Source organism: Euleptes europaea, chromosome 3 (assembly GCF_029931775.1).
Source record: "Euleptes europaea isolate rEulEur1 chromosome 3, rEulEur1.hap1, whole genome shotgun sequence".
Taxonomy (NCBI): domain Eukaryota; kingdom Metazoa; phylum Chordata; class Lepidosauria; order Squamata; family Sphaerodactylidae; genus Euleptes; species Euleptes europaea.
In genome coordinates this window covers 32,512,918-32,571,205 of record NC_079314.1, presented here as the reverse complement: position 1 = coordinate 32,571,205, position 58,288 = coordinate 32,512,918, and the positions used below count along the sequence as shown (strand labels likewise).

Sequence of the window (58,288 nt, the reverse complement as noted above, 5' to 3'; positions counted from 1 at the left end):
TTTTCGAGAAAGCATTATTTACTTTTTTATTAGTACTGACCCACGGTATCTCCCAAAATAGAGAGCAAGCGTCTTGAGCTCTGTGGGACTTTTCATCAGGTTGGATGGTCAGAATAAAAGGAAAAGAGCCAGGAGGGGGGAAAGGGGCTTCAAGGAATGACAAAAAAGCCCCCACTTCATAGTTCATAGGGTCTTAAAATGGAGTGTAACATGTGCTGCCAATTTAATTGGATTGCATTATGTTGGGCAGGACAGAGTGTCAAACTGGACACGACGCAAGAATTCTGTGACCTCCATGTTAAAAACCACACCCCGTAAAGTAGCTGTGGTGGGGACCTGATCTGGATCAGTGCTGGGAAAGGGAAGGTTGATCACCCCTTTCTCATGCGATTTCCAGAGCTGGAAATGGTTCTTCATTACTACCACCACGCACCTAGGCAGGCTGCTTTAAGCATGTTAGTGGGAAGAGAGGAGTATGCCCTCAGATTGGGGGAATGGCCCTGGCGCGTGGGACAGGAAATTGAGCTAACTTCTCCATGGTCCTTGTCCATCTTCCCCTCCTATTTTAGATCTGGATTATATGTGTAGCATTCCAGTCACAGAAATGTAGTGTTTCACGTTGTATGGACTACAAGATTCAACAAGTATCATCGGCTACTGCAGAAAAGCCTCCTCTTCCCGTCACTACCGCCACCTGACCCAAGTCCCATTTAAAGATCACTTTCTGAAGAGTTCCACTCCGACAGCTAAACTCAGCGATTCCCAAGAGACAAAATTGGCTTGAATGCTGCTTGTTCTTACACAGGAAAAATGTCTTCGTAAAGCGGGAAGTCCTTGTAATTACTTCTGTAAACGTGCCCCCTGTAGTGAAGGAGGCAAACATTAAACCGTTGGACTTAACAAAGCCTTTTTTGGTGACTTATCTCACAGGGCATATTAATTTTTTTTTAAGATCACCATCGGTATAACTTTCATCATCATTCTTGGAGGGCTTTTTTTTTTTTAGAAGTCTCCTCTAATGAAATTAACGGCTTATGGATAAAAGCCAGTGGTTGGCGACCCATGTGTCGAACTGCTTTTGAAGGTGAGGGTTAGAAAGTCTCTCCTGAGGAGCGTGGGAGTTCAACTGTTCAAACCCTTCTCTTGCAGCAATGGGCAGGGTAGAGCTATCGTGGTGTGGTGGTTAAGAGCGGTGGACTCTGATCTGGAGGACCAGGTTTGATTCCCCACTCCTTTACACAAACAGCAGACACTAATCTGGTGAAGTGGGTTGGTTTTCCCCCTCCAACACATATAGTCAGCTGGGTGACCTGGGGCTAGTCACAGCCCCACCTACTCACAGGGTGCCTGTTGCGGGGAGGGGAAGGTGATTGTAAGCTGGTTTGATTCTTAAGTGCTACAGAAAGTTGGCAGATTCTTTTAGAGCCTGAAGGCCTTCTCAATTGCAACTCAACCTTGTCTGCTGGGGGTGGGGTGGGCACAGAATTGGTTCCTCCTTGGGACAGGCAGGGCTCTGCCTGCTGCTCCTGCTTTCCTTTCTGAAGGCTTGTCTTTTCTCCTCAATTGGCCAGATTCCTCTAAGCCCTGCCCACCACCCACCCACCTCCAAATTAATACAATGCTGTGGTCAAGCGGTAAAAGAGACAGCAAGCAGTCTTTAATCATTCATCTTTACAAAGATTTCTTTTAAAATGGAGTTTGCCATCCTCTTACTCCTCCCTTTCTCAAAGGTAGTTTATTTATTTTTTCCTGTTTTACAATCATGGAAATCAAAGCAAATGACCCCAGGATTTTTCAAAAAGTATAGAAATCTGTCATCTAATGTTCCTAGAGAACAGAAAACAAAAGGCGCAGAGAGGGAAGGGGGGGATATCAGAGGTGTTTGGTCTCACTTCTAAAATGCTTTTATCCAGCCCCAGGATAAGCATGCATGAGGCTCTCTTCCGTTGCGTCTCTCCGGCCTTCAAAGTGTGGTGTCTGCTCTAGAAGAGGAACGGCCTGACTGGAGGGAAAGTCCCTCCGCCATGTGTGACATTCTCACAGCTGCTCTGGCCTCCACCAGGTGGACTTCTGTCTGCCTGCAGGCAGCCAAGAGTATCTCTTCCTAGGAAAGGGCCCCTGGCAGGGCTTGTATCCTCAGGCACGCTTGGTAAGGCGGCAGCATCAGGGAGCGTCGGAATGCCTGAGCGGTTTTTGGTAGGGCTGCAATCCTAAATTCACCCTTGACAGCCTGCCTTTTTCTAGGCACTGGAGGAGAGGGCAGTTTTGCAGACTTGGCTGGCTGATGGAGAAGGGGGGGGTTGAGAGCAATCTTCCCCAAGCTGAGCGCCACCCGAGGGTACCAAAAATGAACGGGCGGCAGCAACCCCTGGGCGTCTAAAACTATCTTCACCCTTCAGAGCAGTGGGCTTTAACCTGTGCTGGGGCACTCACAGGGTTCCTCAGTTCTTTGGGGAGATGCTCGGGAATCTCCGCTCAGTTTGACTTTCAAAAGGTGTCTCATTGTGAACTCCCGTCTTCCATGAAAAGAATTCAAATGTGATCCCCGAAGGACCAATCCCCTCCTCCCACCAGACGTTTCAGTCTCAGAGGCAACAGAGCCGGATGCATGAAAGCCATCGGAGGAAGGACTGGAAGAATTCTGTGCCTTTCTCTATAACCACCTGTTCTCCTTTCCCCAGCCCAGCTCTACCCCAATTTGTGCTATAACAGAAGCCATGTTCGCAAGTTACGGTCAACACATATACATCCTTGCCTGTACGTGTGCATATCTGTTTGTAAGGATGAGCCAATGCGTGTTCTTTACAAATGAAACCAAGGACCAACGCCTGGATAAATGCGCAGCTTCAATCCCACGTTGAACTGTATGTGCACTGAATGGAACATGAGAATTACTCAACGTGTGTGTAAAGAAAAATATCAAGTGTACGCCACACATGGGTTGTACGTGTGTTCACTGTGACTTGTGAGCAGGCCTAGACTCGTATTGGAGATGGGTAGCATCCCCCAAAAATCAGCTGTTTATGACCGGGGGGGGGTGGGAAAGAGGTTTGCAAAAAAAGGAATCTCATGTGCTATACACGGCACAGCACTGTGCTCCACTCAAATGCCAAGGCTAACCAGCAGGGCCCGCGGAGGCACACATTTGTAAGTCCGTATGATGTAAGCACAAAGGATCGGGGCCTAAGCAACATCCAGCAAACCAACATCCAAGGGTTCTCCATCGCAGCCGTTCTTCCTGCGGTACAGTCTCGCTTTGAAAAGTGCTTTTGTTTTGTACAGTTCTAGGTGCTCGGAGGCAGGCGGTTTCCCCCCCACCAGTTGACAGCGCAACACCCCGCCCCCCCAAAAAAAGAGAAAAGGAAGCGTCCCTCTGGGAAACACGCTGTGCGGTTTCAACTTTGCCAGTCTCTCTTCCTGCAGATGGTAGAGGGAGGAGGGGGGAAGCTTTATTCTGTTGAAAAGTTCTCTTCTCATGTGCACGCGCGCACACACAAAGAAACCCTCCAAGGGGGAGAGAAAAAGATGAGCACACCAGCAAACCCAGCCAAGAAATCCTGTTCAAGGCTCTAGCTCTCGAGACAGGGGAAAGGGGCAGCCGAGAAGGGAACTGTGTGCTAAAGCGGTAAAATAAAGCTGTATGATTGAAGAAAGTGAAACCAACACAACTTTTGCATAAATATCAAGGCCATCAGAGGCTAAGGCGGTTTTTCTTCCTCGCTGCCACATCCGGGGTCCTCCTCCGGCCTGCTCGGGTCCCTGAGATTTGGTTTGTGTTTTGTTTTTAATTCCTGTATCTTGGGGAGGTGGAGGGGGTGTGAACGCAGGCTTTTCCCTTACACCGTCTCCTCTCGTATGCCTGCAAGAAGAAGAAGCAGCAGCAAGTCAGTGTGGCTCCCTGGAGGACAGGAACTGAGACCTGAATTCGAATTCCGCTCTACTCAATGGCCTGGTCCACGTCACTGCCTCTCTCAATTCTGTGCGCTCAAAATAATAAAAGCTCTGCCTCCCTGGCAAGCTGGAATTCTGCTCCGTGGCAAAACTGGAACAGATTGGCAAAATACATTCAAAGGCTGAAAATATCCGCCAAGACCACAGCACACACAGAGCCCAAAGCACAGGGAGTCCCTTTCCCTAGAACCCAGAACAGCCCTTTAGGTAGGGCTGGAAGTGGCGTAGCTGTAGCCCCTCCTGAGAATGAATACGAGGCTCTGCTGCCCCCTGTAACGCCCCCAGCCCCACCGCAAAAACCAACCCTCTCCCACACTCTCAGCTCTTAAAAGAGTTAAAAGGGAGATGGGAGCACCATCTTTTGAGGATGCACTTCTGCCTTACCGCAGCCAAAAAGAAATCCTGTCATAACTATGAAGTAACGAAAAATACATATAACAACAATTCCTAAACAATTCCTGTTTAAGTGTAATGCAGGAAATGGTGAGGTAATTAAAAAATTTATAAGCTCATTTCTACTGCACTGCTGAGCGCATTTTTATTCTGGGAAGACCACCCCCTCAGTTTTTCCATGCTGGAAATCTCCCAGATAGCACAGTGAGGCTGCTTGCAAAGTAAATGGGCTTTCCTTGCTTTCCAAAACAATTTGAGGCTCAGCATGAATCAGGAAAACTCCCCTGGTGCTCCAAGTGGCTGGGGGGGAAGGGGGGGAAGAGAATAGGAAAGGGATTTTCTTCACTTGTACCGAGCCTCAGAGAGGCCTGGAAAATCTTGATGCATCACAAAGCTTTCAACGCTTCAGGGCCAATCCTCTCCCCAAGCACACCAATTAATTTTTATTTTTAAAAATAGGTTCTGCTTTTGCATTTGTATTTCAGTTCAACAAGGAATTAACTTTTTTTTTTGCAGTGTGGACTGCAAATAAAATAGAGGAAAGAAGAGTTGGTTTTTATATGTCGACTTTCTCTGCCACTTAAGGAAGAATCAAACCAGCTTACAATCACCTTCCATTCCCCTCCCCAAACAAACACCCTGTGAGGTAGGTGGGGTTGAGAGCGCTGTGACTAGCCTAAGGTCACCCAGCTGGCTTCATGTGGAGGAGTGGGGAAACAAATCCAGTTCACCAGATTAGCCTCTGCCGCTCATGTGGAGGAGTGGGGAATCAAACCCGGTTCTCTAGATCAGAGTCCACTGCTCCAAACCACCACACCACGCTGGAAAGGCACTTGCAAAGGGAAGTGCAAGCAAGGTAAATCAAAGAGTAATTCTGAGCAGATATACTCAGAATCCTAGTAGGGTTTGTTCAACAGGGCTTACACCCAAGAAAGTATTTGTTGGACTGTATCTGCGACGGCACTTTGCCAGCCCACCCAGGTGTGGGTGGGCGCTGTAATTCCATTCAAAATCAGAAAAAAATAGCCATAGACCCATGTTTTTTGAAATGATGGGAGAACAATTTGGAAACTGTTGGAGTGCAACAGTTGGCAGTGATAAAGACTTTGTCCTAACTCAGTAAACAGTTTACTATTTCTAAAGATGAAAGAGCTGTAACCTAACAGCAACAGCAGTTCCAAGTGAGAGGTTGGCACAGCATCTACACCAAATGTATGGATTTTAAGAATAATGACCTGAAAAACCTGTTTTCCTCTGCTCAATTTTTTGAGAGTCAGCGTGGTGTAGTGGTGAAGAGCGGTGGTTTGGAGCAGTGGACTCTTAATCTGGAGAAGTGGATTTGATTCCCCCACTCCCTCTACATGAGCGGCGGAGGCTAATCTGGTGAACCGGGTTGGTTTCCCCACTCCTCCACACGAAGCCTGCTGGGTGACCTTGGGCTACTCACAGCTCTCTTAGAGCTCTCTCAGCCCCACCTACCTCACAGGGTGTCTGTTGTGGGGAGGGGAAGGAAAGGTGACTGTAAACTGGTATGAGTCTCCCTTAAGCGGTAGAGAAAATCGCCATACAAAAACCAACTCTCCTTCTTTTAAAAAATGTATAGCACCCAGATTAATGTAGAGTTATAGTGAATGTGAAAGCTTGCACAATGCTTTGTGGCCATTTAAAGGTAAAGGTAAAGGTCCCCTGTGCAAAACACCGGGTCATTCCTGACCCATGGGGTGACGTCACATCCTGACGTTTACTAGGCAGACTTTGTTTATGGGGTGGCTTGCCAGTGCCTTCCCCAGTCATCTTCCCTTTACCCCCAGCAAGCTTGGTACTCATTTCACCGACCTCAGAAGAATGGAAGGCTGAGTCATCCTTGAGCAGGCTACCTGAAACCGACTTCTGTCAGGTTCGAACTCAGGTCATGAGCAGAGCTTTTGACTGCAGTGCTGCAGCTTACCACTCTGCACCACAGGGCTCCCTGGACTTGTGGCAATTTAGCTGGCCCTAATAAAAAGTTGGGAGGGAAAGCAATATCATATTGGAAACTAAGCAGGGTTGGTGCTTGGATGGAAGACCACGAGGAAGGCTCTGCACAGGAAGGCCACGGCAAACCACCTCTGCTTCTCACTTGCCTTGAAAGCCCCTTGCTGGGGTTGCCCTCAGTTGATTGTGACTCGATGGCACTTACGTAAGTACGTGATTAAAAGTTCTGACATGGATTTTGTTTTCGATTTTGCTTGGGCCAATGCGGCTGGGTACGACCTTTTAAAACAAATTACACCCATTCCAGAGAAAATTAGGAGCCCGGTGGCGCGGAGTAGTTAGCTGCAGTACTGCAGTCCAAAGCTCTGCTCACGACCTGAGTTCGATCCGAACAGAAGTTGGTTTCAGGTAGCCGGCTCAAGGTTGACTCGGCCTTCCATCCTTCCGAGGTCGGTAAAACGAGGACCCAGCTTGCTGGGGGTAAAGTGTAGATCACTGGGGAAGGCACTGGCAAACCACCCTGTAAACAAAGTCTGCCTAGAAACGTCGGGATGTGACGTCACTCCATGGGTCAGGAATGACCCGGTGCTTGCACAGGAGACCTTTACCTTTTACCAGAGAAAATTAGTGTGGAAGCAACCAAAAACGTGGGCTTTTTTGGTTCTTTCCGGAGGCACCTGAATGGGAGCGTGAAGACTCAGGGGAAGGGGCATTCTGGTGACTGGGAGCGACAAGGGAAAAGGGGGGTGCAGACATAGACAGTGAGGGGAAACTGCTAGTTTTACTAGAGGACTGGTGCCTGTGGAACAAAGGGCTTGAAGAGGAGCATATCGAGAAAGGAAAGAAGGCAAGGAGAGAAAGGAGCAGGGCTGCAAAGATGTCTGTATGGAAGAACAGCCAGTTTAAAGTGAAGATGCACAGAGAGGGAAGCCAGTGAGGGGAAACTGGCAAAAAGGAGTCATGCAACAAGCAGGAAACTGCAAATGAGCAGCAGGCATTTTGGACTGGCTAGAAAGGCAGAAGCAGGAAAGTCACCAATGAGGCTGTGCCGGGAGGGAGGGAGGGAGGGAAGGAAGGAAGGAAGGAATTTTACATTCCACTTTTCTTTACTGTAAGATGTCTCAAAGCAGCTTACAATCACCTTCCCCTCCCCACAACAGACACCTTGTGAGGTAGGTGGGGCTGAGAGTTCTGTGACTAGCCCAAGGTCACCCAGCAGGCTTCAGGTGGAGGAGCGGGGAATCAAACCTGGTTCTCCAGATTAGAGTCCTCTGTCCCTAACCACTGTACCACGTTGGCTCTGAAATGAACTGAAACGCTGGTAGGGATAGATGCAAGAAAAAGAGGGAACTCTACATACGAAGACTGAGTGACAATGACAAGAACCTGGACAGGAGAGAGAAAGAACATATAAAAGTCTTCCCAAACTTGAAGTCAACAACAAATAGAACAACTAAATAGAACTATCATGAAGGATGAGAGAAAAGTGATGTTGAAAAAATAACAGCACTAACCAGCTGGTTGGTTTAAGGAGGAGTTCAGTTTGGGAACGCAGGCTCCCATCCAGCAAGAAAGCAGCAGAAATTGAGGCAAGAAACGACAAAGCAAAGAACAGCTCTCTCTTTCACTCTTGTCTGCCCTCAGCTCCCTGCCATCCAAAATATCGGGGTGGTGATTAAAAAACAACCACCACCCAATCTTTAGAGGCTGCTTGCAAGGGTTAGGACATGAAGCACTATGAGCAAGTGAAGAGGGCTACTGTTGTCAGTGAAGACAAGTCAAGAAAAACCTTTCCTCAGGCCCCAGAGGAGAGTCAATCACCCTGTGCAAAATAAATCATGGGCCAGACCCCAAAAGCTGTCCGAGAATGATTCTTATTCCTTCAAGCACGTTCCATTTTCCTGAGAATAAAAGCCACAGCTTGCTGGGTGACCTTGGGCCAGTCACATAGCCTCAGCCTACCCTACTTGTGTGTGTGTGTGTGACGTCAAGTGCAGCTGACTTTCGGCGACCCCTTATGGGGTTTTCAAGGCAAGAGACTAACAGAGGTTTGCCATTGCCTGCCTCTGCATAGCAACCCTGCTATTCCTTGGTGGTCTCCCATCCAAACACTAACCAGGGCCGACCCTGCTTAGCTTCTGAGATCTGATGAGATCGGGCTATACCATGCTGCCTTCCCTCCCCTTAACCTACTTAACTAAGGATAAAGTGGAGGAGAATACTGCAAGCCATTTGGGGAGAAAAGAGGGGTACAAATTAAGCAGATAAATAAGCAGACAGCCTCATGGCATTTTTAAAAAAAGATGTATTCTTGTCGGAGGAACATCTGAGCAGAAAGGAAGGAAGAAAACTTGTGAGAAACAGGGTGGCTACCTCAACAGGAGCCCTGGCCTCGCTGGCCCAGGCTAGCCCGACCTCATCAGATATCAGAAGCTAAACAGGGTTGGCCTTGGTTACTACTCAGATGGGAGACCACCAATGAAATCCAGAGTTGCTACACAGAAGCTGGCAACGAAAACTACCTGTCTTGCCTTGAAAACCCTACGGAGTCACCGTATGTTGGCTGCAACCTGATGGCACTTTCCGCCACCACGTCAACAAGAAGGGAACATGACTCCTCTCCCAGTTGAAGACCGTGGGATTTTCCTCCAGGTAGAGTTGCCAGGACCTGGTGTACGCTGCCCTAGCTGAACTGGGACCACCCTCTTCTCAACCTGCCCAGCCCCCTTACCTTGTGCTGGGGGGCTCTGCAGCAGCGTCTCTGGCTGTGCGAGAGGGCTTCTCCGACCAGCCTCCACGGGAGAGGCCTGGTTCTCAGTCCCTGCACTCTTAGTCCTGTCCCCAGCTGCTGGCAGGGAGGAGCTCAGCTCCTCCGCTCCCAGTGGCTTCGGGCTCTGGGGTGACGGCAGGTGCCCTGGTGCGAGCGAAGGCTTCTTGGCTATGGGAGGGGGGATCTTTTGGGGCTTCTTCTGGGCCTGGGGCTTTCCTGAGCCCTGTTGGTTCAGCCCCGGAGCAGCTGCAGGCCGCTGGCCAGAGACGTTCATCAGTTCAGCTACCAGATTCTTCTTGAGGTTGGCTTGGGCCTCTAGCGATGACGAGGTCTCGATCACCAGTTTTTTGGAGCTCTTTGAAAAGATGAAACTGGCTGTAGAGGCTGGGGATTTGTGAAGGGGGGACAGCTGGCCATCTTTTGCCTCGCCGGGGGCAGGCGTCGCTGCCTTGGAGGGCGTTGGCAGGGTCAGCCGGTTTCTGGCTTTCCTGTCCGCCGTTCCGAGGCCAGGAGCGTCCCTGGAAGACAAGGTGGAGGCCTTCAAGTGCACGGCGTTGTGCAGCGGGTTGGAAGGAGACGCTTCTTTGGAAGCCGACGGGGGACCCTTCAAGGACAGCGACTTGCGGATAGGCTTCTGGGGGGCGGCCTGAGCCAGCTTGACACTGGCGCCCAAGCCGTTCTGCTCGGCGGGCTGCTTTGCTGTGGCCGGGCTTGCCACGGGACTGTGGGCATCCATGTTGATTGAGCGCAGGCGCACCATCTGCAGCAGGGAAGGGGTGACAATCGGCAGGCTGGCGTCCTCCTTTGGCGTGGGGTTGCTCTTACTCCGAGAAGCGGGCTCCTTCTTGAGATCTGGGCGGGAGCTGCCAGCTGGCTTCTTAAGGCTTGGCTGGGTTTGCAGGCCGGAGGGCTGGGGCGCTGCGGACACCGAGGCAGTGGCCTTTCGGTGGCCGAACTGAGATCTGGCTGCTTCCCCCGCGGTGGGGAGCTTTGGAGGCGGAGAGGGCTCTAGCGCAGGAGCTGGCAGTGACGCAGCATCGAGGGGTCCCTGCTGCTGGATCTTGGAGGAGACCATAGTGGAGAAGGAGGGCGAGGGGGCGGGCTCTTTGCCCTTTTCGGCAGATGCCGCTCTTTGGCTGGCTGGCGGCTCCACAGCGGGAGGAGCCTCTGGGGCTTTGACGGAGGGTGTTTCCGTGGTGGCCACCTGTGCTTCTGGGAGAGGCAGCGAGGAGAAGTAGGCCTCGTCTGGGGGAGGAAAGTCCGCCATGGAGAGATCGTGCTCGTCCGGCACAGGCGGGGGCGGTGGGGGCCACAGTGCATCCTGAGGAGCATCGGGCTCAGTTTCCGAGGTGCTTGGCGCTTCAGGACTCACATCAGCCTTCTTCGCAGGGGGCGGCGGAGGGTGGTAAGCAGGAGGAGGAGACGGAGGAGGCGTTCCATTGCTGGGTTTGGAAAGAATGGGAGGCTTCGTATTGCCGGTGGGGGGTGAAGCGCGGGGTGGGCTATCGGCAGTGTTCGGCTCAGCCTGTTGAGGCTTGGAGGGCGGTGGGGAGAAAGGAGCCGGGACCTTGGGGTGAGGTGGAATGACAAACCTGTCCATCTTACTTGGAGCGGGAGCAGCGCAGGAGGGGGGCATCTCCACAGGGGCAGGATCCGAGGCAGAGGAGGATAAGGACGTCAGAGAGGAGGAGACAGAGAGCCCAGGGGACTGCAGGGAACAGACCCTCTCCGGTTTCTTTGGTTGCGGCCTCTTGCTTCTGGGGGACGAGGCGTGGGAGAGAAGACCCTTGGTGTGGAGGGTGGGGGTGCCGCTCTGACTGGAATACCCGCTGGAGGGCGACATGGTGCGGCCGAAGCGGTCCGGGGAGCCTTGCTTGGAGGGCGGCTCCTGCTGCCCCTCAGCAGAAAGGGGGCTGCAGTGAGAGAGGTTGGTTTGTACGACAGGGGAGAAGACCTCATCCTCCCCAGCCACAGTGGGGCTTCCTAGCCGCGCCGCAGCCCACGCCTCGCTGCTCTCCCGCTGTGGCCTGCGTTCTGGCTTGGGGGGCAGGCCCATCGCCTTGGGCGCCCCGCTGGCCTCCAGCTCCTGGGCCTTCTGGGACAGGGAGTAGGTCCTCCGTGGTGGAGCGGGAGCCTTCTTCATCTTCCTGAGGGAGACGCTGCGGGAGGAGGAGCGGTCGCTGCGCACACTGGTAGTATCCGAGCCATCCGCCACGCTGCTGGTGCTGTAGGCGGGCGAGGCCCGGCCGCTGCTCCCCGGGAGCCGCACGCCCAGGAGGCTGGGCGAGGCAGGGGCGGCCTTGGCGTAGTTGGAACTGGCCCTGCTCAAGGAGCTGTAGGCACTGAGCTGGTCGAGATCGGGCGTGGCTGCCGTCCGGGCCTGCTTCTCTGGCCCTGCCTCGCTCGTCTTCTGGCTGTCGGCGCCCCCGTGGGAAGAGATGGTGGATGTGTTGGAGACGATCGTCTCGGTGGATTGCGAGTGGCTCCAGTTGTCGCTGGAGGAGGAGTGCTCGCGGCTGCGGGATGCGGAGGAGAAGCGCCCCAGCGAGCGCACCGAGGCCGGGCTGGCCGTCGCCAGGCTGCAACGGCTGAGGGTGCGCACCCTGTTGCGGGAGAGGGCAATGACGTCCACCATGGGTGGCATGATGGCGTTGGGGATAATCTTGGACAGGTAGGTGCCCTGAGGGGAGATTGACATGACGGGGCGCAGCAGCTCCGGGGAGCCGGCCTGCGTGGTCATCCAGGGAACGGCCAGAGACTTGGGCCTGACCAAGGGGGACAGCTTGGCCGCCGTCTTGCGCCCCAGCAGCGAGTCATCATAGTAGACGCGGTCGATGTGGCGCTGGAGGGCGCCATCCGCTGCCTCCAGCTCCAAGGCCGGGAGGGAGATGTGGGCGCCGCCTTCAGGGACAGCGGCGGGCTCTAATTTTCCGTCGACAGTGGGAATGTGGATCGTGTTGCCGGACACCTCGCCTCTGTTTGCCGGGGGCTGGGGGCTGGGGCTCGCTCTGACGGCAATGCTGCCTGGACGTTTCTTCGAGTTGTGTCCATTACTCAGACCTGGGGTGGAGAGACAGAGGGCAACACGGTAAGGAAACAAACACAGAGGCTCATGGACAGATTGGCCATTTATGCAGGGTCAATTTTGATGCTCGCTCAAAGCTCTTTTTTTAAATATGACCTGTAAAATGCCTAGTCACATTCCCAATGCAAAAGCAGAAATTCCACCACCACTCGCCTACTCCTTTGTTCCTTCGTTCCCATAGCGATCTCCGTTTGCATAGCTAACGCTCGGCTGTGATTTTGCATGCTTCCTTGAGGGGATTCTTTAAGGTGGGGCAGAGCAAACACAAAAGGTCGCGTTAAAGGGGCTCTTAAGAAATGTGAAGCAGGTATGCACAGGCTTCGCAGTCACTTCCTGAATGACGGTTCAGCGTGAAAAATTCAAAAAATATGCAGGGCACTTCAGCCTGGAACCCCCTCTAATTACCAAGCATAAATGGCCATTGAGAAACTGCAGATTTTAAAAGGCAAGCGAGTTGGAGCAGGATTCAAACCTTGAGCTCTCAAGCCTCCCCAAAAATGGGTCACCCAATGAGTGAATGTCTCCTTCTCCCCACCCATCTGCACAGTAAGGAGCAGTGAATGGAGCAAGTGCTGGATTTGGAAAGATACGAGTCATATCTCCAGTTTGGCCATAAATTCCACAGATGGCTTTGGGCAAATACACATGAACACATGAAGCTGCCTTCTACTGAATTAGACCCTTGGTCCATTGAAGTCAGTATTGTCTACTCAGACCGGCAGCGGCTCTCCAGGGTCTCAGGCAGGGGTCATTCACATCACCTCCTTGCCTAGTCCCTTTAACTGGAGATGTCGGGGATTGAACCTGGGACCTTCTGCAAGCCAAGTAGAGGCTCTACCACTGAGCCACGGCCCCACCCATCTAGTTCTCAGCCTCAGTTTCGCCTCTGTAAAATGGGAATAACAGTTTACAAACTCACAGGTGGTTGCAAGAATGAGAGCTTAACAATCTTAAAAGTTCTTTTGTGTCCTAAAGGCACTGAACAAATTATTCCAAGCAGATGTGTGCGCTTGTTGTTCCCTCCCCAAATAGTCCTCCATGAATCCATCTTCCAAACACGTGGCAGAAGTCACTTCCTAAATTGATCAGCAAGATTAAAATGGGAACATAGTTCGCAAGTGCAAGCGCCCCGCCCCCCATTTTCTTGCCCGATGGAGGACTTACCCAGCTCTTTCTGCACATGGTGGGGAAGGCCCAGAACTGTCGTCCTCCGCTCTCTCCTTCTCTTCTCGCCCTTCATCGAGGATTTGGGGAATGAATCATGTGGCCGAAAAGTGGAGCCTGGAAGGCAGGAGGGGGACTGAGTTAAAGCCAGTGGGAGCCAAGGGTAGCTCATGTTCAACCCTGCAGGATTTTTACTCTGGGCAACTGAACAAAGAAACCTGCCTGGACACATGAAGTCTCGATACCGCCTCTACGTGGAAGGAATTTAGAGCCCGGTCCACAGTGGGAGGACGACTCGGAAGAAGGCGGTTAAGGGGAGACATGATAGAGGTCTATAAAATCATGTATGGTATGGAGAGAGTCGACAGGGAGAAGCTTTTCTCCCTCTCTCATGATACCAGAATGCGGGGTCAATTGCTGAAGCTGGAGAGTGAGATGCAAAACTGATAAAAGGAAGTATTTCTTCACACAACGCATAGTTAAATTGTGGAACTCCCTGCCCCAGGATGTGGTGATGGCTGCCAACTTGGAAGGCTTTAAGAGGGGAGTGGATATGTTCATGGAGGAGAGGGGTATTCATGGCTACTAGTCAAAATGGATACTAGTCATGATGCATACCTATTCTCTTCAATGTCAGGGGAGCATGCCTATTATATTAGTTGCTGTGGAACACAGGCAGGATAATGCTGCTGCAGTTGTCTTGTTTGTGGGCTTCCTAGAGGCACCTGGTTGGTCACTGTGTGAACAGACTGCTGGACTTGATGGAACTTGGTCTGATCCAGCATGGCCTTTCTTATGTAAGATGGTTCTTGCCCAAGTCTCAAGGCAAGGACATCCCTGCAGCTCAAATTTATATCCGGGCCCTTTCTCCAAGGGACTGCTGCTAATCTCCGCAACGCTTCAGTATTTCAGTTGGAAGTAGAAGACACATCCCCCCTTCATTTAATGCCATTACAGCTCTCACGGGTGAGTGAAGAGTACTACGTCCCCCAGTCTTTTCCCTCCAGGCCCCCTGCATATGGTAGTACCTTTCCGCTGTATCATCTCTGAGCGGATGGAGAGTGCATCCTCTGAGTTCTCTGTCGTGCACGACGGAGTCTTGCTTCGGATCGAGAGGTCATCCCCCTCTGTGGACGAGCGGGAGGACTGCATTGTGTCCAAAAGAAAAGAAGAGAATGGAGAATGATTCCCACCAAGATCCTAAAAAAACCCTGCCAGGCCCTGCTGATATCTGAGACCTTCAGCAGCAGTTTGAAGGCAACAAAAGCCTAGGATGCACAATCTAGCAGGAACCCTTGCAAAGGGAAAATGCCATGTCCTGCTTACCCCAAGGACTCTTCCCGCCAGACCTCCCTTCTCCAGGAAACAAACTGGAGACAGGTGCAGAAAGAAATGCCCTTTCTGACCACTAGATGGTGCTGCCTGTCAACTGCACTTTGGTCGTTAAACCCTTTTTGCCTTGTTTCCAAAAGCTCAAATATTCCTTTCGGAACAGGACAAGTATGCAAACAGGGTTTGTTTGTTTGTTTGGGGGGGGGAAGCATATTAGACGTAAAACTGGCCTAATAAATGTGTAATAATATTTGTCGGGGCTCAATCCAGATAAATGGGCATGCTCTCAAAACCCAGAGGCCTGAGAAAGAGGGGAGAAGACAATAATTATTTGCACGTGCCAGAGACACCTTCCTAACTGGAGCAGTCTTATCCACATTTTTGTCGATATTCAAAGAAAGTGAAAAGCCCGGCAAGGCAATGAAATGGCTCAGGCCAGCAATTCTACGGCAACAATCCCCTCAGCTATCCAGGAGTTTAAATGTCACAATTCCTTCCAAGTGCAGTATCCGGCTCCTCAAGAATTTCCACTTTCATTATAGTAAAAATAAATAACAAAGCTTCTAGCCCTCATGAAGATACATGTCAAAGTATGTGGGTAATATCTGGTGAAATCTCAGACATCAGAAGAGTTGCTGGCAAAGACGCTTCGGGGGTGGGGAATAAAAGGAAGGGCTTCAGTGCCCTGCAGATCCCCCCCCCCCCACCAGTGCCTTCATTGCAAAGAACAGAATTGTGCAAAATAGTGCAAGTTGCAGAAAGTAACTATACTTATTGGTGTAGGGGGATTTGGCACTCCGGACACATTTGCAGAAGCAAAGATATTTCTAAGGAACTTCCTAGCTAACCAGGATACTTTTTCAAATTGGCAATTAAAGCTGTAGTTGATCAATTGTTCGAAGACCGCAGCCTTGCTTGCATTTAACAGATAACACTCCCAGACAGCAAATACCTGGAGGGTCAAGCCTAGAAGGCTCCGAGATGTCTGCCAGGGGGTGGGCGCTCTCCCTCTAGCCTGCCTAGCTCTGCTCCCTGAAGCCCAAAAGGGCTATCCAAGTAAAAAATTAAATGGATGCAGTCCATTTGCTTAAGCAAACACACCTGGGACACAGAAAGGGCCAGCCAGAGAGAGAGCAACCCCAGCACGGGAGAAGGGAAGGGACGGTTTGCATGGGAACTTGCTGCCACCAAGCGAAGGGAGAAAGTGCAGCTGGTTTCAGCCTAAGATACACATGACAGGGAACTCCATGAAGAGGAGAGCAACACCCTCCCCCACCTTCCCAGATAGGTACAGATAAACCTCCATTTGCCAAGCTGCTTCCGCAGGCAAGCTGGACACCCACACAACCCCCTTCCAGGATGCCCCAGGCTCTCAGGCAACTGCAAGATGGCCCAAGATCAGGCCTAGTTTGTACCCTTCAATGGTGCCAAACCTGGATATCGTCGCTGCCGCCACCACTCCCCAATAGGGTTGCCAACCTCCAGGTACTAGCTGGAGATCTCCTGCTATTACAACTGATCTCCAGCCAATAGAGATCAGTTCACCTGGAGAAAATGGCCGCTTTGGCAATTGGACTCTATAGCATTGAAGTCCCTCCCCAAACCCTGCCCTCCTCAGGCTCCGCCCCAAAAACCTCCCGCCTGTAGCAAAGAGGGACCTGGCAACCCTACTCTTCAAGCACAGAGCGCTCTCCCCCTGGCTCACACACTCTGCTGAAGTAGCAGGAAAATCACCCAGCCATCTGCCTGACTGGTTGACTCAGCCAAGAGGAGGCAGGCACTGTGGTGAAGCTGCTGCCAGCAGGCTGGCAGGGACCACAGCACCTCCGTGGGACATCTGTGGGGGGGCTGCCCCAGGGAAAGCCGCTTACCTGGATGCTGTTGGTGTCGCTCTGATCCCAAGCCCGTTTGGTCTGTTTGTGTTTCTCTGGAAAGAAATGGAAGGAACATCAGCCCCCTGGGGAATGACGGGGTCCATCCTGATCCCCCATGACCGTCACAGGGTTGCCAACCTCCAGGTGGTGCCCGGATAGCTCCCAGAATTGAAACAGATCACCAGACCACAGAGATCAGCTCCCCTGGAGAAAATGGCTGCTTTGGAGGGTGGACTCTTTGGAGGGTGGTATTATACCCCACTGAGATCCCTCCCCCTCCCAAGCCCTGCCCTCTCTAGGCTCCACCCACCAAATCTCCAGGAATTTCCCAACCCAGAGTCGGCATCCCTAGGGTGAAATGATTGGGGGGGACAGCAGGAAGGGACAAACACAGGGAGGGATGCTGTTCCCCCCTTGCTTCTCTTTCCTGCAGCCCTGGGTGAAGAGGGACCCCAAACAGCCTTCTGGGGAGCACCCGCCTGTGACTGAGCCCCCACAGCAAAGGGCAGCAGAGCAAGAGGGGGCCAGCGCTGCCGTCCTTCCAAGCCAGCAGCCCCACATGCACAGTGGACTCTGCTCCACTCCTGCAGCCTCCCCACCCCGGCAGCACTGCAAACACACACTTGCCCAATACTGTTTTATCACTGGGGTGGGCGGAGGGGAGAAAAACCATCCAAAAATACCCAGCGCGGGAGCAAAGAAACACCCCGCCCCTGCCGCCGCCCCAGAGAAAGAGCCAGCCAATGAGCAAGCTTTCCAGCCGCACAGAACTTTTCTTCAGACTTCTGCTTTAAAAAAAAAAAAAAAACTACAGAGGGGTAGAGACATTTCAGGCATGTCCCCACTTCCCATTACAAGTCTTAGGAAGAGTTCCCTACAGCTCTGAGGCTCTCCTACTGCACTGTGAACCAGGCTTTCCATTACTGTCCATGTGGATCTCGTACCAGTGGGATAACATGGCTACCTGCTGCAATTCCACAACAGGATTCAGCCCCCTTTCGAGGGCACGTGCACGGGTGGGCAGAGGCTACCGACCATGGGACATACCCCCTGGCAAGGGTGTCCCACAGGCCCCCCAAACTGTCCGCTCCCAGCACAGAGGGCAATCTCTGGCAAAGAGGAGGGGAGCAGCCCTACTGGTTATGGAATGCTAATGAAAGAAATAGCACGATGGCTCAAAGTGAATATAACAGTTTACACAACAAAGAACATAATTTACAAATAAACATCACACTCAACAAGTGCAAGAATAGATAATACACAAAAGTCCAAATCGTGTAACCAATATCCAACCACTTCGAATTGTAAAGTACACAAGAAGCCTTTACACGGAGGAGTAGAGAATCCTCAGCCAAACACATTGAGGGGGGAACGTGCCTTCCGGAACTTAAATGCACGTTTTTGCAACTATACGTTTCTTCAGCCTTTGCAAAAATAAGCTTCTTCAGCCTGTAAATAATTCTAATAACAAAAAATACCACCAGGGGTTCAAGGACAATGCTGCTAGCTCCGATTAAAAAATCATGATCATACTGGTTATGGAGGCAGGGACAGCAGCAGAGCAGATGTCCGACGAGGGGCTCCTAGCTAGAACCTCCCCTCCCTGCCCCAACTCGGGGGTCAGTACCTTGGCTCTGCAGAGACTTGAGCCCAGCCTGGGCCTGGATATGCAGCTCCTCCAGGTGGGGAGGCCGGTTGCTGGGGAAGAAGACATTGTCGGGCCGCTCTGCCCCCACCTTGTACTGGACACTAAGTCGCTTGTCGTTGTCGGACTTGGCGGCACCTGTGGGTAGAGAAAAACAGGGCTTAGCCTGGTACCTCGTTCACAACGTCAACGGCTTCAGTCTCCGATGCAGCCGCAGCAAGAGAACCATTCAGTACCTGCTCCACTGAGACTCTGGCAGGATTCATTAATGCCCCCCCCTGCCTTCAATTTCATCCCAGGGTCCTCAACCCATCCCTTCCCCCACACCCCCGTACAGTACTGGTATGACACCCTGTCCACAGGTGAGTGGCAAGCAGTTCTCTCTGGGACTCAGCCGTCGCTCTGCAGAACTGGGAAAGTAGTAACTCCCCAAGGCCAGCAAGCAAGGTCTGAATGCGATGTTGCTCCTCTGGAAATCTGGACATGCAGAAGGGCCGTCTTCTAGGTTCCTGGTAAACTTCCCAGACATAGCTGCCAGGGCTTGCTTGGATTTTAATGCATTCATGATACGCACTTTAACAGATGGGGGCACTCGGCTGCTTTAGGAACCCCCTCCCCAAGAGGACGGTGCATGTCGACTGCAGGCCCCCTGGCCCAGCACAACCTTGCACATGTGTTTGGTGACTAAATAGCCCCTGACCCCCAAGGGTCCTGGGCATTCAAAGTAGTTACATTCGCTGTGCATCTAAACACACAACGAAGCTGCTTTGTAGTGAATCAGACCATCGATCCATCAAGATCAGTCTTGTCCACTCAGACTGGTGGCGGCTCTCCCAGGGTCCCAGGCGGAGGTCTTTCACATCACCTGCCACCTGATCCTTTTTTGAACTGGAGATACCGGGGATTGAACCTTCTGTATGCCAAGCGGGTGCTTTACCGCTCAGCCACTGCCCCTTCCACCTCTACTCTGCAGTGAAGGGCTCCCGGACACTAGCCTGTAGTGAATTGCACAGCTAAGCTTTTAATGTCTTCCCTGTTGTTTATATGTTGTTTTGGCGGCAGATAAGCAGGATGCTCCCTTTCCAAAATAAACAAACATACACACACATCCAGAGAAGCTCACGGGACTCAGCTGGGCTTGAGCTCCATCACAGCCTCCGGTAACCATGACAGCCCTTTGGATCCTCTTACAGCCCAGCCTGCCCTCCCGGACACAGGTGAGATCTGACACCTGCGTTGGCCCCCCTCCCTTCCCCGCCCTGTCTGTCCAAGGCCTGTGCCTTTAAAACAAGGGAACTGAATCAGCAGAAGCACCCCCAGGGTCGGATCACATGACTGATGCCAGAAATATCTGAGCACCTTGTGCACACAACACAAAGCCCGCCGGGCAGTCTGGCTTAAAGGGGCAGCGCTTGGCACATTTCCCCACTGGTTGGGGGGGGGAGGAGAGACTGGGGAGGGAGGTTGAAAGGCTGAGCAGAATCAAATCAGGTGGCCTGGCACACCTGCCTTTTCAAGCAGCTGCGGTAGTTTGCATGGCTTCCAAACTGGGAATTTTGGCTGCTGCTTTTTCTCTCTGGTATGGAGAGAATGTGCCACTCACGCACACCCCAATGCTTTCTTTAAAAACACACACACACACACACACACCTGCATTTTATTGAAAAAGACAGACTCCTAAAATAAGATAGTATAAAAAGGTATCATAGTGCTATCGAGAAGGACTGACTCCCGGGGGCAGGGGGGGCATCCCTCACCAAGATTACCTGCACTCCTTCCTCTCCATCTCCCCTGAAACCAGCCTCCAAGTTTCTATGCTGGCAGTCCTGTTGAGTTGTGTGAACGCAACCAGCCGGGGGTGGGGGGAGGGAGGGGGCTGGCTTTCTGAGAGTACACCAGCGATAGATTGCCAGGGGATGAAGCCAGCAAGTCACAAATGGCTGACGCTTGGCTTTCCAGCTTAACATTTTGGCACTGAGAGTATCAGCACTTATTCAAAACAACAACAACAGAAAGAAACAAGTTTCTAGTCCTCTACAGTGATTGTTTATTCTCTTGAGTTTAGCACCAGCTGGCTAACGCACTGCACAGAACAGTGAAACGACTTTGTATCTGCCTGGAGAGCCAACATAAAGGACATGAACTTACTAAAAAGAAGCATTTCAGGTGGGCTGAGAATGTCTAGTGGCAGCAGGCACTGTGGTAGGACAGGGAAGGTTTGGGATAGGGCCGTGGCTCAGTGGTAGAGCACCTGCTTTGCATGCAGAAGGTCCCAGTTTCAATCCCCTGCATCTCCAGTTAAAGGGACTAGGCAAGTAGGTGATGTGAAAGACCTCCGTCTGAGACCCTGGAGAGCTGCTGCCAGTCTGAGTGGACAATACTGACTTTGATGGACCGAGTGTCTGATTCAGTATAAGGCAGCTTCATGTGAACCCAGATTCTAGGGCTGCCCCTTGGCAGGAGCAGACAGCCATCTTTCCCTCAGACCCCTGCTTACAAAGAGACATGCTCATGCATGTGAGAACGGATCTCACATAACCTTCAGTAGATGAAACCACCTTACAGCAAGCTGGACCAGCTAGCCTAGGGACAGCTCTCTAAATCCCTTGCCTAGTTTTGCCAGCTGTAGGTGCCAGGGACTGAACCAACCACCTTCTATGTTCCAAGGAGGCGCCCCTCCCTGACCTATAAGCCCCCATTTTCCAACAGATGCTGCCAGACGCAAGAGGGCTTCCCTTGCTGAATGTCCTCAGAGGGGCTCAGAGGAAGCCCTGCCTGCAGCGACAATCAAGAGGACCATCAAGACGTTCCAGGGCTCAGCAGCACCGCAAGAGGCACACACGAAGCCAGGAATCTGAGCTGCTAAAAATTCCTGCTGCTTCTCGGGTCCTGATGGGGGGGAAAAGACCGTCTCGCCGCTGACCGGCCCGAGATCATCAAGAGAGACCCACTATAAAACAGACTGTCAGCACTGGCTTAGTGATATCAACCTATTGGATTGCTAGGGGCTTGCTTGCTTGCAAATGACTGGCCGGACCAGCCCCGAGAAAGATCTCCTTGAATCGGTTTTTGTCCAAGGTCACCGAGACCCCTCTGGGCCTCGAGATGCTGACTCAGCATGGGTGAGGAGGAGTCTGCCGTTCGCTCCCCCCCTTCCCAGCAGATCTTTGTTCTCAGTTCAGCAGGAAAAAAAATCAATACTCAGGGAGCCGCTTTCTCACGCATCCATCCTCTCTTCTCAGGCAAAAGCAAAACAACACGGATTCCCTCCTAAAATAAAAGCCACTCTTAAAGGTGAAGGCAACTGCATAGGAATCTTGGCTCTCTGGAAGCCACATGTGTATGTGCGGGGTGGTGGTGGTGGAGAATATGCAGGAGGGCAACAGAACTCTAGGGAGGACCACGCAGCACAACCAGAAATAACATAACTGCCCAAGGCTGCTAAGATATCATCTACAATGCTAATTTCCCCTCTTTTGCAACCACTGTCTATCCATACGCAAATTCATGCAAATTTCGTCAACTGTTTTTCATGCAATTAGTTGACTATTAAGCGGATGACAGTCTTAGGACTTAGCGGATGAGCACAAAATGTGCTGGGTCTCTTTTTAATTAGCAAACCCCGGCCCGTGCATATGTTTGCCACGTGACACTCTTTGGACTGTTGACACTGGCCCTAACCTCTCAGGTAAACGTTTCTCTAAACAGACAAACCCACACCTCAGTGTTCAATTCCTCCAAGGAGAGGTGCAAGGGGATGCTGCTGCCTGCAATTCCTGTCCCATATACCCAGACCCAAACCTCACTGGCCAGGAAAAGGAACTTTGCACGTGCACATGGACATTCTCTTTCACATTCAGCCTTACCTCTATGGGGGAGAGCCCTGTCGGCTGGGATTCCCTGCTTGATACTGGGTAACCTCATCAAAACACATTAGTCAAGGAGCTGTCAGAGATTGGAGCAGAATGAGGGCTAACTTGTGCTGGACCCCAACATCTGAATCTTATTCAAATACCTCCCTCCTGCCACATAATCTATTGCTCAGGTGTTTGGGTTGTTCCGGGCTGATGGGGTTTTATGAGGCTGAGATTTCTTGACCACACTGTGGCTCAAACACTACAAGGTACTCACTGCTTTAATTTGCAACATCCTGTTTACACCTTTGCCCCTACAGAAGAGTAACCAAACATGAAGGAGACCTGCAGGGCAATCCTAAACAGAGTTACATCCTTCCACATCCCTTAAAGGTCAATGGACTTAGAAGGGCATAACTCTGTTTCGGACGGCACTGTAATGTACCCAAGGCCTCTCAATGACTCCATGAAGGCGGTTACATTTGAACCCAGGTCACCTGGATCTTCTCTCTCTCTGATTACAATTTTTAACACTGTGCAGTATTCAAACTCATAGGGTTCAATCCAGACAAAACTGACCGTTTCCATCAGTTACCCCTTCTCATTGCAGACCCCCCCATGTCATTCCTCAGAGTCTCCTTTCCCCCAGAAGCAACATTTGAACACATGAACCCGCCTTCTACTGAATCAGACCCTCGGTCCATCAAGGTCAGTATTGTCTACTCAGACTGGCAGCGGCTCTCCAGAATCATAAGAACATAAGGGTCTCAGGCAGAGGTCTTTCACATCACCTACTTGCCTACTCCTTTTAACTGGAGATGCTGGGGATTGAGCCTGGGACCTTCTGCATGCCAAGCAGATGCTCTACCACTGAGCCACAGCCCCTCTCCTTCCTGAAGAAGGGGGGGGGAGAGGCTGCCTTAATATGTGTGTGTTAAGCTCTGTCAAGTCGCTTCCAACTCATGGCGACCCTATGAATCAATGTCCTCCAAAATGTCCTACATATAAATATAATGCCTAAATATAAATAAATAGATTGTATCCAGCCTAAACATTGTCCCAGTAACCCTTCCAACAACCCTGTAAGGTAGACCAGCATTGTTTCAGGGACAGAAAGCCGGTTTGCATCAGGAAATCTGGTGAGCTGGGGACCCAGGCAACACATCTGAACTTGGGGTTCGGAGGTCAAGCCTCGGCGTTTCAGGACCAGCTCTAACCACCGGGGAAACTGCTTCTTGTCACACAGAGCAACCTTGCATTTTCGGGGGGGGGGAGATAACGGGGGCAGGGCTAGCCCCCCCTCCTGTCCCTGCCAAATCAGACGCCCTTCATCCTCTCTGCCTGCAGCGGCCGGTGAGAAAAACAAAATAGGGGGGTGGGGGCAGAGGGGACCAGGAGGCCGAGCGAGGCTGCAGAAGCGCTGCAGAGGGGAGCCCGGGGAGGAACCCCTGGCCCCGAGCACCGACCCGGCCGCCCATCTCTCCCCCCTCCCCGCGCCCCGGACCGACAGGCGGGCCGGGAGGGGGGTCAGCTTTCGTGCTGGCTTCAGCAAGACCGGGGAGGGCGGAGGGCGCGGGACAACGATAGGCGGGATCCTGCCTCCGCTGAGCCCCGGGCAAAGCGGGAGACGCTCGCGCCGAACCGGGAGGGGGGACAGAGCCGGACCCAAATACCCCCCCCATTCCCTCCCAGGCACGCACTTTTCCTTTTTTCCCCCCCTTGTATCCCTTAGAAGCTCCTTGATCCATTGATCTTGAGCCGCATGTATCTAGTGGTGGAGGGATCTAAGGACTGAAACAAATCTTGCCACTGACAATGCAGCCTTGGGGTCCCTGTCGCTTAGTAGAAAAGGCATTATGTCCGTCACAGAGGCATTGGATTCGTATATTAAAAGAGGGGAGATATAGTGCGAGCGAAGTTCCTCGTCAAAGCGGCCTCCTTCCAAAAGGACCCGGGCCAAGGAGTCAATCGAGCCGGAAGAGCAAGGGCAGACCCCGTCCGCGTAGGGGATGTTCAGAGCTCTGCCCTGCACGCGCTTTTCGGGGGCCAGACCCGCCCCGGGCCGCTGCCCCCCAGCCCAGCCCAGCCCCCAAAGCCGGAGCTAGAAGAGCGAGCGGCCCGGGGAGCCGGAGCCCAGCTGCAACCCGAGTCCCCCGCGCCCCGCCCCGGGTCGGCGCGGGCAGCAAAGGTCGGGCGGGCTGGGCCACTCACCCTTCTTCTTGAAGAGCGCCAGCAGGGAAGGCAGGTTCCTCCCGAGGAAGACCACCATCCCGCCCCCGGCAAGGTCCCGGCGCCCCCAGCGCGCCTTCAGCGGCCCCTCGACGGCCAGCCGCGGCGCCGCGGCGTCCCTTTCTCCTCCGGCATCCTTCTGCGGGGCGGGAGACAGGGAGGGGAGGGGAGGGGCGGAGGGAGGGAGGGGCCGGCGCGGCCGCGGGGCCCGGGAAGTGCGAGTTTGGGAGGGGAGCCAGAAGCCCCTCCCCCTGCGCCGGGACCGGCCCACCCCCTCCCCCGCAGCCGCTAAGCTTGGAAGGCCGGCGGTGGCGACCTTGCGCTTTGGAAACCTCAAGGCGCCAGCGAGAGGGCGCGTTGCGCCGGCCCTGCATTTTTTGCACGCGCGCGCAAGGCTGGGTTCACACGAGCGCTTGTTGGGCCTCGCTCGACGGCCCGGCGCCGAACGCGAGGCAGCGGCGTGATGCGGCAGCCAAAAAGGCAAAGGCGATCGTGGGCTGCATCAACGGAAGCGTCGTGCGCAGATCGGGCGAAGTGATGGTATCGCTCGGCTCTGCTCTGACCTCACCTTGTAATGCCCAGATGTAAGGGCTGGTTTAGAACACTATGTATTCATACGCACGCACATGGAAGCTTTGGGAAGTTGGCATCTGGGAGCCATGAACCAACAAATCATGCTCTCTGTGCTTGGCACGGCATTTTACCAGTAGAGAGCTCTGAATTACCTTCATCTTTAGGTATGTGGTTTCTAGTTACTAAGATCACAAGACCCAGAGCTTGCTTAGAGACAGCCTTCGGCCACTATCTAAATACTTCACACAAAAGCACACAATGCACTCTAATTAGAGTGAAGTAGACACTTAGGGCGAAAACCCATGGTCGCTTTATCCTCCTTTAATCCCTGTTTTAGCCAGGATCGAACACAGGTTCCACAAAACGCATGCGTTCGATCCTGGCTGAATCCTGGCTGAAACAGGGATTAAAGGAGGTTAAAGCGACCATGCGTTTTCGCCCTTAATGTGCATTGGTGCTTTTGTGTATCAATCTGCTTGTCAGCAGCCATGGGCCTGCCCCATGCGAATGCATAAATGATACTGACTTTCCTTTGTTTCTCTGGTGAGTAACTCTGCATCTTATTTGTGGGTTATTCCACCCCAGGGTCTCTGTTTAGCTAAATAAAGAACTGTTGCTTATTTTAACCTCCTCCTAGTTGTCTTCATTGGACTCTATAAGACAACCAGGGCACTTCATCCTAGAGTATTGTGTTCAGTTTTGGGCACCACAATTTAAGAAAGATGTAGACAAGCTGGAACGTGTCCAGAGGAGGGCAACAAAGATGGTGAGGGGTCTGCAGACCAAGTCCCATGAGGAAAGGTTGAAGGAGCTGGGTATGTTTAGCCTGAAGAGGAGAAGACTGAGAGGGGATATGATAACCATCTTCAAGTACTTGAAGGGCTGTCGTATAGAGGAGGGTGCCGAGTTGTTTTCTGTTGCCCCAGGTCGGACCAGAACCAACAGGTTGAAATTAAATCAAAAGAGTTTCCATCTAGACATCAGGTAGGTGAGGCTGAGAGAGTGTGACTAGCCCAAGGTCACCCAGCTGGCTTCGTGTGTAGGAGTGGGGAAACAGATCCAGTTCACCAGATTAGCCTCTGCCACTCATGTGAAGGAGTGGAGAATCAAACCTGGTTCTCCAAATCAAAGTCCACCACTCCAAACCACCGCTCTTAACCACTACGCCATGCTGGCAACTAGAGCATTTTACAATTTAAACCTGCTCTTGGTCATGGCTTTCCCCCCCCCCCATAAAAACTGGTGATTTGTTTATTTTTGTAGTGAAATGTTTGGGGTGTGACCCCTGCGTAACTGCTAGAGAGGTATCTTGGCATTTGCGTTTGGCGACCCAACCTGAGCCAGATCTCTTTCAAAAAGTCCATTTGAATCAATGGGCTTAGAAGGGTGTAACTCCACTAAGTATAGTTCTCCTGCTCTCTCTCTCCTCTCCAAAGCTCTCTTTTTGGAGCAAATTCAGCTCATTCACTGACCTCTCTGGAAAGCCCCCCCACCTCCCCAGATGAATATTCATCAGAGAGCAAGAGAGAGAAGATACACAGGCAGGTCAGGGCCATACCATCTGGCATGCGGCAAGAGCCTGGGCCTTTTCACAACTTTTAAGGAAAACTAAGAAGCTGGGGCAGCTGCCGGGCCTGGAGACAGAAGGGGAGCTGGCTCATTCTTCTGGAGCAGTGGCCGTCTGGCGGCGGTGACGGGGGGGGGGTGTCCAAATGAGGGGCCCACATTGAGGGGAGAGAATCCCCACAGGCATGCAGAAGGCTCTTTTAGACACTGTTGCACAGGTGTCTGGAGGCATTTCAGCATGGCGCTGATGGACACAGGGCCTAAATTTTCATGTCTATCTTTTATAGAGAGAGCCAGCTTGGTGGTGTGGTTAAGGGCGGTGGTTTGGAGCGGTGGACTCTGGTCTGGAGAACCGGGTTCGATTCCCTACTCCTCCACATGAGCGCCGGAGGCTCATCTGGTGAACTGGGTTTGTTTCCCCACTCCTACACACGAAGCCAGTTGGGTGACCTCGGGCTAGTCACACTCTCTGAGCCCCACCTACCTCACAGGGTGTCTGTTGTGGGGAAGGGAAGGTGATCGTAAGCCGGTTTGATTCTCCCTTAAGTGGTAGAGAACGTTGGAATATAAAAACCAACTCTTCTTCTTATGCGCCCTCCACACGTACAAGAAAGGAAGTGATGCTGATTTCCCTTGCCATCCTGCACTGCTCAGAGTAACAGAAGGGCCTGGTTCAAAACCCAGGGGAACCATTCCAATTTATTTTAATAAGGAGGAAACATATCGCAGCCTGTAAATGCCAAGCGGCTCCATGCAAAGAGTCACCCACTGGGCACCTTTGGTTTTAAATGAACACCTGACAACGTCATGTGTGAATGCTACCCTGGTATTGTATAAGAACACCCATTAAGGAGCCAGGATTAGATGAGGCTCTCCGTTGAGGGTTGGAGCAGCGAGCGGCCTGGGTGTGCTGTTGTATAATGTGTGAAATGGCCCAAGATGTTCTCCCACCAACAGGAACTGACCTGAACTCGTCTCTCTATCAGGCAAGCTGTCAAATGCTAGAAGGAGGGACTGCTTGGCTGTTTCTCTGCTCATTCCCACCACCCCACTGATCAAGGGCAGAACTACCCCTCTGAACCTTCACAACAGCTGCTCAGCTCACCCACAGGCTGAGTCACGGTCAGGCAATACAGTGGAAGCCACCAACAGGCCCCCATTCTGGAAAGCGGCAACTCCCGCTGCCTCCCTCCTCGTCCAGAGGATGAGGCAAGGCAGGAGCTGCAGCTCCGGTCCACGGCGTGCATGGCCCTGGGTTCAATTCCTGGCATCTGCACAGGAAGTGTTTTGGACAGCAGAGCTGGGAAGCAGACTGCTGGGGAGGTCTCCCCGCTGCCCTCTCTTCCTCCCAGAACAGTGAAGGGGTGCCAGAGCTGAACCTCTCCCCGGAAGCCTTTTTGGAACCGAAGCACCCTGCACATCTGTCCCTCTCCAGCTTGCTGGCCTGCCATTCACACCGCAAGCTTCTGGAGGCAGCTGCTCTTTGCCTACTCTATGTCTGTGGAGGCTGCCATAGCAACAGCGGTCTTAGCCATGGGATGGGCCAATTGTCAGTCTGAGGCTGAGGCCACACCTTCCATCCCACGATTTCGCACACCGAGTCTCTTGCTGTCTCTTTGGGCTTCTGCCTCAGCTCCGACCATCGATCCTGGGGGGGGGGGGGGGGCTCCAGTCCGAATTTTCTTTTCTCAGGACAGTCCGCCGAGACAGGACTTAGACCTTGCAAAAGTGTGTGTGCAAATGCTCACGTACTAAACGCCAACTGGGGTGCACATGCTCACACGCATAGCAGCAGCGTCAGCCTTTGGCTTCTCTGAAAACCTCAGCAGCATTCTCAAAATACCCATGCTGGCTGGGCACACACCAACAGGCAAAACAAATCAGGGTGCTACAGGTCTGCGAGACGCCGTCGACAGGGAAATGATTCCTCTTCTGCCACAGAGAAATGAGGAGTGCGGGAATCTCTGGCATGCTGGCAGCACGACTCTCGGTCGCCTCCGATTATGCCAGCTCTTGCCTGTGAAACACCTCTGCCGCAACAGAGGCAAGATAGAGGCACACTTCTTTGCCACAAGACTCTTTGCTGGTTTGCTGCAACAGACAAACCCCGCCTTATGATCTGCAATGGGAGCTTATTGAATTCTGAGGCCTGGCTGGGTAGTTTTTGTCTGGGGACAACCAAGACACCCCAGGCCCTCTTTTGCAGCCTGCAGCTTCAGAAACAGGCTGACTTTGTCCTTCCTGCTCAAGGCATCCCCACACTACAGATAGGTTTAACTCTCACACCCTCTTCCAAAGAGGTTGCAGGAAAGAGCGACCAAAATGACCAGGGGACTAGAGCAACTGCCCTATGAGGAACGGTTAAAACGCTTAGGGCTGTTGAGCTTGGAAAGAAGGCAGTTAAGAGGGGACATGATAGAGGTCTATAAAATTATGCGTGGTACAGAGAGAGTAGCCCTGACCTGGATAGCCCAGGCTAGCCTGATCTCGTCAGATCTCAGAAGCTAAGCAGGGTCAGCCCTGGTTAGTATTTGGATGGGAGACCATCAAGGAATACCAGGGTTGCTGTGCAGAGGAAGGCACTGGCAAACCACCTCTGTGAGTCTCTTGCCATGAAAACCCCAAAAAGGGGTTGCCATAAGTCAGCTGCAACTTGACGGCACTTTACACACACACACACACACATGGAGAAGCTTTTCTCCCTCTCATAATATTAGAACATGGGGTCATCTGCTGAAGCTGGAGGGTGAGAGATTCAAAACAGATAAAAGGAAGCATAGTTAAATTGTGGAACTCCCTGCCCCATGATGTGACGGCTGCCAACTTGGAAGGCTTTAAGAGGGGAGTGGACATGTTCATGGAGGAGAGGGCTATCCATGACTACTAGTCAAAATGAATACTAGTCATGATCCATATACCTATTCTCTCCAGGATCAGAGGAGCACGCCTAATATATTAGGTGCTGTGGAACACAAGCAGGACAATGCTGCTGCAGTCATCTTGTTTGTGGGGTTCCTAGAGCAGGGATGGGGAACCTTTTTTCTGCCAAGGGCCATTTGGATATTTACCGCATCATTTGTGGGCCATACAAAATTATCAACTTAAAAATCAGCCTGCTATATTCTTGGGCGGTCCTAGCAGCTCCATAGCGAACGACTCTTCTTCAAGGGGGGAAAAAGATTCCTTTTCTCGGCAAAACAAACTCACACCCGCCTTGAATAGAGGCGATTCCTGGCCGCGGGAGGAGGCGGGTCGCCAGTCTTACATCCTTCTGAGCTAGAGATCTGCCAGGACCCGCGAAGGGCCAGACCAAATGGTTTCGCAGGCCTCAAGCGGTCCCCGGGCCTGAGGTTCCCCACCCCTGTCCTAGAGGCACCCGGTTGGCCACTGTGTGAACAGACTGCTGGATTTGACGGACTTTGGTCTGATCCAGCAGGGCCTTTCTTATGTTCTTATGACCCTAAAAATTGCAAGTTGATGATGGGGAGACCGGGAGAGTTTTCAATGCCCTCATGACACTTCCCAAGACTCTGGTGGTGGTGGGGGGAGCCAATTAAAATGGCATGGAAGTGATATCAATTTGTAGTGCTGATTTACTTCTAAGTACTTTCTTACTTCTCCAAAAGGAGACTGCCTGGCTGAAGCTGTACTGTCCTTTCTTATTTGAATCATGAGAACAGAAGTAAACAACAAAAAAGTATCATTACAATCTATACACACACACCTCTATAGGCACTTCCCCCACCCCCTCAGCTCATTTTTTTTGCAAAACTCTCTCCAAGGCTGATCTGACACCAGACTACCAAAAGGAAGAGGCAAAACGCAGTCCATAAATAGCTGCTCACTTCCTGCTCCTTTTAACCTTCACTTTCAGCCTCTTGTTTTGCCAGAGACATGCCTGGGCAGAGCTGATGCATCATCTTGAAAGCATTCTTGTGCCCTAGACTGGCTCCTCCATCATGACTAAGCCCCTTCCATTTACAGGGGCTGGCTGTTGTGCGGAGCCGTGAGCCCATGGCCAAATCTCGACTGAACGCACCATGGCGCTGAAACCCCGCAGGGGGTTAATTCACCCGGCACTCCCAGTCTAAAACTAAACCAGTTTCCACGACATGTGCAGGGCTTTCGAGACACAGAGGTCACGGCCCACATCTGCCACAGCCAAGGGCAGTGACAGCTTTCTGTTTATGACAGACCCTTGGCTTGCCAGCTTCGCTCTGGAACTCACAAGGTGATCTTAAGCAAACCTCTCTTCTCTCAGCCTCAGTCTTCTCGCCTGCAATATAGGGATAATTACAATGGCTGACTTCGAAAGGCTGTCATAAGGGTTGCATACCAACTATTATTAGTGTTCATGCACCACCCTGGAGTTTGGGGTGGGCGGAGGGGAAATCACCAGGGGGGGATGAATGCTGAAGCGACATCGTGCATACATAAGATGCTGGGTTACAGAACAATCCCATACCCTTCCTACAGAATGTTTCTAGACAGCAGCCTCCCCAGTGTGTGTGTGTGTGTAGGCGGGGGGGGGGGGGGAGAGGGGTTGAGCCAAAATGAGAGACACCTGAAAGAAAAGAACCTCCCTGAAGGGGGATTTTGATGCCATTGTTGCTGGTCATGAATTGCTGACCCTCACATCGATCTGTAAACCATAAATTGGTTCAGTCCCTGTGTGAACATCCATGCTTGTCATATTTGACACGGACAAGCCCTTCCAGCTGGAAGCAGCCCCAACTGAATTTATTATACAAGATCTAAGACAGCCATTGTGACACTTGCAACCAAGATCAAGATAATTCATGCCACAGTATTCCCTGTTACTACGTTTGGGTGTGAAAGCAGGACAATGAAGAAAGTTGACAGGAAGAAAGTAGATTCCTTTGAAATGTGCTGCTGGAGGAGAGTGTAATGGATACCGTGGACTGCCAAAAAGACACATCAGTGGGTTATAGATCAAATCAAGCCTGAACTGTCCCTAGATGCTAAAATGTCTAAACTGAAGCTATTGTACTTTGGCCACATTATGAGAAGACAAGAGTCATTGGAAAAGACAATCATGCTAGGAAAAGTTGAAGGCAGCAGGAAAAGAGGAAGACTCAACATGAGATGGATTGACTCTGTTAAGATGGCGAACACAGGTGGCTCAGTAAAACATCGTGTGGGCTAGTAACTTTTGTGGGCTTATTCGGAAGGGCAGGCTAAAGCCCTGTCAAGTTAGGAGGAGGAAAGGGTGGAGAGTTTCAGCTCCTTCCCCGAAGTTACACCTGTGATGGCCCATTCTCACATGCAACCCCTTGGTGGATACTGCAGTCATCAGAGTGATGAGTGTGCGCGAGTGAACCTGCCCTGTCACCTCACATGCAACTGCCAGGCATCAGTTAAACCTTTAGGCGAGGCACCCTTGCCATGGAGATGCCCCATCCACTAATGTTCAAGTGTTTGGGTTGCTCCAGGCTGATGGGTTTTTGTGAGGTTGAGGATTCTGGACCACGTGTGGCTCAAACAATGCAAGGAACTCATTGCTAAATTTGCAGAATTCCAGGGCACTGACCAGCCTGCTCCAAGCACATTCCCTATCAGCCGCCTCCTGGCTTTTCTGACTCTATTATCCTTCCTAGCTGAAATTTATTTCCTGCCATCAGAAGGCCGGGAGCGGTAGAGAAGGCAGAGACAGTCCTAGCCCAGGAGGCATGCACAGGTCAAAAGAAATTCTCTGCCACAGAGTGCCTCTCTGCCGTTTAAAGGCCATCTCTGACTGTCCAGCAGAACATCTGTGTTCCTGTAGGCTTAGGCACCAATCTGCACCCAATGCTGCCTCTGGGAAGACCTTCTGAATTTCATATGTTCCTCTTCACAAGCGTGAGGGTCATCTACATGAAAAGCCATTTGGGCCAAGGACTGGATGGCACAGGTTAGCTGCTCTCAGAAGGCGAAGCAGGGTCGGCCATGGATAGTACTTGGATGGAAGACCACCAAAGAACACCTGGGTCTCTATGAAGAGGAAGGCAATGGCAAACCCCCTCTGTTAGTCTCTTGCATTGAAAACCCTGTTGGCTGTGACTTGACAGCACTATACCCCCCCCCCAAACACACACACCTGTTATTGCCTGAACTTTTTATCACCCCCTGCCCCAGTTCTGCAATTCTAACAACACATTCCACTCTGGGTGTATCACACGCTCAAGAAAAACAGCTATTTTTTTGGGTGTGTGTGTGTGTGTGAAATAGCAGTCATGAGACCATCCAGCAAGGATGACACTAGGAGTCCAAACTTTTACTGTGTGCCAAAAAGTGCGACATAAATTATTCGTTAATGAAAGCAAGCAGATCAAGTTGTCCTGGGCTGATTTTGTGACGAGGAAATTCTTGCATTATACAGAGAGGAGGCTGGCCTGCCCTACAGCACTCTGCACATCTTGGTGGTGAAATAGGCCATCAGGTCGCAGCCAACTTACAGCAACCCCGCAGGGTTTTCAGGACAAGGGACAAGCAAAGGTGGTTTGCCATCGCCTGCCTCTGCGTAGCAACCCTGGACTTTCTTGGTGTTCTCCCATCCAAGTACTAACCAGGGCCGACTCTACTTTGCTTCTGAGATCTGATGAGATCCAGTGAGCCTGGGCCATCCAGGCCACAGCCAGCACATCTGGGTGGGGGATCACCAAAGGTACCCCGAATATCAGTTAGACTAATCAGGTAACTTGAGGACCCATTGCTGCCAAGGAGATTGTAATGCTTCCCTCCCAGCTAAGGGCATAACCCCCCCCCCCGTAACTTTCTTTTGAGGCTCACAAGGCCAGGGGTCTATGTTGTTTTCTGAGGGACCCACATGCTTGGACTCCAGCCTCAGCAACACTCGCAGCTTCCCAATCTGCCTGCTCCCCATGGTAGCCATTCAGAGACCCTTTGCATCTAATCCAGTTGACTGACTCAGGAGAAAAATGAGACAGAAGGGAGGGAGGGGAGAGAAGCAAAAGAAAAAAGAAAAAAAAGGCCTCCGTGGGGGGAGCATTCACCAAAGGCATCTCCCAGTGGGGACAGCTGATTGTTTATTCGAGGGAGCTAAAGGGGGTTTCAAAGAGGAATTGCTACTCAGCTGCTGTACATAACCCCCGCCCCCTTTAAGGATCTGGCTAAACAGGCTTTGCAAGTTTTTGCACCTCGTTGCAAACCTGCAAAGTATGTTTGATCAGAGGCGACCAAGGGACAAAAGTAATATGCAGGTAGTCCATGGGACAGGAAACCTTTCTCAAACTAGTTTAAGCTCTATTAAAAAACAATTGACTGTCTCCACTCTTATCTTTCAGGCCATCCCTTCGGGACCTCCCTCCAGGGGCAAAGCTGCAGAGTGCTACTTCTGATCTACAGATAAGCCCAGTTTCAGCTGAAAGGTAAATACTGTCAATATTATGGCCACCCATCCAGGCCTGTGGCGCTCTCCAACTGGCTGCACAAAACCAGAACCTGAAAGCGATGTTTATATACATGTGTGTGCAGTGCCGGATTTAGATGAAGAGAGGCCCTAGGCTATTCCATTCGTGAGGCTCCTCCCAGCCCCCCACCTTCATGGCCAGAGGAAGATGGAAGAGTGTTTTAAACAAAATTCAGTGAAGCCGAGGAAGATGACGGGTGTTTAAAATTCCGCAATTCACAATTCCTCCTCTATAGGACATGAGATGTTATTGTTAAATACTATAGTGATTGGGGGGTGGGAAGCATAAATGTCAAAATTAACACTCTGAAAAGCTTTTGCAATAACCGAACTTTGTAAACATTTTGTGGAATGAGCTGGAATTCTGAAATGGAGTGCAAGGAACGACTGAAGGGTTGTTTAGAGACTACCGTGCGTTATGACAGCCTGTGTAAGAAAGGCCTATGACAATGTCACAAATATTATACACCTTGGCTGGAGGCCCCCTAGATTTTGAGGCCCTAGGCTTCAGCACGCCAAGCCTATAGGTAAATCTGGCACTGTGTGTGTGTATCCAGATACATATCTATCAATCTAGAGATTCAGAGAGAGACAGACTTGCTCTGCCTTCCTGGCCACAGGCTGAAGGGCCCTGAGGGAGTTCCCCTCTGGCATCCAACAAATCTTCTTTCTGGCCATTTGGCTGGCAAGTAAGGAAATTAGCACCTCCTTTTGCAGCTCGTACGGATCCAACCCACCCTCTGCTCCCGAGGTCAGCCTCTTCCAAGCAGCCCTGCTTCGAAAGCCACCAAACAGGTTTACACATAAACCCAGAATTCCGTGCCAAGGAAGAGACAGACGCAAGGGAGGCAACAGAAACAAAGCCTTTTCATTTTTTATTTTTTTTTAGGAGAGGGAGAAAGCATGAGGAAGCTGCCAGCAGCCCTGCCACTTGCGAAGGCCCAACTCAGCAATGGCAGGGTCGCCTGGGGCCAGCGCACGGAGAAAAGCACACGTGGATCTCCAAGGAGAAGAAACTCCAAGAGCAGTGCAGTCAGTGGACAGTGCCACTGAAAGAGGAGGGGCCATGGCTCAGTGGTAGAGCATCTGCTTGGCATGCAGAAGGTCCCAGGTTCAATCCCGGGCATCTCCAGTTAAAGGGACCAGGCAAGTAGGTGATGTGAAAGACCTCTCTTCCTGAGACCCTGGACTTTGATGGACCCAGGGTCTGGTTCAGTGTAAGGCAGCTTCATGTGTCCATGCGCCATGCGTGAATAAATGTAGAGACTGCACACCAGCCTGGTGCCAAAGAATGTTCCCAGTGCCAATGGGAAGAAGATGCTGCCTGGGCAGGACCAGACACATTCCCATTGCACAGTGGAGGCGGATCTCTGGCAAGGAGGGCCACTTACACTTGTCGGTGTATCTGAAAGAGCTTCCTGGACTCCTCCTGCAAAGTCTTGGCAATAGCCGCAAAAAATGGATACCGTAAATATCACACCTTTCCCACCCAGCTCCAGAGCTAGAGCTTGTGCACTCTTGACTGCAAGCAAACCATGCCCCCACAAGCCCCTGGAGACCTTTTTTGTCTTATACCAGATATGCGGGTTACAGTTGCGATTACTAAGGGGAAAGCCCTTCACCCATGCTCAGAGGCATCACCATCCAACATCATGCATTCCAAGGCTGAGGTTGGGCACTGTGAGTCTACCGCTGGACCGCAACGAGATCGGGTTAAAATTTAAGCGTGGCTTCCTTCTCTGCCTATGGCCATGGGGCCAGCGGACCCAATAATCACCATGAGCAGCACTCTTTTGCTTGTGAAGAAAATCTCTCCAAGGCAGTGGGGGAAGAGCCGGGCACTCCCTCCTCGATGCCACCATTTTGTTCCCACCAAGTACCGTTTGGACAAAAGCCACATTCTGCCAGGGTGACTCAGCGGAGCGTGAAGCATGCCCATCCTGATAAGGGAGTGATAATTTTTTCTCCTGTCTCCACAACACCCAAGGCTTTCAAAGGCCCTGCGCTAGTAGGATTCTAAAAGGTAGGGCTGGGAGGGGGAGAAACCTCCCAATTCAACACTTGTGGATAACGTGACTCCTATCAAAGACCACCAGGCGGGGTCCCCGTAGAGGGGTACAGGGATGTGTCATGTTTAGGCGGAAATGTAATAAATAATGTTTTGGGCAGTAACCCAGGGTGGTGCCAAGTTAAAAAGAGCGCCATGTCCACACAAACATCTGAACACACCTGAGAAGAGGAATCACTTTTCGGTTGACCAGAATATGAGCAGCATATGGAGGAAATCACATCCACAAAAACACCCAAGCGATACGACAGGGCCTTTTTCACCACCACTAAGTCACTGCAAGCAGACCCCTTAGGCAGGGGATACAGCTTCCAGACTCAACTGTACAGGCAATCCCAGTAGCCCATGGACACAATCCCCAACGCTCAGCCTTTGAGGTGCCCACTGACTGTTAAAACTGTCGATCAGGGATTACAGCATCAGCCTGTTCTGGATGGGGTTGCGCTACCCCAGAAAAAGCACCTTATAATGTTGGGATCCTTGTTTACAGGGGGTAGTACAGGTGTCTCCTAAGGCACGTAGGACATTTGGCCAACTTCAGTGGATACATACAGCTGCAGCATTTCCATGGGAAGCACGATCTGGACACACTTACTGATGCTCTGTTGCCTCCCCACTGGATTACTGCAATGCACTGTATGTGAGGCTGACATTGGAGACCATGAATGTCAGTTGGTGCAAAAGGCAGCCACAGATTGCTGAAAGGCCCTCACTATTGGCATGTCTCACCTACACTAAAAGATCTATAGGGGCCGCCCCTTCATTTCTGAACATAGTCCTAAGTACTGGATATCACCTCTGGGGCCAGGAGACTTAGAAGTCCACTTGGCCCCAAAAGAGCCAGCCAAAAAAGATCTTCCACAGAGCTTCTCCCACGTATGCACCTAATCTCTGGGGTGATGGGTGGACCATCAGTAGGATGGTCTTGCCTTTTGAACTCCTTCCTCACACCTGTTCATGGGGCACCTACCCTTCCTAGTTTTAGGTGCCAGGCTGCCATTTCCCGGTTCAGGCAGGCTTTTTTGTTGATTTTGTTTCATTTGGCTGAGTTATCTGTTTTGAATCTTGCCCACTCCTTCTCTCTCTCTCTCTCTGTTTGTTCACGGGTGTTGTTTCCTGGTGGCAGCTATATTGCATTGTATGTACGTGTTGTGTTTATGGGTTTTTTAACTGGTTTTACATTGTGTCAGCTGCCCTTGAACAAGAGACTGAGGAATTAAAAAAAAAAACATTCAACCACCCAACTGCATTTGCTTCTGCCCCCCTCTGGACAACTGGAGGACATTCGACAACCAAAAAACGAGGAAGGAAGAGAACGTCATGCACCAGATTGCACCGTCAAAGTGTGTATGGGGGAAAGGATAGCAAAGGGGGGGCGGGGGAATCTTACCCAGAGAAAAGGGAGAACTGATAGGAGCAAAAAGACAAGGAAGAAATTTAAGCTCACCAGAAGTCAGTCCCCAAATCTGCTACCAGGGTCTGTGTACAACCAATAGCTCTGAAGTGATTTAGGTGGGCCTCGAATGCCGTTGGTGGGGCAGCTCTCAGTTGGCTGGCCAGAAACCTGCCTGCGCCTGTTTTTTTAAACTGTTGTTTTTGTAATTTCATTTTAATTTGCTTTGAATCCCTGATGGGAGAAAGGCAAATTTAAACATCAGCGATAGTGCTGTGTAATTATGGTTGCCAACCTCCAGGTACCAGCTGGAGAGCTCCTGCTACTACAACTGATCTCCAGCTGACAGAGATCAGTTCACCTGGAGAAAATGGCCGCTTTGGCAATTGGACTCTATGGCATTGAAATTCCTCCCCAAACCCTGCCCTCCTCAGGCTCCGCCCCAAAAACCTCCTGCTGGTGGTGAAGATGGACCTGGCAACCCTATGTGTAATGCTGAAGAGTCAGACTAGGATCTGGGAGACCCAGGTTTGAACCCCCACTCTGCCATGGAAGCTTACTGGGTGACCCTGGCCTGGTCACACACTCTCAGCCTAACCCGCCTTGCAGGGTTGCTAGGACAGAATGGGGGAAAGAAGAAAATGATGTAAGCCGCTTTGGATCCCCATTGGGAGAAAAGCTGGAGTATTAATAATGTAAATAAATAAAAGCAGGAAGTTATCTTTGAACATGTGTAGAGTGCATTTGCCTCATCACCGATGCTTATCAGATTAATTAGCTCTTTGAAAATGCTGCAGGCTTTCACAGTCCTGTTGTGATTCATGCACGCCTTTTCTATGCAGCTCCCATGCATTTCCGTGGGACTAGGGTTGCCAACCTCCAGGTGGTAGCTGGAGATCTCCTGCTATTACAACTGATCTCCGGCCGATAGAGATCAGTTCACCTGGAGAAAGTGACCGCTTTGGCCATTGGACTCTATGGCATTGAGGTCCCTCCCCAAACCCCGCCCTCCTCAGACTCCACCCCAAAAACTTCCCACTGGTGGCGAAGAGGGACCTGGCAACCCTACGTGGGACCCACCCAGATGAGGTCCTTCATGTAGTTCTGTAACCCAGTACTTAGAACCTTCCCCCTTAATTTAACCCATTTTTCCGACGCCTGAAGCACAAGACCGCCCCACCCCTCATTCCTTTTTCTACACAAGGAAAAGCCAGGTCCTGTAGCAGGGGCACCCCCTGCCCCCAACTATCGATCCTGGCCACATGCCCTGCAAAACGCTGAAGCAACACAATGCACATTCTTTTGCTTCGTGGCCTCCAGTCGGTTGCCATGGAGCTGGGGGCACGAACAACTGAAACACACTCCACGCTTTTTCAGGCCCCCACTCCTGGCCAAGGCTCCCCCCCCCCCGCTTTCACCCTGTTCACGCATGCAGCTGCTGTTGAACCTTCAGGACACCTGGTCGCCACCGTGCCTTTTTCTCCACCTTACTCGGTGTTCCGAGTCAGTCTCACCTGAGTAGATCACCCTGATACGGCAAGCCTCAGGCCTATTCGAGACAACTCGGTCCCCAGTTTCTCCTCCCTGGGCATACCTTCGCCTGCTCTCACTCACCCTAATCACATGAGAGGTTACAACACAGCCCTGTCATTTTATCCTCACAGCAACCTCCAGGAGTGTGATTGTGCGAGAGAGACTGAAAGGGATGTCCCTCCTCCTTGGCCCTCAGTGTACTTCATGGCTAAAAAGGAATTTGAACCTGTGCCCCCCCCCCACCCAATCTGAGGCTTCAAGAGAATTAATAACAACTTTAAAATCGCCATATAAATCCAAGTCCTTGTTTCCAATGACTATAGAAAAGGCCTTGGCCCCAAGATGCCAGGAACCGGAGAAGTAGCAACCAGGATCAGAGAACAGAGGTTTCTATTTATCGCTCTAGCACATTTGTAGCTAGGGTTGCCAGGTCCCCCTTCGCCACCGGCGGGAGATTTTTGGGGCGGAGCCTGAGGAGGGCGAGATTTGGGATGGGGGGGGACTTCAATGCCATAGAGCCCAATTGCCAAAGCGGCCATTTTCTCCAGGTGAACTGATTTCTATCGGCTGGAGATCAGTTGTAACAGCAGGAGATCTCCAGCTACTACCTGGAGGTTGGCAACCCTATTTGTAGCCCATCCGTAATCCAAGGAACTCACAAGGGTCTCCTTCCCCCCATTTTAGGCAGGCTTGAATTCTACCACCTCTCTTTGCAAATGAATAGCTACTGGGACCTCCTCTGAACACGTGGAAAGTTCCTTTACCATGCAAGCAGGCTACATCTGCACATTTGGGATTAGAAATCTAAATTTCTGGATTACAGGATGCAACTTTCTAGGCACATGCATACCTCTGTAGATACTATCCGCAGCACCAGAACAGCTAGCAACAGGTTTAAGGCAGAAAGGGAAGCTAACAGATGTGAGTTAAGTGCAGTCAAGTCGTTTCCAACTCATGGAGACCCAATGAATCAATGTCCTCCAAAATGTCCTATCCTTAACAGCCTTGCTCAGATCTTGCAAATTGAGGGCCGTGGCTTCCTTTATAGAGTCAATCCATCTCTTTTTGGGTCTTCCTCTTTTCCTGCTAACAGATGCCCACTTCCTATTTGTTAACATGGGGCATGTGGGCAAAGAATTTTCAGCGTGGCACCTTCTATGTACCTGGCTCCCTGCCCTTTGCAAACCCTTCCTAACGCAAAATCCTATCAGTGGCTTGCCCAGCTGGTTTTGAGATACAGTGGCTTAAAAAAAATTAAATACTTCTTAAAAAAAAAAAAGCCAACACATCTAAGATCAGATATAGTACAGACAAGTGATTGCCCCCTCTCTGTCAACACAAAGCCACACTTCTCAGACGGTTCGGTAGAAACAGAGCAAAGTACAACCAGGACTGCACTCCTAATTATGATACTGATTCCAGGAAAGCTCTTGACTGACTCGCTTAACCTTTAGGCAATTCTATTCCTTCGTTTGTTAAAAAAAAAAAATTGACATAGCTGAGCCCAAGTTTTCAAATTGCTTTTGAAGGGAAGGTAAAAATTATCAGAATTAACCAGATCCCAGCTAAGATTTAATTGTTTCCTCCTCCCTTTCTCCTGGGGCACCCCAGCTCTTCTTTAACTCCAGCTCTCTAAGGTGTGCTTGCGAAAGGGAAGGCAGAAATGCGGCCCCAGCCAGGTGCTTAGATTCTTGCAAATTAAAGTCAGGCAAAAGGACCGGTGAAAGCCAGACATTAAAACCCTTTGGGGTTTCTTTGAAGCTTGTGTTAACACAGTCCAAACAGGCTTTCAATTAAGGGGTTGACTCTAAAAGCATCCCGGAAAAACCAGCTGTTTACATTCCTGCTTATTTCCTAGGTGCAAAAAAGGGGGGAGGGGGAAGGATGGGGTGTGGAGCATACTTCATTTCTAAACATGAGACTTGTGTCTCAAAAGGAATGCTTTCTAACCTAAAAGCCCTTCCACATATCCCCACATGAAGGGCGGCTGTGGTTGCTCAGCAGCGAAGGGAAAAGTAATCTGCACATGTTTTGAGATTGCTCGGAGGACCGGCGACTCCTTTTCAACAGGACTCCAGTGCCCGTAACTGTTAAGTAACACGCAGGAAGCCCACTGCTGGAGCCTCTCCCATCGCTGTTATCTCCAGGGCTACAGAAAACTTCAGCAGCTGAATTTCTGCTCATCACCCTCCCACCCTCCGTGCTGGAAATTAATTTGGGGACCCAAGCAGCATGACATGTTTAAGGAATGAACCCAGAGTCCAAGGTCAAATCCCGGTTGCCTCCTGCTCTCCTTCCCTTTACAGCAAAAATGCTATTTTTAATTCCTTTTTCCTTTCTCTCTCTTCCCCTCCCCCTTACATACTTTTCAGGTCAACCTCAAAATTGGGCAGATTCCTCGTCTCAGCTGGAACATGGACTGAGGGTTCCGAATCTAGTTCCTGCCCCCTTGTTTCGGCTGCATGCGGTTCTGGCAAACAATTGCAGGGAAAAGCTGATACAGAGGAATCAGGAGGGAGGAGATAAGAGGCTCCAAAACAGTAGCTCTAGACAACCCAATGAGAGTAGTCCCACTGACTTCAAAGAGTACGTGAGGCTCAAGGTCTTCATGGCTAGGCATGATATGGGAGATCAGGAAATCAGATATCCCATTTTTCTCTTTGATTTAAATGCAGGTATGATGATGGCGAATTTGTTTGGGCACTAGTGGAAGGGTTCTTTTGCCCCTTGTATTATTCTCGTGTTCTCAGTCACATCCCTGAAGTCACTGATTCCCTCAGAGCTATTGTTAGCCCCCAGATTTATAAGATAATGGCAGCCAGGACATGTAGGACCGACAGGTACAGAGGATGCATGGAGCAAGGAATTTTAGTAAGGCTAGCTCTTCTCTCCCCCAAGGACAATGCATGCTTGTCCCGATGCCCTTTTGTGCACAGCTTGGCCACATACAGAAACCCTGCGGCACCTGGTTGGCCACTTTGTGAACAGCCTGCTGGACTTGATGGACTTTGGTCTGATCCAGAATGGCTTTTTGTATGTTCTTATGTTCTCCATTGCAGCCATTCCCCTCCCCACTAGCAGAACCAACAGAGAAGCTGTCTCACCATTATTCTTTTTGCCCAGGCTTGGGGCAGGTATGGACAGCTTGTCATTTAGAGTACCCCTTCAGGGTTTAGAAAACCCAACATATTGGCAATGCAATATATGTATCATGTGCGTGTTTATGCCATCAAGTCACAGCTTACTTATGGTGACCCTGTATGGTTTTCAAGGCAAGAGACGTTCAGAGGAGGTTTGCCGTTGCCTGCCTCACATAAACCACGCAAAAAAATTCCCTAGTTTCATTTTGCAAAATATCTGGTAGGAATAGTCCGACACATGCAGGCAAACAAGCAGAAGTGTCATAGCCGAGGTCACTCAGCAAACTGGTGTCAGCATTCAGCACAGGAAGCCTGTGAAAAACATATCTGACCTCCAACCAGAACCCAGAGTTCTTTTCTTTCTTTCTTTTCTGGGATGATAAACCCAAGATGCTTCTTACAGTGGTGTGAGATGAGCAAATTCAGCTTTGAATGATGGCCGCCAAGTTTTACTGCCTAACATGCAGATGCCGGTCTTGTGAAACTTTCTGCGATCTGTCTCATACATTTTTATACAACCTTTCCTACAAGCAGGGCAGAACAGCATATGTGGTTTTTCCTTTCCAAACTATATCTTCACTACGACTCTGTGATGTAGGTGAAGCTGAGGAAGAGTGACTGGCATTTTCCTGACAGAGTGGGCTTTGGATAGGGTTGCCAGGTCCCCCTTTGCCACCGGCGGGAGGTTTTTAGGGCGGAGTCTGAGGAGGGCGGGGTTTGGGGAGGGGAGGGACTTCAATGCCATAGAGTCCAATTGCCAACGCGGCTATTTTCTCCAGGTGAACTGATCTCTATCGGCTGGAGATCAGTTGTAACAGCAGGAGATCTCCAGCTAGTACCTGGAGATTGGCAACCCTAGCTTTGGATCTGGGTTTCACCCATCCAACACTCTTGCCACTACCCTGTCCTGTCTCCTTGTCATGGAGGGAAAAGCTTCACCCATCCATTTCTGCAAGGCAGGCTGGTCTTAAAGATGCAGGATTATGGAAAACAAATGGAAACAACACAGCTTTGAATTCAGCATGAAAACCATGATTTAATCTGAGCTGATCTGGAATGTGTTCAGTTTGTAAAGCAGACCTAATGAAGACAGTGCCTTTTTACATGCATACAGAATGTATTGCCATACGGCAGCAGAATGCTAAGGTAAGCAGCCCAGCAATTGCTAGAACCTCTGTTTTAGAAACTGAGTACTTTTAATTTTAGACAAAACAAAAAGTCAAAAGAACGCAGTGGTTTCCCTGTCCAAATGTGGAGAATGACTGTTTTTTAAAGGTCTGACTTCTCCAGGTTGCTTCATCTGAATCAGTCGAGCATTTGGCAAGGAACTTTGGGCACTGTAAAGATGCTGGTCAACTTCAAGCCTAAAGGCAGAGATGGCAACCGTCTAAGGCAGCAAACTCATTGGGCTCTACCACACCGGAAATAGGGCCCTCATAAAGATTGCTTCTGGAAAAGCTGAATAACAGACAGTGAAACAGAGAAGATACCCTACACCTCTTACCAATGTCATAGTGAACATTCTGGGTAGGATTGCCAGCTATGGGGCTGGGAAATTTCTGGAGATTTGGGGGTGGAGCCTGGGGAGGGTGGGGTTTAGAGAGCGAAGGGACCTCAGTTGGGTATAATGGCATACAGGCCACCCTCCAAAGAAATCCTTTTCTCAAGGGGAATTGATCTCTGTAGTCTGGAGATCAGCTGTAATTCCAGGAGGTCTCCAGACCCCACCTGGAGGTTGGAACCCTAATTCTGAGGATGCACGACCATCCTGACTGCCATTTTTTTAAAAAGCCCTCTTTGCTGGCTAATGCCTAATGCAACACCAAATGTCTGGAACCCAGTCAAGGTGGAGAACCACGCATGTGGGCAGGGTAGGGTTGCCAGGTCCCTCTTTGCCACCGGCGGAAGGTTTTTGGGGTGGAGCCTGAGGAGGGTGGGGTTGAGAAGCGGAGGGACTTCAATGCCATAGAGTCCAATTGCCAAAGCGGCCATTTTTTCCAGGTGAACTGATCGCTATCGGCTGGAGATTAGTTGTAACAGCAGGAGATCTCCAGCTAGTACCTGGAGGTTGGCAACCCTAGGGGAAGGAGGAGGTTGTTACACTGCTCCCAGCTCCCCTTCCCACTCTCATTAATTTTTATCCATTTATTTGAGCATTTCAATGCCATTTTCCTCCCCGAAGGGACCCCACGCACCCTACAGAAATTTGCAAAACACAATACAGCCTGTTTAAACAAACAAAACACACATTCGGGATGGTCCCTGATTCACTGAGCCGGCTACCATAGGCTCCAGCCCGAAAGCCACAGGCTTCCGTCTCTGGCCTTGCCCGGGCCACATACCTGCACGCGGAGGGCCTGTGGGTAGGTCTTGCCCCCAAGGGACACCAAAATCCAGCATTTCCTCTGCATGATAATATCTGGGGAAGCCCTATGTCACCTGACCCTTATTGGAAGGGAAATTATAGTTTGCACCAAACTGTTCAGTATTAAAACAACACCCGGCGTTGTTAAGTGGAGCTCAGTAGCTGGAGCCCAGGGATAAGCTGACCACCCCCAAAGATGCAAGTAAGATACTGAACTCTCCCACATATATGATATATCCTGCCCCCCGCCCCCCGTTGTCAAGGGTTTTCCCGGACAGAAACATCAGCTAAAGGACAAACTCCCATTCCCAGCGGGGTGTGGGGGCAGGAGTCCTCTGCTTCCCTGAATCAGCAGCAACTCCAAAAAAACAAAACCAGGAGTCCTGACCTCCCTCGGTCACATGTCCTAACCGGCAGAGCATCAACAACCTGAAAAATAAAATGACCTCTTTGGTCCTTAATCCTGCACATGCGTTGAGCAAAACAAAGTGCCCACTGCCAGGCTGCTAGGGGAAGTATAAAGGATATTTAGCCAGCGTGGTGTAGTGGTTAAGAGCAGTGGTTTGGAGCGGTGGAGAACCGGGTTCGATTCCCCCACTCCTCCACGTGAGCGTCGGAGGCCAATCTGGTGAACCGGGATTGGTTTCCCCAGTCCTACACACGAAGCCAGCTGGGTGACCTCGGGCAAGTCGCAGCTCTCTTAGAGCGCTCTCAGCCCCACCTACCTCACAGGGTGTCTGTTGTGGGGAGAGGAAGGGAAGGTGGTTGTAAGCTGGTTTGATTCTCCCTTAAGTGGTAGAGAAAGTCGGCATAAAAAACCCAACTCCTCTTCTTCTTATGCACTAATTCCTTATCCACTTAAGCGCTCTCCCACCTTCTCATGGGTGTGTGTGTATGGAGACCAACATTGCAAACTCAAGGGCACTTGCCACAGATCAGGTTCCTCTTCAACATCTTTGAAACTGATCAGTTATTATTATTCTTAAATGTCCAACATTTTACATAGGAGCATAATTACAAAAAAGAAGGTCCCTGCCCCGAGGCGTCTGCAAGCTCCAGCTCAACGACAGACAGAGTGTAAGGGGAAGGCAACAATAACAGCAGGACTAAACGCAATGACAAAGGCGTCAAGTTCCTGGAGAGCCAGTGTGATGTAATGTTTTCAGTGCCGGACTAGCATCTGGGAGACCCAGGTTTGAATCCCTACACTGCCATGGGAGCTTGCTGGGTGACCTCGGACCATTCCTGCTCTCGGCCTAACCTACCTCACAGAGTTGGGTGTGAGAAAAAAGGGGAGGAAAGGAGAATTATGTAAGCTGCTTTGGGTCCTCGTTGGGGAGAAACGCTGGGTATAAATGAAGTAAACATGAGCCAAATGGAAAAAGGGGGCTTGAAGCAGATGTGCCAACTGACCAAAGCAAAACGTGCCCCAATGCCTTTAACGGCACCTTGAGCGGCAGGAATCAACCAAGCCACCTCATGGAGGCAAGATGAGGCTGCTGTCACAGGAGCAGGGAGGTTGCAAAGAAGTTGGCAAGCTCTGCTCGGAGGGTGGCGCTCACAGTCAAGGCCGTTGGAAGGTTCCTAAAACCCCTTCCAGTGCATTCTGATGGATGAAATGGGGAATTCCATTGCAGGACTAGATATTCCAGATTAGTTAACATGAAGCATTGGGAAGAGATCTAGTTACGTGGCAAACCACGGTAAGCAAGCAGCGCAAACAGAAACCCACAGGAGCGGCTTCAGGGCAGGTTGCAACAACCTCCCACCGGCTCCAGGCACCCAAGATTCCTACCACAAGCCTCCGCCAATAAGTCCTGGAGCAGCAGGACTTGGCCCCCAGGGCCTCAGGACACAGGAGGAGAGAGAGGCACGCGGCCCATTTAGCAAACAGGAGCCCGACTGTGACAGCAAAGAGAAATTGAAACAGTCCTTGCACGCCACAGGGCCACAAGCGGATGTCTCAAAACCACACCACTGATGCCATGAACCAGAGGTCTTGAGCTGTGACTGCCCAAGTGTGGGGCTTTCTCAAGCAGCAAGCGTGGAGAATCAGAGGGGCTACCGTTTAATTCCTATCCATCAGGCTGGGTGCAATTTTGCCAAACCTTTGGTGGGGACAAGGAATCACGGGTGAGAGTGTCACACTCACTATTTCCCAAGGAAGGCTGCGGCAAAGCCAGGTTTGCCACTGAGCATCCACTCTGCAAGGAACTGCAGGCAAGCCCAGCTCTCTGGCAAGCCCCTACTTATCACCGGAGCATTTCCCAGTTTTAAGTGCAAACCGGACATGCAGAGCAGCCCCCAAGTCACAGGATACGAGAGCCAGCATGGTATAGTGGTTAAGAGTACCGGACTAGGATCTCAGAAACCCAGGTTCAAATCCCCACTCTGCCATGGAAGCTTGCTGGGTGACCGTGGGCCAATCACGCACTCTCAGCCTAACCTACCTCACAGGGTTGTTGTGAGGATAAAATGGAGGTAAGGAGAATGATGTAAGCCACTCAGGGTTCTCACTGGGGAGAAAGGCAGGGTGTAGATGAAGTAAATAAATAAAATGTCACAGAGGTTCATTTTTGAAGCATAAACAGCTCTGCAGCTGGAGTCTGCCTGGAAGATACCCCTTGCCTTTGCTCACCTGGTCTCACACATGAACACATCTGAACATACATGAAGCTGCCTTATACTGAATCAGACCCTCGGTCCATCAGAGTCAGTATTGTCTACTCAGACCAGCAGCGGCTCTCCAGGGTCTCAGGCAGAGGTCTTTCCCATCACCTACTTGCCTAGTCACTTTAACTGGAGATGCCGGGGATTGAACCTGGGACCTTCTGCATGCCAAGCAGATGCTCTACCACTGAGCCCCAGCCTCTCCTGAATCGCTGCTGATTTGGGGGTCCCAAGAGGCTCTGCTTTTCATCCTGCCTTCCTAATTACATCACACGTTCAAGGGCCAAATGCCAGCACAGGACACACGCTTCAGAGCTGAGCGCCGCAGCTCGAGTGAAGTCTGCCAAGCAATTTTAGTTCAGGCACGTATGAAAACTTTAGCAGATGCTATCGGGATGAAATCAGGTGGACCTCACAGGAATTTGGCGCGAGGGCGATCTCGAACGCTGACAACCATCTCCTGGCTCTGAACAGTCAAGGCTAGCTATGATTCAGTGTTTGGGGCAGGGGGGGTCCCCAGTTGAGGAGCTCTTTGCCTGCAGCTTAAGCGCCCCAATTGTGCATTGGCGGGGGGAGGCACAGCGGGACACACAAAGATTTCAAAACTACGGGACAGACCCACGGTGTAGAGCCGACCTCCAAGGCCTAATTTAAGCCACAGCTCAGGTAAGATTTGGCCCCAGAACCTGGCTTCAAATTATGTATTTCTTATCTTCGATTTATATATCCCGCCCTCCCCAGCCGAAGCCAAAGCTTGGCTCTGGAGTGTGTGACGAGACCCGTGCCTCTGAGCATGTGCCGAGCGAATTTCCCTCATTCCGACAGCCGGCCCAATGCATTTACGTGGGGGGGGAGGGGGTTGACGCAGGTGTTCCAAAGATATTTCCTGGGAGCCTTGCACCTTCCACCAGACAGGAATTTGGGCTCTTTGACGGGCTGCCCCAACACACAGGACAGCTGTCTTCCATGCCCGCCCGCCCCAGCCAACCCGATCCTCTCCCCCTCACCTTCCCGCCCCACAAGCCCGTACCTGTCTTCGGCTTCTCACTCTGACCAACGCTCCAGAAAGGCCTGGCCCCGGCGTTTGGGGGGTTTGGCTTGCGGTAGGGATTGCCCATGGTGCTCGCGAGCGCGGAGGCACCCTGCCCTTCTCTTCCCCACCCTTCTGTTGCCGGGCGGAGGAGGAACAGGGTGCTACATGACTGAACTTGGCAACCTTCCCTTCCTTGGCCGGGCTCCAGTCGGGCACAGAAAGAGAGAGGCGCACACGCTCAGCGGCTCCTCCGGTTCCCCCATCCCTGTGGCTTGCAGCCGTGCCCGCAGCGCTTGGTCAGCCCTGGAACCGATCACAATGGACAAGGAGGAGGAGCCGGGGAACTGGCCTCTGGCCCTGCCCCTATAGCTTCCCTGCCTCCTCTGCCCCACTCCCTCTCTCGTTCGGTGAGAGGCAGGTCACTCGCTGGCAGGGCTATTACCCCCCCCCCCCCCGCCAAGCAGAAAGGCTCCAATCCAGACCTGTCTGGAAGCCATGTCTCTGACATGCTTGTGGTAACCCCACCGTGGCTGGAACCAGAGGGCAGCGAGATCTTTCCCAGGTAGGGTTGCCAACCTCCAGGTACTAGCTGGAGATCTCCTGCTGTTACAACTGATCTCCAGCTGATAGAGATCAGCTCACCTGGAGAAAATGGCTGCTTTGGCAATTGGACTCTATGGCACTGAAGTCCCTCCCTTCCCCAAACCCTGCCCTCCTCGGGCTCCGCCCCCCAAAAAACCCACTGGTGGCTAAGAGGGACCTGGCAACCCTATTCCCAGGGCTACCTCCCCAATGCTGTCCAGCTTACTTTGCAAAGGGCATCCAAGAAGGACGGAAGGGGTACAAAAGCATGCTCTGCTTGCCCACAGAGCCTCTTGAAGGCACAGAGGGTAGGATTGCCAGCTCCCTCTTCGCTGCCAGCGGGAGGCTTTGGGGGCGGAGCCTGAGGAGGGTGGGGTTTGGGGAGGTAAGGGTCTTCAATGCCATAGAATCCAATTGCCAAAGCAGCCAATTTCTCCAGGTGAACTGATCTTTATTGGCTGGGGATCAGTTGAAATAGCAGGAGACCTCCAGCTAGTACCTGGAGGTTGGCAACCCTAACTGAGGGGCTTTGCCCAAGAGCCTCCCAGTTCCTGGAGAGCTGTCACTGGTGGTTTTCTGAGCGGGGAGCGGAAGGACTTGCGGCACAAAGCAGTTCACACCACATGACCACGGCAACCCTTACAGAGCCCTGTAAGGTAGACCCAGGCTACTGGGCCCATTCTGCAGTTGGGGGAACTGAGGCTGGGGCTGGTCTAAGGCTCCCTAGGGAGTTTATGGCTGAGCTGAGCTTCGAATTGGCAACCTGCTATGACCACTTCTTAACATCTTCTGGGACTGTGCCCTGGTACAGATTCAGGGCTGCGTTCTGGAGTCTACAAGGCAGCTGCATTCTAAGAAGAGAGCATTTTAAGGCCCCTTTCTCTTGCTCTCTTCTCCACCATTTCAGCACCCCAGTGGAATTCCTGAATCCTGACTGGTCAAAGTACCAACTTACTTGCAAACAGTATATTCCCTTAACTGCACCCTCTTTCCCTCTTAAATAATTATCGCTGTCCTTTTTTATAGACCCCAAGAGTTCAAAGATGCCTTAGAGTCCATCTACTACATGTAGTGATAGGTATCACTGCCCATTGGTTCACCCACCCTAAACCTGGAGCAATAGGAGAGGCAGTTCTAATGGTGATGGGGGCAGAGGAATCCTTGAAGGTTAGCTACTGGGCAGAAGCAGTAGTGGAAGGTGACACTGGCGGAGGATCTTTTGTAGACAACGGTAGTGCCACTACAGCTAACCCTGGTTAACACTGCGCAGAAGAAGGCACTGGTAAACCACTTCTAACCAACCTTTATCTTGAAAACCCTATGATGAGGCCAAACATACCCACTTCTTAGACCTTTCCTCAGATGACTGGTTTTCTAGAACCCCCAAAATCTTCACTGCCCATTTCTGAACCCATTCCAATTTGTCAATATCTTTCTTAAAGTGCGGCACCCAGAACTGAATATAGAACTCTAGATGAGGTCTGACTGGTATGGAACAGGGTGGAAACTACTACAGCACAACTTGTGACATGGATACTATGTTTCCTTTCACACAGACAAAAATCTCATTAGTCTTTTTTGCAGCCACACCACACTGCTGACTCGTGTTCAGCTTCTGATTGACCACAACCCCAAGATCCTTTTCACATGCCTGGTATTCCCCTTCTGCTACCTGCATATTTTATGTTATTGCCTAAATGCAGGACTTTGCACTTCCTGGCACTAACTCTAAAAGTGTGGGCCATTCAACTGACCCCCCTTCCATCTGGACATATGAAGCTGAATTACCGTATACCAAATGAAACCATTGGTCCATAAAGGTCAGTATCATCTACTCAGACTGGCAGTGGCTGTCCAGGGTCTCAGGCAGAGGTCTTTCACATCATTTACTACCAGATCCTTTGTTAACTGGGGGTGCTGGGGATTGGAACCTGGGACATTCTGCATGCCATGCAGAGGCTCTGCCACTGAGCCACGGCCCCTCCCCATTTCCTTTTTTGACATTCAGCTCATCACTCAGCTCCTTATGCAGCCACATCTCCTGTTTTATTTTGTCATGGGTACTGCTTGAATTTTGCTCTTAAGCAGTTCATTTTTCTTAGACACCTTTCCTGATAGATCATCCAGCCTACCTAGCTTTTCCCTAAATGTGTTCAAATCAGCTCTCCTCATGTTCAAGGTACTCAATTGACTTCCCTAACAAAAGCCACGGGAACCACAAGCCAAAGCCTCCCCCTATTTTATCGCTGGGATTTTTTGCACCCTTATAACCCCCAACCATTTTTGGTACTTTATTTAACACTCTCATCCTTGGGCTTCATACTCCAAACATTTCAAGTGGATAGCCATGTTGGTCTGCAGTAGAACAGCAAGATTTGAGTGCAGTAGCACCTTAAGCAAGATTTCCAGGGTGTAAGCTTTAGAAAGTCAAAGCTCCCTTCTTTGGATAACTGATAAAGGGAGCTCTTGGCTCTCAAAAGCTTACACACTGGAAATATTGTTGGTCTTTAAGGTGCTACTAGCATCAGATCTTGATCCTCCGAAAGGGTTCGGGGTAAAGCTGTCGTGATGAGGTTCTCTAGGCTTCCACCAAACATTTTTTTCACCAGTTCCTGGAAGATGCAGCCCCTCTCTGGGGAGAACATGCAGATGCGCAGCAACCTGTCAATTCTATTCCAATTTAACTTTTCGATCTCTTTGTATTCGTTGTTCCCCCTTCTCCCGTTCTTACCTCAAATTAAAGTCCTGCGTTGCGGTGTATAATAATTAAACAATTGTTTAAAATAGTTGGAGCTATTGCAATTATTTAGAATTTTAAGTACAAAATTGTGTTTATTTATTTACATTATTTATAGTCCGCCTTTCTCACAGGGACTCGAGGCGGATTACACACAGCGAGTCACGTACAACCAACAAGATGGGACATTCGATAAACAACGCATTCGGACTATAAGTGCCTGGAACCACCAGAAAGAACTGGGGCATAACATAAGTATTCACACGGCACAATAAGGTATGCAAAAATTACACAGTAGGATGCTACTTACAGTAAAGCTAGACACAGTAGTATAGACGACAATCTCTAATCCATTTTTCCAGGTAAGTTTGTGAACCGTTTTGTGCAGCGCCAACTCTATTACCTGTGCAGAAAAGCCCTCTTGAATAATTCAGTTTTGTGCACTTTGCAGAAAGCCAGGAGAGTGGGAGCCTTGCTGACCTCCTCGGGCAGGCCATTCCATAAGGTGGGAGCCACAACAGAGAAAGCACACTTATGGGCAGTTGTTGATTTCGCCCATTTGCAGGGTGGCACCTGCAAGAGGCCCTTCTGACATGAACAAAGCCAGCGTGGTGGAGCATAGGAGGAGAGGCAGTCCCACAGATAAGATTATTACTGCTGCTGAAGAATTCTCTGAATCTTCTAAAGCTTGTGGGTCTTGGGGTTGGATCCAATGAGAGATTTCCATAGACGGAAGAACTTCCGTCTAAGGAGTGCGACTTTTTCAACTCCCCCGCCCCCCAAGGCTAAGGTAGCCAGGTCTGGGTTGGGAAATACCTTGCGACTTTGGGGATGGAGTCTGTGGAAGGTGGGCTTTGGGTAGGGGAGGGACTTTAATCAGGTATAATGCCATAGAGCAGGGGTGTCGAACTCATTTGTGACGAGGGCAGGATATGACATAAATGTCACTTGGCCGGGCCATGCCTTGCCAGCCCAGATTGGGATTGGGGGGGTGGCTACCTTGGCTGGCTCGCGGGCCAGATAAGAGCTCTCAAGGGGCCGGATCTGGCCCCTGGGCCGTATGTTTGACACCCCTGCTACACCGTCCACCTTCCAAAGTGGCCATTTTCTCCAGGGGAGCTGATCTCTGTCAGTTATAATAGCGGGAGATCTCTAGCCACCACCTGGAGGCTGGCAACCCTACCCCAGGCCACACTCTCTGCTACCCAAAATGCCCAAGAAACTGCAGTTCCTGAGATCCTCTGTTTCTCAGAAACTGCATTTGGGGAGTATTTTGGGCTGCAGGGGGAGGCAAGAATGTCATGCTGCACGAGTGGAAAACCTTCTGTCTGGGGAAACACTCTGTAGGATCCAAGCCCCAGTTTGGGGATAGGGTTGCCAGGTCCCTCTTCGCAACCGGTGGGAGATTTTGGGGGCAGAGCCTGAAGAGGGTGGGGTTTGGGGAGGGGAGGGACTTAAATGCCATAGAGTTCAATGGCCAAAGTGGCCATTTTTCTCCAGGTGATTTGATCTCTATCGGCTGGAGATCAGTTGAATTAGCAGGAAATCTCCTGCTACTACCTGGCAGTTGGCAACCCTATCTGGGGAAGATGCTCCAATGAAAGGCAGGAGCTTCCTTACTTCTCCCAACATCAACACAGCCCCCTTGGCTTGCTGGAATTCCCGACAGTCACACAAAAGAATGCCAAGAGTCACATTTTGTAACACTTCCCTATCTTTTGCAGGCAGCCAACTGAGTGCCCACATGCAAGCTGGACACAGATCCTTTTTGCCAGCCCTCCTAGGCATCTGTCCCCCAGGTGACAGCAGGGTAAACAAATGGATTTCTGAAAAATCACAGACACTGTTCTCAAATACAGCTCAGGGACAACAGTCAGAACACTCATTCCTGGCATTGCAGATCCATGTTTTGCAATCAACCCTTTCTTCCTCCAGCCATATCACCATGGTTTACAATACCGATTTAAAAAAAAGATTCTCAGGTATTAGCAGTTAAGAAAGCACGTTTACAAAGGTGTTATCTGTAAACAAAGAACTCCATTTGGTACCGTCATACGTGATGCCTGTGCATTAGCGTTTTCACTTGGCGCGCGCAGGATCCAACAAAATAGTGCTTTGCAAAAATACCTCCGTTGGGATGCAAGGTTACTCTCAGTATGAACAGAGACTCAGCATTAGGGGTGCCAGCTCTGGCTTGGGAAATTCCTGGATATTTGGGGGTGGAGCCTTGGGAGGGGAGGGTTTGGGGAGGGACCTCTGTGGCATGTAATGTCGTAGAGTTCACCCTGCAGAGCTGCCATTTCCTCCAGGGGAACTGATCTCTGTCGCCTGGACAGCAATTGTAATTCCATGAAATCTCCTGGAGGTTGGCAACCCTACTCAGCATCCTTCTCCACCCTGTTTCATCCATCCCTAAGTGTTAAGGCCAAATTTATACAGCCAGCCCACGCAGGCCAAGTCGAAAGCAGATAGCACTCAGGCATGCACAGACCAAATTCACATTTGCCCAGGGAAAATTCCAAAAGGCAGTGCGGGCCTCTGACAACCCTTCCAGAGAATATACAGAGGTCCCTTGTATTGAGCCAGGCCCTTGGCCATTCTGGGCCCGAAGCATCTGTCTGGTAGGCAACCAGAGGGGGTTAGAATCAGAGTTGGAAGGGACCACTAGGGTCATCTAGTCCAGCCCCCCTGCACAATGCAGGAAATTCACAACTACACTCTCCCCCCCACGCCCCCAGTGACCCCTACTCCATGCCCAGAAGATGGCCAAGATGCCCTCCCTCTCATGATCCGCCCAAGTTCACAGAATCAGCATTGCTGACAGACGGCCATCTAGCCTCTGCTTAAAAACCTCCAGGCAAGGAGAGCTCACCACCTCCCGAGGAAGCCTGTTCCACTGAGGAACCACTCTAAACTGTTAGAAAGTTCTTCCTAATGTTTAGACAAGTTCTGAGCCTTGCTACCTAAAAGTGCCACCAGGATCCTCGGCACCGGCTCTGTCCTTCATCAGTGGCCCCTTCGCCTCCATGCCAGACCACCACTGCCCGACAGCACCACCCAGTGGCCATGGGATGGGCCCTCAGCAATCCACAAGGGGGTCAGCCTTCACAGTCATCACCTCTGCCCATCTATTCCCCAGTCACGTCCGCAGCTGCCTCGCCCCTCGCCAACAGTGCCGAATCCCTCCATGGCTGATTTCACGGAAGGCGGACATACACCACTCGGCCGGCTTGCGTAACCCTAAAACTGGGCTCCATGGTCGTTTCGGCCATGAGTGTGCACCCTTGCTCCAGATGCCCCCCCCCCAGCCTGAAATCCGTAAGGGGAATCGAGGGAGAAGCTTAACGAGGAAAGCTGATTAAGTGAAACTCCTGAGCAAGTTATGGGTCATCAGGGGTTAGCTGGTGAAACCGGAGGAGGCTAACTGGTTTGCGCCACTCTGGTCCCCGAAGACGGAAAGGAAAACAAAAGCTGAAGACAGAAATTGAGGTTAAGATCTGAAATCATTAACAGAAAAAAGCTAACTGGTTGCCAGCTACTTCCTGCTGAGACCTGATTTCGGCCCCTGCAGGCTTCTGTCTGTCTTCTGCTACGACCAACATAGTAATCCCCACAACCAAAGCAATAGAAAGAGATGTGGTCCAGGCAACCTCACCAATACAGGTTCGCTCAGTGGTAAGTCCCACTGAGTTCAATGGGATTTACTCCCAAGTAAATGTGCCCAAGATGGCAGCCCTCGTCTCCTGGGTCTCCTGGCTCTTTGCCTGCCGCGGGAAACATGCCGAAAGCCAAGGGCTCCTATACCGGTTTGACAAGCCTAATCCCTCTCTCATTCCTCTCAGTTCAGCTCTTTGCCTTCATCTCTCACCCTCTGTGGTGCCAGAGCCCACGTCAATGATCAAATTGTCTTAAGACAACCTCCCTTTATGCACAGAAATCCGACTCCGACAAAACAGTTTGGAGAGTTTTAAAAATCAGATCTCAGATTCTGCTATTTGCAAAAAAAAAAAATTAAAAAGCATTTCTTGCACTTGTCTCCAGGTGGAAGAGCTGTGGTCGGAAGACACACCTCTCTTTGTTTAGCCGAGAAGCTCTCCCCGCTGTTCCAGCTCAAACCAGACCCTGGATTCCTGGTGCTCACATTTTCTGAAATGTCACTCTCGGCCTTCCAAGTTCTGCAGATTAAACAAAATTATTTCACGAACACTTGGAAACCCTGCGGGACAATTAAGAGGTAGTGGGGGCAAGGCAGAGAACAACAGTAGGGTGGATGTTGCAACTAAAGCAGGGCCGGAACTTAGGCGGCCCTGCATGCCAGTTAGGTCTAGCAGTTTAGCTACGATAAGTACATCAGGGGTGGGCATACTGCAGCTCAGGGGTGGGCATTGGTGCTTTTCATGCCACCCTTAAACTGCATAACTATTTGCATCAGCCCAGTGGTGATTTGAAATGTGGTGTCAGAGGAGAGTTTTAGGGATGTAGTGGTTAAGAGCGTTGGCTTGGAGCCGTGGACTCTGATCTGGAGAAGCAGGTTTGATTCCCCACTCCTCCACAGGAGCAGCGGAGGCTAATCTGGTGAACCGGGTTAGTTTCCCCATCCCTTATACATGAAGCCAGTTGGGTGACCTTGGGCTAGTCACACTCTCTCAGCCTCACCTACCTCACAGGGTGCCTGTTGTGGAGTGGGGAAGGGAAGGTGATTGTAACCAACACTTCTTCATCATCATCCTGGACTGCCAGAAAGACTCATTAAGTGGGTTCTAGATCAAATCAAGCCTGAATTCTCCCTGAAAGTTAAAAAGGCTAAACTGAGACTATCCTAATTTGGTTACATCATGAGAAGACAACACTCACTGGAAAAGCCAATAATACTAGGAAAAGTTGAAGGCAACAGGAAAAGAGGAACGCCCAATAGGAGATCGATTGATTCTATTGTTGAGGTTTCATCATGAGAAGTAATGCATAGTTAAATTCTCATGATGTAACGCATAGTTAAATTGTGGAACTCCCTGCCCCAGGGTGTGGTGATAGCTGCCAGCTTGGAGGGCTTTAAGAGGGGAGTGGACATATTCATGGAGGAGAGGGGTATTCATGGCTATTAGAATGGATACTAGTCATGCTGCATACCTATTCTCTCTAGTATCAGAGGAGCATGCCTATTATTTTGGGTGCAGTGGAACACAGGCAGGACGGTGCTGCTGCAGTTGTCTTGTTTGTCAGCTCCCCAGAGGCCCCTGGTTGGCCACCGTGTGAACAGACTGCTGGACTTGACGGGCCTTGGTCTGATCCAGCAGGGCCTTTCTTATGTTCTTATGAGGGTGTCTCACTTTGATTACTTTTACTGATTCGGGGTCATGATGAATGTGGCGAGCTTGAGCACTATCAATATTCTGTTGTTTTTTTGTTTGTTTGCAATTCCCCTTTCCCTTTATTTCTGCATTCCTATAATGAAAAAAAAAACCTGAGATGGATTGATTCAACAAAGGAAGCCACGGCCCTCAGTTTGTAAGACCTGAGCAAGGCCGCCACCCACCAAGCTTGCATGGTAGAAACGGGGATTCAAACCAGGGTCTCCCGAGATCCTAGCCCAGCATCCACTATGCCACACCAGCTTTCAATGTGATGTGTTACATAAATACTCAGGATTAATGGTACATACCCTACCACTCTGCTCAGCAACGCGTGAACCCTTCCTCCAGCCTAGGAAGTCTGCCTCAGGTGGAAGAGCCGCTGAAGTTGGTGGAAGGCTCCTCAGGCTGATGGAAGGCCTCCAATTTTATTGAGTGGAGTGGAAGGATATAAGCCATTAGATTGGACCTTGTGGATGATTTCTGCAGCTGGAAGGGGGAATTTATTTTCACAGCTCCTCCCAGCTGTTTCTAGGGAGTTCCCCTTTCCCCAGAAACAGCATTTTGGAGGGTATTTAGGGCTGCAGTGGAAAAGCAAGGAAGTCTTGCTCTATGGACAGAAGTCCCTGTGGAAATCTCCGGTGAGCCCAAGCCATATTATTATTACTGTTGGGTCCGAGTACCGCTTTGTAGCTTTTGTTTCATGTTAAAACTAAAGCAGCTTCATACTGAGCAGGCATCTAGCTCAGAGTTGTCCATGCTGACAGGCACCGGCTCTCCCCGTCTCTGCTGGGAAAAGGGTCTTTGCCAGACCTGCTCTTTGAGATCCTTTCGTCTGCCAGGGACTGCCTCTCCCGTCTGCCCCTGAACCGTGCCTCACTTCCCCACTGGGCAGCAAGAGCCTTGCCCCCATGGGCATCTGTTTCAACACAGAGCATTAAGCTTGACTCAATGGCACGAGTGACTTTGCACGACCCTTGACGTCCTCTCCATCCGGGCTGCTCCGCTGCCTAGATCCGGGGGGTGGGGGGTGGGGGGGGAAGAGGCTTTCATTCTATGGGCTGGGTGGAGGGGGCGACGTGCGGAAAGCTTTTGGGCAATGGGCCAGACTGCCTTACCTGCTGGGTCCCTGTGATTCGCTGGAGTAGCCAGAAACGCTCCGCAACTTCACGCCTACTCAAATTCCCAGCCGTTTCCAGAGCAGACAATGAAACGTTACATTGGCCCTCTCGTCAGCAGAGCGTTTTTCTAGGGTAAACATTCAGCGCACACAAGGCCAGCCTTCCAATGCTCACAGGTGTTTTTTTTTCCCGCAGCAGGGCTAAATTTGGCCGCCTGGGGCTGGGAGAGACCAGGGGAAAAGACTCCCGGGCGGTTGGAAGAGGCATTTCTCTAAGTTGCCAGGTTCCCGACTGCGGGGCTGTCTTCAAGGGTTAACGCTTTGCCTCCTCGAGCAGCAAAGGGGGACGGAGACTGCAATGATACGATTTATTTCTTCTAATAAACAGAAAGAGGAACGCAGCCAGGCAGCTGCAGAGGGAAAGAGAGGGCAGTTTAAAAGCAACACTCGGGATGAAATG

General features: G+C 51.1%; 1 protein-coding gene across 1 annotated transcript; it reads right to left on the bottom strand.

Annotated features, from left to right (window-relative positions):
• Positions 1-3,820: 3,820 nt before the first annotated feature.
• KIAA1522 (KIAA1522 ortholog) lies at positions 3,821-48,263 on the bottom strand. The gene is made up of 7 exons (XM_056847450.1): positions 48,039-48,263; positions 18,171-18,326; positions 16,541-16,596; positions 14,366-14,483; positions 13,338-13,454; positions 9,050-12,148; positions 3,821-3,859 (listed from the first exon to the last, which is right to left on the bottom strand). The coding sequence occupies exons 1-7, from the start codon at positions 48,124-48,126 to the stop codon at positions 3,837-3,839; spliced, it is 3,657 nt and encodes a 1,218-aa protein (XP_056703428.1). The 5' UTR covers positions 48,127-48,263; the 3' UTR covers positions 3,821-3,836.
• Positions 48,264-58,288: the final 10,025 nt, after the last annotated feature.

What these genes read in the sequence shown, in the direction of transcription:
- KIAA1522 (XM_056847450.1), bottom strand. Translation starts at nt 48,126, where the DNA reads ATGGGCAATCCCTACCGCAAGCCAAACCCCCCAAACGCCGGGGCCAGG. An exon ending in GCGACACCAACAGCATCCAG is followed by an intron (nt 14,484 to 16,540) that starts GTAAGCGGCTTT and finishes GACACAATGCAG; the next exon opens with TCCTCCCGCTCGTCCACAGA. An exon ending in AGAGATGATACAGCGGAAAG is followed by an intron (nt 13,455 to 14,365) that starts GTACTACCATAT and finishes CCTGCCTTCCAG; the next exon opens with GCTCCACTTTTCGGCCACAT.